The sequence below is a fragment of the Pinus tabuliformis genome, chromosome 5_2, assembly GCF_031772625.1.
Source record: "Pinus tabuliformis cultivar Carrire ecotype Pingquan chromosome 5_2, CPIR1, whole genome shotgun sequence".
Classification (NCBI taxonomy): Eukaryota; Viridiplantae; Streptophyta; class Pinopsida; order Pinales; family Pinaceae; genus Pinus; species Pinus tabuliformis.
Window position 1 is genome coordinate 627,900,130 of NC_142306.1, and position 72,089 is coordinate 627,972,218.

At 37.3% G+C, this 72,089-nt stretch overlaps 2 pseudogenes; both read right to left on the minus strand.

Moving 5' to 3' along the window:
* Window positions 1–1,344: 1,344 nt before the first annotated feature.
* LOC149160606 (plastid division protein PDV2-like) lies at window positions 1,345–21,450 on the minus strand (annotated as a pseudogene).
* Window positions 21,451–26,125: 4,675 nt separating this feature from the next.
* Window positions 26,126–28,859, minus strand: LOC149160607 (serine/threonine-protein phosphatase 5 pseudogene; annotated as a pseudogene).
* Window positions 28,860–72,089: the final 43,230 nt, after the last annotated feature.

Sequence of the window (72,089 nt, forward strand, 5' to 3'; positions counted from 1 at the left end):
TGTTGTGATTGTAAGTAAAATTGGGGGTTACATCCCCTCCATTTTAATCTCATGTCCTCCTTTCTTCAAATTCTCTGTATGACACATCTTCTCTTGGTAAAAATCCATCCTCTTAGAAAAAATCTCTTGGTGGTGCATATAGGTAAACTCTCTTCCTCTATATCTCGATATTTCTAGGGCTTATGGTTCGATTAGCTTCTCTCCTCATTCATCCACTCATATCTTTAGCCCCTTCATGTCACCATCTTGGCCAAAAAGTGTAGTAGGAAGGCTTCAAGGAACATTAATTTAGTCACATAACATGGACTACTCCAAGTTAAGGAAGACAAAAGAAGCTTTGGAATGTCATGAAGCTAGACTGGCCTACTTGACACCTAGTGGGAAGATATTTCTATAAAACTTGAAGGATTGGTAGCCAACCTTCATCTTCAGTGACTCAAAATCATGACAAATGAAGTTGTCATGAGTTTCTTCATCGAGCTTAGATATGGAGAATGAAGTTCACCATTTCACACAATCCATCAATCAATCCAAAGTTCATCTTTGTCATCGTGAATATGTCTTCTTAATACTCTGTTCACTCCTCCAATGGAGAAATTGTCCGAACAAGACAATGAGTAATAGTAGTAGAAGCATACCAAGATACTTTATCATTAGGTGGATGCCTCTACTGCTAACTCAACAGAGCACGAGACTCCTCATAACTAACTCTTCCTCCTTTTGAATTTTGAATGTACTTTCACGTTTGTACTCTCTTAGAACCTTTTGTAGAATTAACATCTCAGAAATTTTCAAATTTTAATATATTGTATCCAATCCTTACCAATACTATGAGGACACTTCTTAAGATCCAACTACATTGTTCTAAAATGCATTTAAAACAACAACAACAACAAAAAAAACCTTAATAGTGTACTTCCTAAATTTTCCTAATTTCAATTCTAAATATATATTTTTTTACTTTGTTTTCAAATTGGTAGAAGCCTACTTTTGTAGTTTTCCTAAAGTATCTTTTTAAAATATAAAATTTTCCCAATTTGGAATATATATATATATGAAAAAAAGAGATTATGATAAGGCCAATCAAATAATTTTAAAAAATGAAAGAGATTTTCTCAAAAGGTTTTAAATAAGTTTGGGTTAATTAACTTTAAACATCATTGTCGACGATTGACGATTGTTCATTAGCTCAGTCCATGAAAACAAGGATTTAATAATTGAAGTATTTCAGATCGATCTCTGAAGATTCAAGTCGTACAAGATGAACATGTTAACAGTTATATTCAGTTGTAGACATAGAAGAATCTCTCTTACCAAGTATAATCATGTACCCTTACCAAGTTATCACTGTTCTAATAGGTTAAGGTTCTGACCAGTTGAAACCACGACAGTGACAACACAGGTGACTACAAGAGCATTTTTTGCTGCCAAAGAAACAGCATGACCTACTGGCTTTTGAAGCCTTTGTATGTTGTGGCATGAAAATTTGAAAAAAAATCCCTTGCACTCTGTCTGGTCATTTTCTATGTATACATCAGGAACTAATCCCTTGCATGTTTGAGAGTTTTCCAAACCAGAATCCATTCCATCTTCAGTCTCTGTTCTCCATCCCATCAACTTCATGCAATCATTCCTCAACAAAAGGTTGGGATCTTCACATTTTTTGGCGTGTTCCTTATCTGACATAGCAAATGAAAGGCATTCCGGTAAGAGAATGGGGTGAGATGGTTGATGCGAGTTATCATTTTCAACAAATTCCTGCCCTGCAAATGCAAGTGCCTCCCGCACAACGTCCCGTTCTCTTACCTGATGCCGCTCAACCGCTCAAAGAAAATTCTCTTACATTCCTCAAGATCAGACAAAGCTGCCTCCCTATCAGCTTGTTGCTGCAGCATCAAAATCTACAAAGAAACAATATATATTATTTGCATAATCAAACAATCCACATGAGCTGTTAATTCATAAATTGATATGTGAGCACTCCTTAATCTTAGAGTATCTGACTTATTTGTAAGTCCTTTTCAATGCTTTCATCTTATATACATACACCGAATATTGAATTTGTAACAACTGAATATTGAATTTGAATTTCTGAATTTAGGCTTTTTGTGGTCCATAACTTGTACGTTAAGAAGTTTTTCAGCAAAAATCATATAAGAGAATTTTTTTGTCTACTTTTAAAATCATCAATTGTGATTTATCTTGTCTGGTTCATCTTTAACAGAAAATAAACCACACTTAATAGGTCAAAAGGATCCCAAAAAAAATTCCTTTATGTGATTTTTAATGAAAGATTTCTTAACATTCAATTTGAATCTTATTTGTGACCCACTTTATATCTGCACCCTCACATTTTCACTCATTCATGAATCTGCTTATTATAAATAGTTTGGAAAAGGTTCCATTGGGGTTTCAAATGGATCTGCAATCTGGCTCAGCTTCCAAAAAGTCACAAAGATTTTCCTACAACACATGGCTTGGAACATTGGCTAGGGCCACAACATTCTCATTGGCACCTATCACATTCTGGGTGCTGACAATATGGATATGATCAGAGCAGCTTTTAAATACTCTAAATAGAAGAGGCATATGCTTCTGGTGTCTAAGCAATTTCACTATGGAGGGGTCTATAGTCTGAAAGAACACACAGGAATTGGGTCTATCTGGGCATTGGGACCTTGGGATTGCATTGTTGCTGAGATGAAACAACTCGGGATGTGGTGGCAACCATGATAAGTTAATCTGGTCAGGGAAGATGAAGAATGATAACATTAAAGTTGCAGATATATACCTCTCTCTCTGCTCAGAGGATGCACAACGGAGTGAGAAACATGTTTTATTTGCCTTTTGAAAACTAATATCCCAAACAAAATCATTCTCTTTACTTGGTTGGTTTTCCATAATAAAAATCTTACTTGGGAAAACTTGCAAAAGCCACAATGGCAAGGACATGGCATCTGTTCTATCTACCTATCTGCAAAGAGGAATCAGAAAATAACAATCATATTTTCCTTACATATCAACATACAATTCAGGTATGGAAAATACTTTCTTCATATATTGGTTTTCCATATATTCAACATGCAAGCATTCTAGATTGTTTAAGGTGGTGGAGCTCTCAAAACTCTGTCTAGAGAATCATTCCACCTATTCTCTTTTGGGAAATTTGGAAGTGAAGAAACAACCCCATCTTTGAGAATTGCACTGGAAATTTCTATAAGATCATTGAAAATGTTTTAATGAGCCACACACTGCATACATCAAATGAAATTTTCTCCAAAACACCATGTCAAAAGAGGACTAAACTCAAGATGGAATACCCTATGGGTTTTTTTTATGGTGCTGCTCAAAGGCATACATGTGGTTGCTGGTTTTTGCTTGCCATCTCAGAGGCATTCAAAACATTTTGGCATGGAGGTAGGGGCACTAGCATAAAGGCTGAAGCAATGGCCTTATGGGGCCTCTTATGGTTTACTAATTTCCTTGATATCCCTTTCATTCATATCCATGGGGATTCAAAAATTATAATTGATCAATTAATGGGCAAGGAAAACATCACAAACCCATTATTACATGGCTGGCTAAGAAGAATTGAACTACTATGGAATCAACACAGCGACTCCACTATCAGCCATCTTGGCAGGGAACAAAATATGGATACAGATGAACTATGGAAGAGGGGCTTAAATGGCAATACTAGAAAAATGCACTTAGAGATAGTCATAGACATAGGAGACTTCCCATTACCTGGCTACTTTCTTCATCCCCTCGTCTTTTTTGTATAATTTTTTGTAACTCTACTTGTCTTATAACTGTTTTGCTTTCAATCATCTGGAGGGATGGACATGTTGTTATTTCACACTGTGCAGTGGGCTAGAAGAAGTAGAAGCAGTTGACATGCTGAATGCTTTCTATTTTCTTTTTGGTTCTGAACTGCATACAACCTTATCATGCAAGTTTATAATTCTGGATTTGTATGTGGTCGACCGACTGTTATTTCTCCATTTATGTTTTGTATTTGGCAGCATGGGAGGGAATGTTGAAATGGCATCTCCAAATAGATCTTTTATGATGTGGAACAATTGAATGGCATTGTAATCTCCTAATTCTGAGCTATTAATATAAATCATGCTTTTTTAGTACTGGGAAAAAAATAGTTTGGATGGTTCAGACACAGATGCATGTTACACAGGGAAAGATGCATGATGCAAACCTTTTGTAGGAAAAACTCATAAATTTAGTGGACATAAGCTAACAAGAGCGAATTCAACTGTTTGAACAAAGGTAACTTCAGTTACAACTCTCCCAAATTTCCTGAATATTTCTGAATCTGCAACGACATTATGTTAAGGTGCAGTAAAACAGGATTTAGAAACCAGGCAATCTGAGGTTGATGTGCTCCCTAACTTGTTTTAGCACATATTTCATCGATCTATGTTATGGTATAATACTACAACTGACCGAGAGGCGAAACCACCTCTTAAACAGTTATATGGGTCCAACACGAAAACCCAATCTCATCATTGTTGTTATTCCGATTACTTGCTTAATGTATTATGTGTTGAAAAAATTGAACGGGCTGAGGATTCAACCAGATTATTCTCGGAGCCAATGGGCTGCTTTACATCCGAGCCACATGCCTTCCTTAATGAGGGAGAAGTTGACAGAGTGGACTGATATCACAAAATCCCCAGTGAAACCAGATCACGGGAAAGGAAAAAACAACAAGAAACATATCCCTGTAAAACACAATCTATTAAATCATCGTTCCAAACCCCTCGTGTCCCATATGTTAAAATCTTGGAGAAACTTATATCGCTGGAATTTAACAAATTAGCAAGAAAATCAGCAGTCCATGGAACTTCCCAATCCTCTGCGATACATGGAACCATTGCCCATAAGTAAGATTTAAAAATCAACAAAGCACCACGCTCGGTGTAAATGAGTCCATACTCCCTCAACTTAACTTGATTGTGAATTTTGGAATACAATTCTAAGGACAGGAGTTAGGTCAGACCTGGAGTTAGGTCAAAATGTGTGCCTGGATTAGCACTTGTTCCAGGTCAAAATGTGTGCCTGGATTAGCACTTGTTCCTTTCTGGTTTCAGGGTGTCATGGGTTATCAACTCAGGTCCTTTCATTGTAAATGCATGGAGTTATTTGAAGGGTGGCAAATGTACGAAATTATCTGGGGGTGGTGGGGAGGAATCCCCACCTTACTGCTTATGGTCCACTTCGCTCTTTCCTTTGGTAAAACTGACAGTAGTTTATGTTTTGGTGGCGAGACCTTATCTTTTCAATTCATTACCATAAATTTTAGGACCACTAATTAGGTCAATGTTTTTTTTGTTTTTTTTGCACAATACAGCAGGTAGGGAGGTCTTCAAATTGGTGGTTGTTTTATCAACCAGGGCACTCCAAGGAACCATTTCACATGTATCTCATTTAACTATCATGTTTTCGTTTGTGGTTTATGTTATATAGGCAATTTTTCTATATGGTTTTAGTGATAACATTTTACCTTTCAGTTTAGTAATACAATTCAAGTATATGATGTTTTATACTTCTTGTATCTATCAATTTTGGTCTCATTATGTGTTGGGAAATTGGTGTGTCACAAATTTCAGGGCTAACTCTTTTAGTTACGCTGCATTACAAAGTTTAGGTGTCGAGTCTATGGTCTATCTTACTCTAAAGTGGGTTATTCACCTTAGAGCATCTTTTGTGGGGTTTTCAGGGGTGTATTTTTGTCGGGTTTATTAAATACTTATTATTCTTGGGTTCCAATTGTGGAGCCTAGGAGAGGACCTATTTGTGTAGTGGTCAACCATTCAGAGAGCTTAATGTTTGTTTTTCTCCTTATCTTATTGGTCATTATTCCACCCAAATTTGTGTGGATTAATCATTTCTCTTATTAACTATGTCTTTTCCACAAAGAATGGATAGTGGTAGACAAGGGGAGAGTAGTTCTACCCTCATAGTCTAAGGTTGTTTTGGTTGAGATTCAATTTTAAATTATTTTGATGGAGTCCGTCCAGAGAGAAATTTTGCACCTTAAATCAAAAGAATTTGGTGACGGTCTATACTTTTTAGACTTTGAAGTGGGAAGAGTTGACCTTAAATTGATTCTAGGGAAATTTAGAAAACGAAGACCACAGTTTCTTGTAGTGCACCAACAAATGAATACTCTCTTCTGTATGGTTCTGAGAGATATGCAAGTACAAAATTATAAGTTTTTTGCACGACAATATGATATTTAATAACTTCTTTGGAATGTATGCTTCGGCGTGGACGATATACTCTCACAATTTAGGAGGGTCGAAAAATATATGGTCTCTGACTCTTATCGTGAGGAACTCATTGATGCCTCAGTAGTCATCAATGCTCCACCTGCTAAAACCTCTCCACGTGTTAATTTATCTCCTCTTTCCTCATTAGATTGATACGGGATTTGATGTTTCATCTTTTCTAGTACCTCCTTTGACATTATCACTAGGTTCTCTTGGTGTCTTCTCTAAGAATATGAAGGACAATACCACTATTTTCCACATCTGGCATGAAATTTGGTCTTTGTTTTTTTGCAAAGGGGTGGGAAAGGTTGGTTTTTAGTCTTCCATGCAAGTTTTTAATTGTTTTTTTCTGATGGTGCATGGTTTTGTTCTGGTATGCTTCAAAAGCACTTTCTTGTTTATTTTGGTTTGAATTTTTTCTGGCAATATTCTTATGGCTTATGGATATATTATGATTTCAATCTCTTGGTTTTATGGTTTTGTTCTCTGGTAATATAGCACCTAAGTTTTCAGTTTGTTATAGATAAAAATGGTGCTTAGTTTATTTACTTTGTTGGAGGTTTACACTCCTAGGTCATTCTTTTTGGGATGCCAACAACTATATTCTATCAATGTAAAACATGTTTTTATTAATAGAAATCATTTGCATCTACTTACAAAAAAAATGTAACATGAATCACATGTTCTTAACCATTAAGTCACTCATGCTCACTCATGTTGTACACACACAACCCAATTGAAATTAAAACATTTCTTATAGTTAAAACATTTTAATATTATGGTTTTCAATGTCAAGGAGATATGTAATTCCTTCTATCCTCAACATGGAGTTGACATGTCACATTTAAAAAGATATTAATAACACAAAAAAAAAATCTACATCCACTAAAATATTTCAATATAAACTTTATTCATTTAATGTGATGGTTGGTATAGGGTGTTATCTCCAACCATAGTGGGACAAAGGTACATTCCTTCACCTACAATCATAGAATATTTCAGAATAAACTTTATTCATTTAATGTGATGGTAGGTGAAGGGTGTTATCTCCAACCATAGAGGGACAAAGGTACATTCCTTCACCTACAATCATAGATTATTGTCCAATAACATGCCTACTTCAAAATTTATACTTATAAATACCATCAAAACCTTCCAACTGACTCTAATAAAGACTTGACTCTAATCATCATATCCATGCTCTTCAACTATGAATCACAAGATTGTCTCCTAGACTTTTTCTTAGAGCACATCAAACAAATGAAAATAATCTATGACATTGGTATCCTTCTTTCATGTCCTTATGCATTAAAATAACTAGGATAGCCTTTCCAATCAAGCAACGAATAAAAACACATAGGTCTTAGTAATAAATCTCAATGAATATCGAAAACCAATCCTATAACCTTGCAAATTCTCTTACATGGTACATGATTATAGACTTACATATGGTGCACCAAGTCGACTATAATTACAAGAATAACAAGAGCAAGTCAACAAGACCTTTCCACTACCATCGTATGTCCTCGTCTCTCACCATTCCCGCATATGAGTCATTCTCCTCTACATGACTCGATGCATTCAAGGATAATTTCATGGTTATTAGTTTTGATATATGCTAATATTTCTCCTCTAGTTGCATTGATTATCACCCTAGTGCATTTTGGTTTAGGGTTTCTGTGTTTGCTCTTTGTTTTCCCATTTTATGCAAAATATCTCTATTTATTATGATGGAAATTTTTTGGCTTCTTGATCTTAGGTGGGATTTCCTAGACCCAACTTGCAAACTCAACCTTATTCTTCATTTAAGTTGCATCTTCTTACTTTTCAATGTTTATTATATGTTTTTCATATTTTCAACATGTTTTGTTTGTAATTAAAATTGGGGGTTACATCCCCTCTATTTTAATCTCGGGTCTTCCTTTCTTCAGATTCCTTGTATGACACATCTTCTCTTGGGAAATATGCATCCTCTTAGAAAAAATCCCTTGGGTGGTGCATATAGCTAAACTCTTCTCTTCTCTCTCTCCATATATTTAGGGCTTATGGTTCTATTAGCTTCACTTCTCATTCATCAACTCATATCTATAACCTCTTTAGGTCACCATCTTTGCCAAAACTTGTAGTAGCAAGGGTTCAAGGAGCATTAATCTAGTCACATAACATGGACTACTCCAAATTAAGGAAGACAAAACAAGCTTTGGAAAGTCATGAAGCTAGACTAACCTACTTGACACCCATTGGGAAGATATTTCTATAAAATTTGAGGGATTGGTAGCCAACCTTCATCTTCAACAACTCGAAATCAGGACAAATGAAATTATCACGAATTTCTTCATCTTAGTTATGGAAAAAGAAATTCAACACTTCATACAATCCATCGATCAATCCAATATCCATCTCCAATGGCATCAAGATGTTTTCCTAATAGCCTGTTCACTCCTCAAATTGAGGAATTAGCCAAAACAAAAAGCAATGAGCAATAGCAGTAGAAGCATACCAAGATACTTTATAATTTGGTGCATGTCTTGACTGCTAAATCAACATCGCATGACACTCCTGATGACTAACTCTTCCTCGTTTTGAATTTTGCATGTACTTTCACGTTGTACTCTCTTAAAACCTTCCGTAGAGTTAAAATCTCTGGAATTTTAATAAATTGTATCCAATCATTTCTGATACTATCATGACACTTGTTAAGATCCGATTACATTGTTCTAAAATGAGTAAAAATACCCTAATATTGGACTTCTACGGTAACCCCAATGCAACACTCTTATAATTCCTAAATTTCCCTCGTTTCAGTTATAAATATATATTTTTTAACTTTGTTCTCAAATGCGCAGAACCCTGCTTTCGTAGTTTTCCTAAAGGTATCCATTTTATAATATAATATTTCCTCAATTTGGCATATATATATATATATAGAAAATAAGACATTACTATAAGGCCAATCAAATAATGTTAAAAAAGGAAAGAGAGTTTATCAAAAGGGTTTAAAGAAATTTGGGTTAGTTAACGTTAAACATCACTGTTGACGATTGACTATTGTTCTTTAGCTCAGTCCATGAAAACAAGGTAATAATTGAAGTATTTCAGATCGATCCGTGAAGATTCAAGTCCTACAAGATGAACATGTTAACAGTTATATTCAGTTGTAGACATAGAAGAATCTCTCCTATTTTCTCAATTCTTGGAAAGCATAATTACGCCTTCGCCATCGCACCTCATGATAAGACAACCCGTGTCCATTGGTAATGTCCCATATACAGTCCTGTTTACTCGAAATTCTGACATATTTGTAAACATAGGAGGAATCTGTCACTGGCACTGGTCATTGAGAGTTTATTGCGAAGATAAATCGTAGGAATACAGTCTGCAACTTGAGCTTACTCTATCAATGAACATCCTTTAACAAGTGAGGAAGGATGAATTCAGGTAAAACCACAAATACACTCCTTCCGTTTTAAAGGCATTGAATTACAACCGCCCTTTAAATGAGGGATTTTAGTTTTTAGTTTTTCTTTCTTCACAAAGAATGAAGGAAGAGTCAAGATAATCACTACAAAATTAAAGAAAAGTTAAGATAATCCGTATAAAAGCCGTTCCTAATGAAACATCATGTCACTATGAGATTTGAAACTATGAGGAAGTTCTTATTAAACCTTCTCAAGCTGTTACAATATAATGGATTTCATCAAAGCATAATTGGTAGCGAATCATCTAATACCAGAAGAACATTACATATCTCTGGAAGACAAAGGAGGACATCGTAAACCTTTCATCTTTTAAAGAAAGAAATAAATTTTATTTATTCGACATGACATCTTTATTATTGTTGTTATTATTATCAGCAAACAATCATGTAACATTACCAGGTTTTCACTGCAAACTATCATGTAACATTACCAGGTTTTTTGAGGTCATGACCAACTGATTGGGAGGAAAGAACCCTGGCTGAAGGAGCAGAATGCACTTTACGAATACCTTTTCTGCTTAGCTTGTTCTTTACCGCAGTAGTCGAAACCATGACGGTGATAACACTGGTGACTACAAGAGCAGTTTTTGCTGCCAAAGAAACAGCATGACCTATTGGCTTTTGAAGCCTTTGTTGGAATATTAATTCCAACTGCAGGCACCGTGGACACAGCGTGGATAGCAACTCAGCCAGCACGTACAACCCCGAAACCGCTCAGCGAAACCAGCAAACCGCCTGATGCATTTCGGACCGCTTTTGCGGTGAGAGCAGTTTCCGTACACACGAGCCCGATCCAATTAATTTCAGCCACGCGTCCTCAGCCAATTTTGCTTCCATACAGGTTTATCGGATGCTATCGTTCAGCAGCAAATGGTCTTCCGATATCCTTGTCCACCGTCCGATTTGCTTCGTCGTTCTCCGTCGTCCATCAACCAAAGTAGCATACGAGCGAGCATTAATAACCTTGCGTGGAGTGAATTAAAGTTGGGTTGACCGCAGTTGTGTTAAAGTTGGGTTGACCGTAGTTGTGTCAGGGTAATTTAATGACTTCACACGGGTTGGTAAATGGTTGATGAGGTTTTTAATTTTAATGTTTTTTATATATAGCGGAAATATGGGCAGTTTTTGTGCGTTGACCATTTTGTTTTTCACATGTGAATTACAATGAAATGAATGCATATGTTGTGTGTTAAAAAAACAGGGGGCAGCGTAGGTTTAAAAATTGTATGTCGTAAAATGCACTGCAGTGTATTGTGTTAAAAAAAGGGGAACGAGAACAAAGACTGGAAAATGATGCAGGCAGCATAAAGCACACCAGTGTGTAGTGTGAAGCAAGGAGGGCAATACGCAGACCATGGAATTTTAAACCATAGTAGAGTGTGGTTGAATATAAATGGAGAGAACCCGGCAGCGAATAAAAATAGTATTTTGCACAGCAATGCATAAAAGGAAAACAGGGGAGCGCATATGGTTGTGTGAATTTTTTTTAACCAGCGTGAAGCAGGGAAGATATTACACAGCAGTGCATAAGAGAAGATGCATGGGAGTTTAGTTTTGTGAATGCACAGCAGTGCAACATAAAAATAACCAGGTTGAAATGTAAGTTTTTTTTATAGTCCAAACGAAGTGGAGCACATAATATTTTTGAGGAAGCATATGTAAAAAAAAATTACAGCAGTACATGTAAAATTTTTATTACACCAGTAAATGTAAAGGGGTTTTACAGCAGTAAAAGAAAAAGAGAATTTTACCCAGCAGTGTAAATTCTCAGGACGAGACAGAGTAAATATTTTGTTGGTTGAATGCATTTTTGGTAAATCCCTCTGAGTGAAAGAGGATGAATGTTGTATCAGGCATTATGTTTTGAATGAATACAAATCATTTTGTGGAAGTGTAATACTCTGTTCTCAGACATTTTTTTTAGCTTCCCTGTGCAAAAAGATCATGTGGCACAAAAAAGCAGAGCATTGTCTCTATGTGTGTTCAGTTTGTTTGTTTTTGGGATTTTACCAGAAAAATCCCCAACAGTGGTATCAGAGCTGGTCTAGGCTCTTTGATGGTGACAGAGCTTGTTCAGGCTCTTTGAAGTGTCAAAGAAGCTGAAGGAAAGACTCTTGTTGCAGCAGTAAAGGCTTCTCCAGCAGTGTGAAGTCTCAGGCAAAAGGATTCAGGTATTTCTCAGATTAATTTTCTGTGTTGCTGTTGAAGAAACAATGAGTCATTTTAAAAACACAGTCAGGTATTTTAAACATAGTTAAGAATGGCGAGGTCAAGGAAGAAAGCCTCCAATCCTCCTAAGGTTGTGTCTCCCTCTTCTACTAAAATAGAAGACAATCTATTTGAAAGCATTCTATTTGAGGCTTCAAGGTTTAATGGAAATTTTGATATGTGGGAAATAAAAATGAGGACTGTCTTACAGTCTCAAGGGATTGAAATTTGGGAATCAGTGATTGATGATAGCAAGATGGATAGAGAATCCAAGGAGTGTAATGCACAAGCAGCAAAAATAATCTTGGATGGACTGCCTGATTCTGTAAAGAAGAATCTAGGAAAATATTCATCAGCAAAGGATATATGGGACAGACTTCATGACCTTCATGCAAAGGGAGCACTGACCATGACCATCAGTGAAGAAGAAAATTATGAACCCATCATAGAAGCTGAATGTGAGAAGGTTGACCTCATCAAACTTCAAGTAAAAGAAAGGGATGAAGAGCTTGCCAAGCTTAAGAAGGAACTTGATCAAAGCAAAAGGAAGCATCATGAAGAGGTCATATCCATGACAAATCAATTGAATAAAGCAAAGAAGCAGGAAGATATCTTGTCAAATCAACTTGAACAAAGGCACATGAGAGTGAACAAACTTGTAGAAGAGATTGGACAGTACAAGGTAGAGGTCTCCTCCCTTAAGTCTGAATTACAAGAAGCTAGGAAGCAGGCACAAGAAGCTGAAAAGAGAATGGAGAGCAGTCAAGAAGAAATCTCCAAAATGAAGATAGATATTATCTCCCTTAAAATAGTAGCAGCTGAAGCTACTCATAACAAAGAAGAAACGGAGGAACAACTTGCAAAGAAAAATAATGAGTGTGAAAGATTGGAAGAAGAGATTGTCCTCCTCAGGAAAAAGGTTGAAGGGATGAACAAAATCATGAAGAGCTCTCAAGCCTTGGATGACATGCTCAGCTATCACAGATCTCCATCTGATAAATCAGGACTTGGGTATGTAGGTGAACCCTAAAACAAGAATGAAAATGCTTTAAGCAAAGGAGATGTGAAGAAGGCAGAAAGAAATTGTGATGCTCCTAGTTCCAGCAAACACGAGGAGAAAGATCAAGGCTACAATAGAAGAAATCCTACTCCAAGCAGAAAACCAACTCCAAGAAGAAATGTAGTTGATGTCAAATAGGTAAGAGGCAATGGTTATCATCAAAGGATCTCAAGGCAGCAAGGCTTCAGAAGTACATCAAGGAAACCTCCATCTCCCAGGTACCAAAGTTCATTTTTTGGTTATTGTTATTCTTGTTCAAACTTTGGTCATATGACAAAAGACTGTAGAGCATTTTTTAGAGATAGATGTTATGGTCTCCAACAACCTCCAAGAAACAATTTTATAGGAAGAAATCATGAAATCTTATTCATGAACAATGTAGAATGTTTCAAGTGTCATAACATTGGGCATATGGCACGTGATTGTAACTTAACATGGGCTCTTACACAAGCTAGACCCATGCAAAAGAAGAAAGTTACACAAGTATGGAGAAGGAAGGAAATACAGTCTGAAAGTCCCTTGAGCTCTCAAGCTGATCTAAGTTTCTTTTGAGAAAACTTTGCTGAAAGAAAACAATGCATACATTAAGGGGGAGCTTGTAATTCTTGATCATTATCGTTGAAGCTATTGGTGAATGGGTTCTTATGAAATCCTTGCTGAATTATATTCTTATAAGGGAGAGATATGAAATTAAATCTGCCATAAGAACAGAGAAGAAAAAAAAGTCTGCAGGGCATGGAGACTGCGTGGAGGATGTATTGCAGTGCAGCAGAGTGCAAATGAAATCTTTTTGTTAATCCCTCTGAAATGTAATACGCAGTGGTGTTGAAAAATGTAATGTTTTTGCTTTGTTTTTTATCACATATGCAATGCAATATGCACAGAAGTGCGGAAAAGAAAAAGGGGCAGCATTGAAATGTGAAGTGCAGAAGCGCGATAAGAAAAATGAGAAACGGTAGAACGCACAGCAGTGTGGGAGTGAAGACGAAGATGAATTCGATGTGAATCATATGCATTGTATATGCATTGTAATGCAAAGCAAGGAGACCCGCACAGCAGTGCGAAGGCAGAACATAGAACAGGGGCAGCATGGAAACTTTTGTTTGTGGAGCACATGCATTGAAATGCATAGCAATGGAATGTAGTTTTTCTTTTTATGTAATGTGAGAGAATATACTCACAGCAGAGTGAGTGTAATACACAGCAGATAGAAATGTTTTGTATTGGCAATGAAAACGCAAAGCAGTGAGAAGAAAATGAAGGAGGAGCATGTAATGTAGAAAACGGAAGCACGCATCAGTGCAATCATGAAATTTTTCACACAGCAGTGAAAAGGGTAATGTAAGTCTTGTTTTTGTTGTTGGAGAACATGTAGTAAAAACACACAGCAATGTGAATATGAAAAAAGCAGCAGCATGAAGATTTTTTTGTTGAAAAAAATGAAATGTAATGGGCAGCAGCACATGTAAAAGAAATTTTTCTTTACAGCAGTAAATGTAAGTGCAATGAGTGTGTTGTTCATTGAACTGAAATGCAATATATGCAACAGCAGTGAATGTAAGAAATATTTACACACAACAGTGTAAATTTGTACGCTGGGACAGAGTAATTGTTCTAGAAGAGACAGAATATTTTGTTTTTGAAAAATGCACAGCAGTGCAGACACAGCAATGCTTCAGCAATGTTAATTTTGAAGACAGAGAGCAGAGTAGACGCAGCAGCGTAGAGGAGCGCAGAAAAGGAAAAATGCACAGCAGTGCAGATATGGATTGTAATGTAAGTTTTGTGGTTGTCTATTGAGAGAGAAGGTAGAAGCGCAACAACGCATATGAATGCAGTTTTTGTTGTTTGCATCTGAAATGCAAGTGAGACACATCAACAGTGCGATTGTAATCAATGAAGGGTAGCAGGCAGCAACGTGAAGTTTTGGTTGTTGTTCATTGTGAAAACAACAGGAAGGGAATGCGCAGTAGCGCAAGTGAAATGTAATGCAAAGAAAACACAACAGCGTGAAATCTTTGCAGTTGTTTTGTTGAGAAAACAAAAGGCAATACGCTGCAGCGCGTATGTGCTAAATGAATGTAAGAGACAGATTGAAGTGCCTCTGAAGAAGGCATGCCGGTGAATCCCTCTGTCAAGAGGAAGATGCTTTTCAGCATATACTGGTGAATCCCTCTGTCAAGAGGAAGGTGCTCTTCAGCACAGTCTCAGGTGAATCCCTCTGTCAAGAGGAAGGTGCTCTTCAGCACAGTCTCAGGTGAATCCCTCTATGTGAGGAAGATATTCTTCTAACAGCAGTTGGTGAATCCCTCTATGTGAGGAAGTGTTTGGGTATGATTGAATGCCCAGCAGTTGAAATTAAAGGGGAGTGTTGGAATATTAATTCCAACTGCAGGCACCGTGGACGCAGCGTGGACAGCAACTCAGCCAGCACGTACAACCCCGAAACCGCTCAGCAAAATCAGCAAACTGCCTAACGCATTTCGGACCGCTTTTGCGGTGAGAGCAGTTTCCGTACACACGAGCCCGATCCAATTAATTTCAGCCACGCGTCCTCAGCCAATTTTGCTTCCGTACAGGTTTATCGGACGCTATCGTTCAGCAGCAAATGGTCTTCTGATATCCTTGTCCACCCTCCGATTTGCTTCGTCGTTCTCCGTCGTCCATCAACCAAAGTAGTATACGAGCCAGCATTAATAACCTTGCGTGGAGTGAATTAAAGTTGGGTTGACCGTAGTTGTGTCAGGGTAATTTAATGACTTCACAGGGGTTGGTAAATGGTTGATGAGGTTTTTAATTTTAATGTTTTTTATATATAGCGGAAGTATGGGCAGTTTTTGTGCGTTGACCATTTTGTTTTTCACATGTGAATTACAATGAAATGAACACACATGTTGTGTGTTAAAAAAACAGGGGGCAGTGTAGGTTTAAAAATTGTATCACTGCAGTGTATTGTGTTAAAAAAAGGGGAATGAGAACAAAGACTGAAAAACGATGCAGGCAGCATAAAGCACTGCGAGATGGAGGTTTCCTGGGAGATGGAGGTTTGCACTGCTATCATTCACAAAACTATCTGATTCTAAAATATTTTCAAAATCTACTATCTAATTTTGAAATTTTAAATAAAAATGACCATCTATATTAAAAAATTCCACAACATAATCATTACAATGACTACTATGCATTTGGAGCTGCATATGGTCACCAGATAAATTTAACCAGACTGATCACCGTGCAGCTTTTCCAGCCTGTTTATGCAACATGGTATGGTCATAGAAGCACCCTATCTCTTCTGTGAACTTTATAATAACTATTTATGTCACTGGAAATGGCACTGGAAAGAGAATCTAAATGTACTCTACAAACAAATATGAATGAATTTGGATTAAATGATATTTATAATTATATTATATTTAAATTGTCAAAGATTTTTTAAATATCTATAGCTTTTTACTTATTTTTATAATGGTTAATAAATGTAGATTAAACTGAATCCATACTAATGTAAAGAGTATTTAAGAAAATATTAATAAGTATTTTGTAGTGGTTAGAAGAGATCAGGAAGTGAGTAAACATCAAGATCATATTTGAAAAAAAATAAATATTTTTGATCCATGCTACAAAAAATTGGAAATTAGATTTTCAGGATATATGATATATATCATGTAGTAATATGATAATGTAAATAGAAAGCTTAACTGTAAATTTTGGAATATTTTAGAAACTTGATAAATTTAACTAAGATGACATTAGAAATGGGATTTGAAACAAAAGGGAGCCTAGAAACAACAAAGAGTTTGAGGTAAGTAGTACCCACCATGCGTCCAAATACTGCATGGGCTCATTGTGATATGACTGATGGCAAAATAATATGCAAATATTGCCAAAAATCTATTGAAGGAATCTATTGAAGGAGGGGGTATTAACAAATGCTTTTGGGTCATAAACTAGATCTCCTACCTTCGGTAGGTTGGGTGTTGTTCAAGCAACATTTGGCTGGGATAGGAAACCATGTAAATCCATGTGGAGCACCAAATGAGGTTCAAGTCACTGAACCAACAAACAAGTTTGTGACTCAAGTAGTTGCAAAGTTTGGGAGTAGAGACTCAACCAACTAAGTTTGATCATGATGAGAAGTTTCAACTTTAGAGTGATAATGTTGATGATTAATATCATATATGTAGACTTGTAGTAGCTCAATGGCCACATATCTTGTAGGCTTTGTTGTCTATAAGAAATTGAGGTTAAATCTTGATTTGTTGCAGTTAAAATGGTTTTTTAACTGCATATTTGGATTCAGCACCCTGAAAAACCCCGGGACTCTTTGATTGTGCAGAAACTAGCTATCAAACTTGACATTCCAATAAATTGTTGCCCAGAAAACCCACGGGAAAGTCTTCCAAAAAGTCGCATTATAGACAACTTCTTTGTTTTTGGACTCTAGAGGTTATTTAGAGCCAGATGATTATATATGTTGTTGCTAATACATATTGCACTTGTGTCATTTTGATATATTCATCTTTACATGGTATGTATATGAGAACACTTTTCATATTTTGTGTTTATTGGTTTGGAATTATGGTTTTATACCTTAAAAATATTTTTTTCCATTAAATAATTATTTATCATTAAAATCTAACTAGTAAGATTTGAAACCTGGTTTATTAAGTGGACAGGTCTAGTCACTGGTTCCTATTTTTAAAACTATATATATATATATATATATATATATTTTCAAATTATCTAAAATGTTAAAGAGTTTTTTTTTAGTAGTTAATAAACATAGATTAAACTGAATCCATACCAATGTAAGGAGCATTCAAGAAAATAATAATAAAGATTTTGTAGTCTTGGGAAGAGAGTAGCAGTGGGAAGAGAGTTGGAAGAGATCAAGAGGTGAGTAAACATCAAGATCATATTTGAAAAAAAAAAAAAATTATAATTTTTATCGGGTTACAATAAACTGGAAATTGGATCTTCAAGATGGATATATATACAATGTAGTAGTATGCTCATGTAATGTATAATGTATTATATACTATAGAGATGAAAAATTAACTATAAATTCTAGAATATTTTAAAAATTCCATATACCTAACTAGATCATTAAAATTAGACTAGGAACAAGAAGGGATAGCAAAATGGGAAATAGTTCTCCTACTTGCCGGAAGCAGATTCAACCTAAAGAGTAATCTGATATACTAACGCTTATTGTGCATCTCATTCTGCTATCCCTCCTCTATCTGCTAACTTCACTAGCATCTCTCTCAAATTTCCTGAATATCTATGATTCTGCAACGAAATTATGCTAAGGTGCAGTAAAACCGGATTTAGAAACCAGGCCATAAGAGGTTGCTGTGCTCCCTAACTTGTTTTAGCACATATTTCATCGATCTATGTTATGGTATGATACAACAACTGACAGAGAGGGGAAACCACTCTTAAACATTGATATGGGTCCAACACGAAAACCCAATCTCATCATGTTGTTATTCCGACCACCTCTTAAACATTGATATGGGTCCAACACGAAAACCCAATCTCATCATTGTTGTTATTCCGATTAACGGGAAACGAAAAATTAACAAGAAACTTGTCCCTGTAAAACACAATCTATTAAATCACCGTTCCGAACTCCTCGTGTCCCACATGTTAAAATCGTAAAGAAACTTATGTCCCCGGAATTTAACAAATTAGCAAGAAAACCTGTAGAGTCCATGGAACTTCCCAATCCGCTGCGATACATGGATCCATTGCCCATAAGTAAGATTTAAAAATCAACAAAGCACCACGCACGGTGTACATGACTCCATACTCCCTCAACTTAACTTGATTGTGAATTTTGGAATACAATTCTAAGGACAGGAGTTAGTTCAGACCTGCCCCTTATTTATCTGATTCTAAAATATTTGCTGTCTGATTCAAAAATTCTAGATAAAATAAACCATCCCTCCTCTATCGTATTCTAAAATATTTTCAAAATCTACTATCTAATTTTGAAATTTTAAATATAAATAACCATCTATATTAAAAAATTCTACAACATAACCATTAACCAAATAAATTTAACCAGACTGATCACCTTGAGTGCAGCTTTTCCAGCTTGACTATGCAACATGGTATGGTCATAGAACCACAACTCTTTAATAACTGTTTAGGGCACTGGAAATAGAATCTAAATGTACTTTACAAATAAATATGAATGAATTTGGATTAAATGATATTTATGATTAGATTATATATATTTAAATTATTTAAGATTTTTTTAAATAATTAGAGAGTATTTTTGTTAATAATTAATAAATGTAGATTAAATTGAATTTATATCCATGTAACTAGTATTCAACAAAATAATAATAAATATTTTGTAATAGTGGGAAGAGATTAAAAAGTGAGTAAACATCAAGATCATATTAAAAAAAAAAAACTATATTTCTGATCCATGTTACAAGAAACTGGAAATTGGATTTTCAGGATATATCATATATATGATGTAGTAATATGATAATGTACTATGGAGATAAAAAGATTAACTGTAAATTTTGGAATATTTTAGAAATTTGATAAACTTAGCTAGATGACATTAGGAATGAGATTGGGGACCTTAAGGGAGCCTCAAGGAGAGGGAAATGGGAAATGGTTCCCCTACTTACTGAGTAGTGGAGCAACATAGAGATTGAGCTAAGTAGTAGCCACCATGCTTCCAAAAGCCAAGCATACTGCATCAGCTCATTGTGATAGTATTGATGGAAAATAATGTGCAGATATTGCCAAAAATCTATTGAAGGAGGGGGTATTAACAAGTTCAAGCAACCCTTGGCTAGGATAGGAAACCAAGTAAAGCCATGTGGAACACCAAATGAAGTAATAGAGCATATTAGGGCAGAATAACTTCACAAGTTTGACACTAAATCATTGAACCAGCACAGAAGTAGTTGCAAAGTTTGGGAGTCCACCCTCAACCAACTATGTTTCATCATGATGAGAAATTTCAACTTTCAAGTGATAATGTTGATCACTAATATCATATATGTAGATTTGTAGTAGAAGAGTGGCCTCATAGCTTGTAGGCTTTGGCTTTGTTTTTGGACTCTAGAGGCCATTTAGAACCCATTGATTATATATTTTGCTGCTGATATATATTGGACTTGGTACCATTTTGATATATTCACCTTTACATGGTTTATATATGAGAAAACTTTGCATATTTTGTGTCTATTTCTTTGGAATCATGATTTCAAATCTTAAAAATAGTTTTTTCATTAAAAATTAATTATTTCATGTGTTTTTAATGTTCAATCTCTATTTGAATGGTTCCCTTTGAAACCAGTTTAGTAGGTAGACTAGACTGTCATGGGTTCTGGTTTTTAAAACTATATATATATATATATATATTCAAATTATGAAAGATTTTTTAAATATTCAGAGGGTTTTTTTTAATAGTTAATAAATGTAGATTAAAGTGAATCCATACCTATGTAAGAAGCATTCAAGAAATTAATAATAAACATTTTGTAGTAGTGGGAAGAAATCAGGGCATGAATAAACATCAAGATCATATTTGAAGAAAAAAAGCTATATTTCTGATCCATGTTACCAGAAATTGGAAATTGGATTTTCAGGATATATCATATATATCATGTAGTAATATGCTAATGTAATGTATAATGAATTATGAAGATAAGTCCTAAGGATATGGTCCAACAGATAGGTGAGAGGTTTGGTTTCCACATATTTTTGTTCCAATACTGGCAGGACTATGTATCTCTCAATTGCTGTAGACATGATTTTTACAGTTGAAAAAAAATATATACTATGGAGATAAAAAGACTATAGAAATAAAAAAATTAACTAATTTCTACATTTCAAAAAAATAAGCTATGGACATACAGATAGAAAAATTAACTATAAATTTTGGAATATTTTAAAATTTTGATAAACCTAACCTAGATAAAAATAAAATTAGGATTGGGAACCAGAGAGAGCCCTAAATAGGAAATGGTTCTCCTACATAAAATTAGGATTAAGATTGGTAACTAGAGGTAGAGCGAAATGGGAAATGGTTCTCCTACTTACTCAAGCAGATTCAACAGGAAAAGTAATTTGGTATAACGCCTATTGTGCGTCTCATTCATAATTATTTCACATTTTTATATCCAAACCTGCAAGCAATCGAGTTGATCTTCAATAACCTCCAAAGCATCTCGAAGAGAAGAGAGGCTCCCCGCTTCCACTTCAGAATGCAAGAACTTACCTCCATTCACACATCCTATTTTATCACCATCCACAGAAGGTGCTATGTTTTCGCCGTTGATTTCAGTGTCATACTGTAACACCCTCTCTATGGCGTCCTCAATTTTCGCATGCAGTTCTGATGCCTGGCCCAACACAACTGTTATCTCATCCATCTCCATTGATATTATGATAAGATTATTGATATCCAAGTGAAATTCAGCGACTGTGGCCTTCAGTTATATAACTGATTCAAAGCTTATGAATACTGAGCAACTGACCGAGTACAATATGGAATCGAAAGCTTCGGCACCTGGTAAAACTAAGCAAAAAAATGAAGAGAAAACCTTATATTTAAGGTCAGCTAGGTTGCTAGCTTAACAGTAGAAAAGGAGGGGGGTGAACGAATTTCAAACAACAGCGTGGCTCAGTACCAACCATACACTTACATAGATTCCTTAACAGTCAGCTCGGTTGCACAGTAGAAAAGGAGGAGGGTGAACGAATTTCAAACAATAGCGTGTCTCAGTACAAGGAATTGAGGCAAAGCACATGCCACGAAGACCTTATAAACGCAAAGGAAGGTGAGATGTAAGAGACATCAAGTGGAGAGGGCTCCTTGAGTTGGAGTTCCCATATGAAATCGGCTCGATACGTCCTTTATTGTTGGACTTCGCAGAGGCTACTATCCCAACAACGCTTCAGAATTCGTCGTCCCTTGCGTTTTGCTCGGCTGATTAGACAAGTCTAGAAGACTTTGCGAGGGTTACTGTGCATTCTTTTGTACCGTAGCAACGATAATGTATTCTCTAGATTTGGCTGGAAACGTCAAGAAGGATAGCCCTTCTCTCGATGTGACTGGAAATGTCAAGAAGGTTCTCAGATTGATTAATTATTATCAACGTTGTCTTCTCGATTTGACTACGAAAATTGACTATCATGTCTAACATCCATTGTTTTGGGAAGAGTGTTGTTCTCACACCACCGTTCTATAAAGAAATTTGGTTAATGGAATTTTAAAAGATTTCTATGAAATTTTAAATATGTAGAGATCGTAAAATCCAAATCAAGCGAGAATTTTGCGCATTTATGGTGTATCATGATACTTGAAATGTGTGGAAATGGAGTGAGATGTCACGATTTTGAAATGGAGTGAATAAAATTGTAAAAATATTAATATTAAATATAATATATATAATATTTTTTATAATTATATTTTTGTTTGTCAAGTTGTGTGTGATTTTTTAGATTTGATTTCTGGTTTGAGGAGCTTTTATTTAGGGGCATTTAATCTGTCAAAGTGGTCACACAATTTTAGCATGTCTCCTCAGGAGCATAAGCACAACCACCCCTCTTGAAATTTGATGTGTGGTTGCATTGTTAAAGAGGCCCATCCTCATCAACTCCTTGTGTTAGTCTTATATTATATAAACATTCTTAGAATTTTAAATAATTTATTTGTTATAGTTAAATTAAAAGTTTTCTTTTAATATTTGAATGTTTAATGTTTATAGCAAAAATTACTACATGATTAGCGAGTTCTATAGGGAGGATTGCTGCAATAACTTACTAACAATTCTAGATACTTTTAAAAACATACCATTTATTAATTATGCTATTAAATTATTGCTCTTTTTTCCTGTGGAATTCTTAGAATTCTTTTATTTTTATTTTTTCTATGATTTATAATCTGTTTTTATAAATAATTTCCCTTTTCATCTCTTCTCATACTTTGATTTTTATTTTCCTCATCATGTATCTATTTCCCTCTTTGGGCCTCTACTTTCTTTTTAAGTTTCTAATTATATTCCTCATTAATCTTATTCTCTAATTTTTAAGTCATATATTCTTCTATTTTCTTCATTGTGCTTTTATTTACCCTCCTATCCAATCCTTCAATTCTATTTATTCCTTTTCTTTTAATATTATCTTTATGTTTTTCTTTTTCTTTTTCTTTTTTGCATCTAGAGCAATCTAGAACTTGATCAAGCTCTTACTTGCATAAAATCAGGTCATTTCCAACTACTACTATTATAAACTCTCTTACTTACATAATTTGCCACATCTATAATGTCTAAGTGAACCCACACTAGTGTGACACATAAACGGTGTTGACAATAAATATAACAAGAATTTTACTACTACTATTATAACCTCTCTTACTTACATAATTTGCCACATCTATAATGTTTAAGTGAACTCACACTAGTGTGACACATAAACGGTGTTGACAATAAATATAACAAGAATTTTCTTTATTATAATACTATTTTAGTTTGATTTTGAATTTATAACTCTCTTATTATTACTTTATGAAAACAGTGTGAAAAGATTTTTATTAAATCACCAAATAATTTAATATTATATTGTTGAAATAAAAAAAATTATATATATATATATATAATAAAATTATTAAAAAAAATAATATAATTTAAATAAACTAAAAATTAAATTTTAATAATGATTGAATCATTTTAATTTCAAACTTAAAATAATAATTGTTGAATTGAGGCTTCTCTGATCCATAATATTTATAAGTAGAGCTTCGGCGTAAATCACATAAAGAGAGACATTTGTCGACCCGTTTCGAACCAACTAGTGTGGTTCATCGTCACGACAAGTTGAAGAAGCAGATCCAGCTTAGCATGATAAATAGTCTGAGCAGAGTCTCCAACTCTCTGCATCTTTTCAGAAAAGCTAGATCTCTCTTCAACTTCGAGACCTGCAAGCGTGCCCGTTCAAAATGATGAACCTTAGATGCAATGGCTTTACCGTGCAGGGAATCAATTGTTGAATTGAGGCTTCTGTGATCCATAATATTTATAAGTAGAGCTTCGGCGTAAATCACATAAAGAGAGACATTTGTCGATGCGTTTCGAACCAACTAGTGTGGTTCATCGTCAAGACAAGTTGAAGAAGCATATCGAGCTTAGCATGATAAATAGTCTGAGCAGAGTCTCCAACTCTCTGCATCTTTTCAGAAAATCTAGATCTGTCTTCAACTTCGAGACCTGCAAGCGTGCCCGTTCAAAATGATGAACCTTAGATGTAATGGCCTTACCGTGCAGGGAGTCAATTGTTGAATTGAGACTTCTGTGATCCATAATAGTTATAAGTAGAGCTTCGGCGTAAATCACATATAGAAAGACATTTGTCGACGCGTTTCGAACCAACTAGTGTGGTTCATCGTCAGGACAAGTTGAAGAAGCAGATCCAGCTTAGCATGATAAATAGTCTGAGCAGAGTCTCCAACTCTCTGCATCTTTTCAGAAAAGCTAGATCTCTCTTCAACTTTGAGACCTGCAAGCGTGCCCGTTCAAAATGATGAACCTTAGATGCAATGGCTTTACCATGCAGGGAATTAATTGTTGAATTGAGGCTTTTGTGATCCATAATATTTGTAAGTAGAGCTTCGGCGTAAATCACATAAAGAGAGACATTTGTCGACGCGTTTCGAACCAACTAGTGTGGTTCATCGTCAGGACAAGTTGAAGAAGCAGATCCAACTTAGCATGATAAATAGCTAAGCTGGATCTGCTTCTTCAACTTGTCCTCATGATGAACCACACTAGTTGGTTCGAAACGCGTCGACAAATGTCTCTCTTTCTGTGATTTACGCCGAAGCTCTACTTATAAATATTATGGATCACAGAAGCCTCAATTCAACAATTGATTCCCTGCACAGTAAAGCCATTGCATCTAAGGTTCATCATTTTAAACGGGCACGCTTGCAGGTCTCGAAGTTGAAAACAGATCTAGCTTTTCTGAAAAGATGCAGAGAGTTGGAGACTTTGCTCACACTATTTATCATGCTAAGTTGGATCTCCTTCTTCAACTTGTCCTGACGATGAACCACACTAGTTGGTTCGAAACGCGTCGACAAATGTCTCTCTTTATGTGATTTACGCCGAAGCTCTACTTATAAATATTATGGATCACAGAAGCCTCAATTCAACAATTGATTCCCTGCACGGTAAAGCCATTGCATCTAAGGTTCATCATTTTGAACGGGCACGCTTGGAGGTCTCGAAGTTGAAGACAGATCTAGCTTTTCTGAAAAGATGCAGAGAGTTGGAGACTCTGCTCAGACTATTTATCATGCTAAGTTGGATCTGCTTCTTCAACTTGTCGTGACGATGAACCACACTAGTTGGTTCAAAACGCGTCGACAAATGTCTCTCTTTATGTGATTTACGCCGAAGCTCTACTTATAAAAATTAAAATAATAATACTTTTATTAAAATTAAATAATCAAAATTTATTATTATCGTTTCATTTAAACAATGAAAATATAATTATTATTAATTAATTATCTTATTTCACTTTATCATTGATAAAAAGTTTATCGCTTAGTAAATTTTTTTGGATTGTTGTGAATTTAATTATAAGAATATATAAATTAAGGAAAATATTATTGAAATTTTAAATTTGACACATTATGTATTTTTGATTATAGTATATATCATTTTATTTATCTATATTTATATCTATATATAAGATGTGAATACTATTAAATTATAAATATATATATTTATTTTAAGAATATCATATATTATTTTATCTATTTATATATTATAAAGATAATAGGTAAATATTATTAAATTAAAAATATATGTTTATTTTAGGAAAATCTTATATATGTTAACTTTATAATTAAGAAATATTTGTTTAAATTCTAGCAAATTTATTGGATAAATGATAGAAATAGTAAATGATTAATAATATGTATTTTATTAAAGATTAAATTGATGCAACCTTATGGCTGCACAACCGATGGACCTTATCACGATTTAAATACTCCTTAATGGCCAATACATTTTATGTTTCCATCAGTCTTTGCCAGCCCAGGTTGGGACTTTAAGAAAGGCCTGAGTCTATCTTTGGTTCATCTCCACTTAAGCCCAAGCTTTCCATACCTAGTTTCCCAACATCAGCATTGTCAGAATCAACCTGCACCAAAGGGATTTTCCCCCAAATGCTTTTACAGCGTCTTGAAATGATGGAAAGACCTCTTCCTAATCCTTGGCAGTTACAACGAGCAGGGTTTCGCGCCTTATAGAACTGTTAGCTATCATATTAGCACCTTCCCTGGTGAAAGTCATCACTAGTGGGAGCTTGTTTGCAAAGGCAGACTCAGTTACGACAGCTTTCCCGACTTTTCCCTCAAAATGGGATATTTTTCCAGGTGCCTTCTTCAAACACCAGCTGCCCTCTTCGCCTTTGTGTTAATGCCAAGAACAACGGCTACGCATCCACTAACTGTTTGACATAAGAACACGCCATCTTCTTGCTTGGACGCGGCTTCAACTTCCTATTGTCAGTGCCCTCTAATGAGTCGAACAAACCAACAGCAACTGTGGTTCACGAGCCCAACGTTTTTGTATCCTCAGTTGTGATGAGAGAGGATACCTCAGATCGAGTTTCGTTCTTCCACCTTTCATGCAGGGTCTCTAGATCTTCTGCGCGGATCCCTAATCAACGGAAGTATTGGTTCATTTATGCCTAGATGGCGACTCCCGTGAACTGGAAACTAACCAATACTACACAAAGACTTCCCATGGTGAATTCCAGTGGCATCAACAACTTATTACTGGCTCTGGTTTTAATTTATGACAGGTTCCTCAGAAAGGTCTTCAAACCCTTCTACAGGAGCCTCGTAATTCTTGTACCATTAACTACCAGAAGAGACCCATTCAGCGACCACCATTCACACATTCAAACATTACCATTTCGTATTACAGGGATTGTACGCAAATTCCTTAGCAACATTTCACATATTCATTAATCATTTACTGATCATCACATAAATCACACAGAAATTTCTAAGCAGACACTTACACACTTGTCCAATTGACCATGGGGAGATCAAGTCACAGAAACACAGAACTATTACAGGTTTATTATGCTGAATCTTTATTAGCATATTATTGTTACCTCAATGGCCTGATCATACAAGGATGAGAGTGCTCTGCCCTGGCCCTCTCTATCTATCAGACCTCCCCTCACTCGATCTATCTCTCCCCTACTGCCTCCTTCTTCTCTTTTTTCCATCCCAAAAAAAAGAAGTTATACATATGTCATATCTAACTACTACTTTCCACACATGAAGGAATTATTTATACAGTTATAATTCAATCTTGATCTCCACATAAGCAAACTAGACCACTTGGCTTGATCTCCACGCAGGGATGATCACTTGCCATTTATTCCTAATTAGACCACCCTTAACCACTTACCCTTATTGAAATTAATACAAATTTAACAACTAAGTCTTCCTCCCAATCTTGCATTAGCCACAACATGTGACCACCCCATCACATTGCTGGCCAAGTCTAGATGCTCCTGCATCAGACTCTCACACTTGAAAACATTCATGATCTCCTGATCATGTGCTTTCAAAAAGGAATGAAGAAAAAAAAAAAATTCCTCCTGGATCCCAGACTTTGTCCTGGAGTTGTCCATATGCTCTGCTCCTCCGTTTAGGTTGCATGTCAGTTGCTTCCTGCTTTATCTTCCTTCTTTGGTCACAATAGTTTGGAGCTGAGAAAACCATAATAAGTTTGCCATCGTGTTAAATTTCATAACCTTCCTCTTTAACTTCATGAGACCTGACCACCAGCTCAGGATTATTTTCCTGGAAAAACCTGTTGGTCATATCTTCTCCAAAAGACAAACCAACATCTCGTTTGTTGGGTCCATGCCCTTTATGGGGCTGTGGATCACTCCAAAGTATTTCACGCATTAGACACTCTTTAGGTGGCTCTCGGAATCGAACAATTTCTTTGATATCATCCAGTTTTATACCATCAACACTAAAAAGACTACCATGAACAACAAAAATCTTGTCATTGAGGATATGAGCCAAAGGCAAGCAGCAAAACACTTCAGCGAAAAGCTCAACCATGCTTTCACTGTACTTGGACTTGACTTCGCCCTCAAAACTATAAATCTGGTTCATACTCCTGCTTTCATGATTTCCTCTTTCAAGGCAGAGTTCAGTTGGACACATACACTTGAATACGAATAGCACAAGTATGACTTCAACTGAAAATGATCCTCGATCAACAAAATCACCATTAAAAAGATAAGGATTGTCCTCCGAAGGAAGCCTACTAATCTCAAAGATGTTAAAAAGGTCATAATATTGACCATGGATGTCATCACAAACAGTGAATTGCTTTCCATTCGGAATATCGATGTCAACCAGCGATGGCATCGCCTCCAGCAAATCCTTTACTTGCAATAATATTTGAAATGCACACCTTCTGTGTATATTTTCCTGATTCTTGAAGTCATCCATCACTTTCTTTATAAATTCCAATGTTACATTTTCTCCTTCTATTCTATGCTGTCACTCTACCTTTATTGAATGAAAATCAATGGGATCAACAACAGAATGATTCACAAGATCATTCACTGAGATGGCCTCAATAAATCTAATTTTTTTGACTGTTGTTTCGGTCTCTTCAAGCTTTTTGGTGGCATCAGGATCATTTGGACAAATTCTCTTAACCTGCTGAAAATCTTTTAGTACTTGACTGATCACCTTTTCTGATGCTGCCAACCTTTGCCTTCTGGTCTGCTTCAACATCAGTTTCCTTATGTTCTCAATCCTTGTTTCCAATAGATCTTCTTGCTAGTCTTCTTCATTAATTCTCCCTTCCTGCTTTAGCTTGTTGCTGCTGTCCAGCTGCATCTTCCTCTGTTTCACACATTCAGACTGTGTGTCTCCTTTCAACAGCATTTCAACTTGTTGTTCTGGACTTTCTTCTTTCATCAATACTTCACTCTGTTGATTTAACTCCTTAATAATGCTTCCTTGCCCTGGTTCACAGTTGTGAACTTCTTCCTCTGCTTCTGCTCCCTTTACTGCAGACCTCTTACAGTCTTCATCAGGTACTGGTGCTTTTAGCCATTTCTCCAGTAACTCTAGCTCCTTCTCCCATACATTAGCTTCTTGACGAGAGCTGCTTTCTTTTTCTCCTTGATCCTGTTGTTGACTTCTTGTCATTGTCAGCTCTTCTTCCTTTTCTTCACCTTTTGCTAGGTGAATTTCTGCTTCATGTCATCTTCCTTGAGGCATATTTTCCAGGTTGATCAACTCAACATCTCCCATGGTTGACTCAATCATGCCTATCATCATGACAGCATGATGATCTTTTACTATGTTTTCAGAAATCATGGTCTCTTCTTCATGAACTTCTTTGACAATCTTCATTGGTTGTCCCTTTTCACCTTTATATGTTGCTTTCACTAATATTTTTGAGCTCTCGTCTTCTATGCAGTTTTCTCTTCCAGGACTGTCAGCTACATTCCGTGTGGGTGACACTGAATCGCTTGAAAACAATGTTGAGGAACCATTGAGTGGAGAGGAACAATAGCTAGGACCACATGCTTCCTGCCAAGAAATGTCTCTACCAACTATGGGCAACCCTCTATCGCCGTGAAGACAAGATGTCGGCAACTTAACCCTTCCTTCAATTGATTTCATGTCCCCACCTGCCAACTTCTCAAGGGAACCGGCTTGATGTGCATCCCAAACCACGGGAACAGAACAGGGTTGATCACTACATTTGATGGCATTTCCGCCAGGTTTCCGTTGACCAATAAATAGAAAATTAAATGATGATTTGTCTTCCCCTGCCTGTCAAACTGATACTTCCACGTCATTTAAACCCTCTTTGACCTCTTCTGTCTCTCTCAGGCTACTCCTGGAAAGTTGCACATCCTCTACAGAATATTTTTTAGATGTTACATCTTGAACTAACAAATTCTTTTCTACTGATAAAACACTCTTCCTAATGCTCATCTGGCCCTCTTTCATACATGAACTTCCTTCGAGCGGTAACGTTGTGGCCAAGATTTCTGACAACGGTGTATGCAATGTTGGAAGCTTATGTGGAACATCAATTACTTTATTTGCATCTTTCCCATAAGGTTGTGTTTCCATGATTCCATCAATTTTACCCTCTGTCACTAGTTCGACCTGTTTCTCTGAATTTCCTTCTAGTCTTCCTGTCAACATTTCAGTAAATCTCCTTGAGCTTCATTCTAGTCTCCTTGTCAACATTTCAGTATGCTGATGCAAGTTCTCTTCTGAACTTTTGAGACCCTCATAACATCTTACCTCTTCCTCATCATCATCCAGAGATATTCCTTCCTCTGGCTTGCAGATAACTTCATCTGCTTCATCTGCTTCTCCTGCTTCTTCAAGCATTTTCCTCTGAACAAATTTGCCTGCGGCATCTTCAATTCTTATCCTTGACTCAAAGAATTTGAGTTTCCTTGTCCATAAGGCAATCTCATTTTGCTTCCACCTCATCTGTAATGAGTGCCAAATCACCTTCTTTCCTTTTAATGGAAAGGTCCATCCTCTTTTCTAGTCTTCTAGTTCTTGTAGCAGCTCTGTCAATATCTCCAATCTTGCTTTCATGTCAGCAAGTTGCTTGTCAAGCTCCTCTTGACTCATCCTCTTCATGCCCTTTGTCTTGGCATTCTTTCTTCTATAGTGACTTTCTTCAGAACCTCTGCAATGATCTTCCATCATCTTTGTCTTCATCCTCTCTTCTTGAGCTCCTCTCTCCACTGCAATAAGCCTCCGCAACAGCAAGTCCTCCTCACTGCAATCTTACCTCACTAAGCTCTCCACGCTCAGTCTTTTGGTAAGCATGGTCCTCCATCTGGAACCTCCTCTTGAGCACCATCTTTACTCTTCCTAGGCTTCTGCAAGCTCTCACTCTCCCTTGAGAACACCTCAGAGTGCTTTCTTTGCTCTACTTTTCCCTTTGCCTGCTACTGAAAACCTTCAATCACAGTTTATCAACTCAGTTAAAACAAATATCATCATATATATATATTTTTTATGATCCCTGTAGGATCATGTCCATCTGCATTTTGCATGCACTCTATCAAATTATTTGCTTTCCACAAATTCTTTCTTTGAGAGTAAAACTCTTCTCCTCTCTGTTCTGCTATGTGTTCGGATTTAAAATCTCCCTTGAGAATGAAATTCTCAACTCTCTTTGCTATCTTTCATTTCTGTTATCTTTGACCTTTATTGTCCTTGGCCATTTGCCCTCTGCAACTTTTCCTTTGCTATCTTACCTCTTTACCACTGTCAGCGTCTGTCTCCTTCCAAGACCTGCTTTCTCCCTATGCAACCTTTGAACCCTTGCACACAAAACACGCTTGTTTAGACCTTTTATCCTGCTAGTCTTTCTGATTACCAGCTCTGTCACCTTGGCTGCTCACACTCTTCTTTCTCAGCACGCAAAACTCCTTTCCGCAGGAAATCTTTTCTCGCTCTGATACCAAAAATGATGCAACCTTATGGCTGCACAATCGATGGACCTTATCAGGATTTAAATACTCCTTAAAGGGCAATACATTTTATGTTTCCATTAGTCTTTGCCGGCCTAGGTTGGGACTTTAAGAAAGGCCTGAGTCTATCTTTGGCTCATCTCCACTTAAGCCCAAGCTTTCCATACCTGGTTTCCCAACATCAGCATTGTCAGAATCAACCTGCACCAAAAGGATTTTCCCCCAAATGCTTTTGCAGCGTCTTGAAATGATGGAACGACCTCTTCCTAATCCTTGGCAGTTACAACGAGCAGGGTTTGGCTCTTTATAGAACTGTCAGCTATTGTATTAGCACCTTCCCTGGTGGAAGTCGTCACTAGTGGGAGCTTGTTTGCAAAGGCGAACTCAATTACGGCAGCTTTCCCGACTTTTCCCTCAAAATGGGATATTTTTCCAGGCGCCTTCTTCAATAACACGAGCTGCCCTCTTCGCCTTTGTGTTATTGCCAAGAACAATGGCTACGCATCCACTAACTGTTTGACAGAAGAACACGCCATCTTCTTGCCTGGACACGGCTTCAACTTCCTATTGTCAGTGCCCTCTAATGAGTCGAACAAACCAACAGTAACTGTGGTTCACGAGCCTAGCGTTTCTGTATCGTCAGTTGTGATGAGAGCGGATACCTCAGATCTAGTTTCGTTCTTCCACCTTTCAGGCAGGGTCTCTGGATCTTCGGCACGGATCCCTAATCAATGGAAGTATTGGTTCATTTACGCCCAGATGGCGACTCCCGTGAACTGGAAATTAACCAATACTACGCAAAGACTTCCCATGGTGAATTCTAGTGGCATCAACAACTTATTACTGACTCTGGTTTTAACTTATGACAGGTTCCTCAGAAAGGTCTTCAAACCATTCTACAAGAGCCTCGTAATTCCTGTACCATTAACTACCAGAAGAAACCCATTCAGCAACCACCATTCACGCATTCAAACATTACCATTTCGTATTACAGGGATTGTACGCGAATTCCTTAGCAACATTTCACATATTCATTAATCATTTACTGATCATCACATAAATCACACAGAAATTTCTGAGCAGACACTTACACACTTGTCCAATTGACCATGGGGAGATCAAGTCATAGAAACACAGAACTATTACAGGTTTATTATGCTGAATCTTTATTAGCATATTATTGTTACCTCAACGGCCTGATCATACAAGGATGAGAGTGCTCTGCCCTGGCCCTCTCTATCTGTCAGACCTCCCCTCACTCGACCTATCTCTCCCCTACTGCCTCCTTCTTCTCTTTTTTCCATCCCAAAAAAAGAAGTTATACATATGTCATATCTAACTACTACTTTCCACACATGAAGGAATTAGTTATACAGTTATAATTCAATCTTGATCTCCACCTAAACAAACTAGACCACTTGGCTTGATCTCCACGCAAGGATGATCACTTGCCATTTATTCCTAATTAGACCACCCTTAACTACTTACCCTTATTGAAATTAATACAAATTTAACAACTAAGTCTTCCTCCCAATCTTGCGTTAGCCACAACATGTGACCACCCCGTCACATTGCTGGCCAAGTCTAGATGCTCCTGCATCATAAATTGATAAATAATTTATATTTAATAAATAAAAAATAATTTAATTAAAATATTTTATATTGTTATATTATAATATTTTAATAAATAAATTATATGGAAAAAAGTTGTTTTTAAATGGTCAACAAATTATTAAATTAATAATTAAAAACATAATGATTTGATACTAATCATTTCTTCTCTTTTTTTCATTTTACTTCAAAATTTTGAAGTACTTTATCTACTTTCAAAAAACTTAATACTATATTTATAAAATTAAATAATAAATAATAAATATTTCATTGAATAATAAATTTTCAAAATCATTATAAATTATAATAACTTTATATATATTGAAAATATATATGTATAATAATGTCAAAACTACTTTCCTGTAATAAAAAATATTTATATAAATTATTTTATCAAACATCAAATATAATATATAATGTATTATTAATTAAAATATAAAATTGATGGCATGATACTTTTATTTATAAGAATAATATTTACATAAATAAATTTGGTAAACAAATACTCAAACTAACAAAAAATTAATAATATAAATATAAGAAATACTTGAAAGAATAAAAAATTAATAATGTAAATATTTTGTTGAATGTTTAAAAATCTTGATACATTGCCAACTATATTTACAAGAATAACTAATTAATAATGTGTTGTTATGCATAAAAATAAAAACATCAATAACATAATACCTTACACCATCTCAAATCTCAAAGCAATTTTGTTGAGCTACAACAAATTTATTTGCATTATTAAAAATGGTTTTTAAAAATTCAAAATTCATGATATGATATTTTGTTACATTGATTTTTTGAATTATTTTACCAATTTTTTAATCAAATTTAACCTATTAATTTTATATTAAAAAAAATAAAAAAATCAATTCTTAATAAAATGATACGAAATAAACATCAACAATTTTATCCTAAATACTCATAATAGCTCATTAAAAAAAAAATCTACTGACATGATACCATGTATATGGCCGAACTATAATCAATCTTTTTTAACATAAACAAAAGATTAGAAACACAAATATTTGTGGATTACCTTAATACGATGTTAGGGTTAAAAGCGAACAACCACAATTCGTAATGTTTTTAACAATATTTGAATATTGTACTTTGTCTTGGGATACCTACAAGGTCGGCCAAAACGGCAATGCAAAGTGGAAAAGGATTGAAATGCGCACCATTCTCAATCCCGATTCAATTGTCCCATTTGTATTTTGCGTTTAGGTGTTTTAATTTTTCTGCATTTGTACGACCACTTAGACTCTATGTTTGTAAGTGAAATTATTCACCTTTTTCCTTAATAGGAAAAACACATCTTTTACCACTATGGATTTCATGTTGTCTACTCAAAATTTAGAAAGCAAAAAACTCATCTCATATATGTGGTCAATCTTGTTGTCAATCTTGTCATAATATAAAAGTTCTTATTATATAAGAATTTTTTAGTTTGAAAAAGTGATGATTATTTATTTAATGTGATAATTATATGATTGATATGGTTATACTAGGAGGGGGAGGCAATAGCGAATTTTAGGTGTTTAGAGTTTGAATGTATCGAAGGAGACTAGGGTTTACTACGAGACCACATCAATTTGTGAGGGTTCTCACCCCGTGGTGCCTTAGACTCACAAGTGTGGATTCCCTTAGTTGTTAACCTCTTAGGGGTTTCGGGTCAACGCACAGTTGCTTCGGTTTCACCATTAAGGTTTTCACTGTTTTCACCGAGATTTTTCTTGGACTATCTGCCATCTCCCGGTATTCCTAGTGTTTTTGGCGTTTTTTCCTTATTCATTGTTTTCCACTGAGCTAGCATATTTTGTTCTGATGCTCATGGATTTGGATCTTGTTGAATATAAACCTAAAAGTCCAATGGAGGGGTCTTTGTCTTCCATGCCAGTTTTTTCTGGAGATCTGAGCTCGGTTGAGGATTTAAACTTGCTTTTAGGTTGGTGTTTTCACCGACAGCTCGATTCATCTCCTCATTCCGCTGCACATGTCATTAAATGCCGCAAGGAGCCAATTGTTTCCTTTGTAGACTAAGATTTATTATCAGGTATTTCATCCTCAGCTAGACCCTCTAAGTGGTTTTTCCATTTACGTGTGTCTAAGGCAGTGTTTCTGAAGGTAGATTTTTGTGGGAAGAATACATGACTGTTAGAAAAGTGGTTGATTCTTCTCTAAACGAGGGGGATCTTTCAGACATATTTTGGTCTCGGGGTACTCTCCCCAGTGAAGCAAGTCAAGCAGTTGTGGAAAATCAAGGGGTTTTCACATTAGATCCTTAGCGACTCACTAGGCATGAGGGTGTGTGTAACACCCTCATCCCACATCTACCCAAGTAACTAGGCAACGATGGTAAATATGTGATGAGAGGCCACTATGATGGGATTCAACCTCCTAAGTCACCTTAAGGAAGTGGAATCGATGGAAACATACCACACAAACCTTCCATATCAACAACTGAACTCTCAGGACTCATCCCAACCACTCAGGTAACCAGCCCCTGAGACCAATTGAAGTTTTAGACCATTAAACCCCTAAACACTCCCTTGATATGGATAAGGGTGCATCTGGGAGGCTCCAGACACTCCCACATCATGGGTATGCATGCATTTGGGGACATTTCTCCTCAGACCTATGTCTGTGACTCCGCGATTTGTGCCACTTTTTCAAGCCCAGAGCCCAGGTCACTGCCCAAAACTCAATGACAGGTTCATAAATGAATTTACACAACATAACAATGGTACATTTACAAAAACATTGACAAGGTCTAGACTGGACCCCTACTATCCATGATAGGAATTTCGTCAAACATGTCACAAATATGTAATCTACAAGTTTAAAAAACATATTTGAGCATAGGGGTCTCATACTTATCTGAGAATCGCTAAGAAGCATTGATGCCTCAACACATTAGCTACAATTTCATCTATTAGGTCATAGATACATTATTCATTCATTTACAAATCAAAACATGAGGAGAGTCATACACCATCATTGTCATTATACATGTTTATAACCAACATAATAACAACAGAAATATCAAGGATACATCAACCATAGAATCCACATATAAACGAGTATATTTGCACATAAGATATCAAAGAGATAACCTGTTATTAATGAATGGAAAATTCAACCCAGGATGTGACTACCTTGTTCCACTCGACCATAGATTGACTAAGCCAAATCTCTCTTCAGCTAATCACCCATGTGCGATATTCCAAGCATGAATTTGGGACTCAAACCAAAAGAACCAACGAGGGCATCCCAAGGCTAAACCACCTCACCCTCATCAATAGAAACTAGGCTTTACCGCAATCCACACTCAATCACTAGGCCAACACAATAAACATGTAATAACAGACTTTACCATTATCTCCACCAGATCACTAGGCCAAAACAAGCATGGATGCCATTGAATTTCTCCACCAACACTGTGAGGAATTTTCCTATCTCCTAGTCTCTCAGGCTTTACCAAAATCCACATCGGATCACTAGGCCCTAAACCGAGAGTCCACCCTCTAGGATTTACCGTATATCCCGCCATTCACCAACAAGGATTCCTAGGCCTAATCAAGGGAAACCACCTCTATGCTTTACTGTATATCCTGCCATTAACCGGTCGAGGATTCCTAGGCCCACCGAGGCACACAATACCTAGCTTTACTGCAACCCACAGTATGGTTCAAGGGTCACTAGGCTAGTGGCTTTACCGCAATCCATAGTCTAGTTCAGGGATCACTAGGCCATGTGTTCTTTCTTTCAGAGATCCACCTCACTCAACTTCGAATCCATCTAAAAATCCAACTCAACAAAAACATGAGAACCCCATCACACCATGGCAATCCAGAAATGGCAAGGCTAGGCTGAAAACATTGTCACACCTAGCAAAACCCATGTCATGATAGCAAAGAACCACATGCAATACCATGCATGGCAAAGCTAGCAAGGAAAACAAAAATGCAAATAGATACCTGCAAAGAATCCAACTTTAGTTGCTTCAGAGAGAGAGAGATAATAATGAGAGAGCTCCAAAACTAAACTCACAAAAGGTACCAACTGATCCTCAAAAGCCTTTTTATCAATGAGGCCTCTATTTTCTTCATTTTCCATTATTTTCCTTCATTTTCCTCCTCACATGCAACCTGTGACCTTTCACCTTCATTTTCTCCTAATTTCCATTATTTTCATAAATAAATGTGCCAAAAATGTCATTTTGTCTTTCCAAAGCCTTTGTCATTGTCTTTGCCAATTTCCTTAGCCATAATAAACCAATGAACACCCACACTAAGATTTTTTGCCCAACATTCAGCTTGGAATAAGTGTCCCATCAATCGTGGTTATTATTTTTCCTTTATTAGCTTTTATTAGATGGAATTTTTACAATGGTTGTTACAAAACCCTCCCCCTTAGGGGACACCATCCTCGGTGTTCAACCACACCTATACCTCAGCAAAACTATTGAAAAGAAAACATACTTCCCATGAAGCTTTATAACTTAGCTCATTGCAGTATTTACAATGATCACCATGATCAAAAGAAAACCAACATGACAACATAACAACATGACAAATATAATGACTTGACACCCATACCGCTTATTGCAGCTTTATAACATAGCTCATGGCGGTATTTACATCCATATACATATGTACATATACCTAAACATCACACCAAAACATATGCTAAAACATATACCAAACATGATAACAAAACTACTTTTCCTCAACTGACAACAATGAAGGATACATAGCTCGCATCTGATCTACCATCTCCCATGTAGCTTCATCGGGCCCAAAGTGCTTCCAATGCACTTTAACCTACTCGATTGCTCAGTTCCAGAGCATGAGAACCTTTCTCTACAATATACACTGAGGTTCCGGCTAGAATTCCTCCACTTGCAATACAGACGAGTCAATCACATCATCAACATCTTTAAAATACTTCTTAAGAAATCACACATGGAAAACACCATTGATTTTCATTTTATGGGGCAGTACAATTCGATAGATGACTCGCCCAATCCTCTCAATAATCCTGAAAGCTCCATAAAACCAGAGTGCCAGCTTGGCACATGATCGAATCCGCAAAGATCTCTTCTTCAATTTGATGTGGAAGTACACATGTTACCCAACCTAGAACTCCTTGAACAACATATTCTGATATGCATAACTCTTCTTCCTATCCTATGTTACTTTCAAATTCTTCTTGATTACCTGCATTTCCCACTCCATGTCTGCCAACATTTCTGGTCCAATCAACACCATGATAACTGGATCACTCCAACTGATGGGGGTATTACAACTCTTCCCATACAATGCCTCAAACAGACTCATCCTTAAGGATTCCAAATGCCCATTGTTGTATTCGAACTCTACCAGTAGAAGATACTCTTCCCACTTCTACTGCTAATGCATCACGTACATCCTCAACATGTCCTCCAATATCCTGTTGACCTTCTTAGTCTGTCCATCTGTCTGTGGATGATAAGTTGTGCTGAAGGCCAACTTTGTACCTAATCCTGCAAACAACTCCTTTCAAAAATTGGAAGTGAACTTCGCATCCTTGTCTAACACAATATTCTTCGGAACTCCATGAAATCTAAATGTGTCCCTGATGACGACCTATGGTACATCACTCGTTGAGAATGTAGAATTCACTGGAATGAAGTGTGCTACATTTTTCAACCTGTCCACGGTCACTACCATGATGGAATCATGTTGTCTCACTGTCCTCCGAAAACTTGTGATAAAGTCCATGGAAATGACCTCCCATTGCCATTTTGGGATCACAATCGGCTGTAGCAGTCCACCTGGATGCTTACACTCCGCTTTCACCTGCTGAAAATCCAAGCATCTTGCCACAAACTCTGCCATATCCTTCTTCAAATTCAGCTAATAATAAAAATTCTTCAATACGGTCAATGTCTTCTGATAGCCTAGGTTACATGAATATGGTTTCACATGAAACTCCCTCAAGATCACCTTCTTGAGCTCACCGCTTTCTGGCACATATATCTTGTCTCTAAATCTAACCAATTCGTCTGTCGTGATATGATAGTCCACACCCTCTACACCTGCACCTATACCTATACATGTACTACTACTTGTACCCTGTTGTAACCTATGCATAAGCTCCATGTACTCAACATCCTACTGACCTACCTTCATATCATATCCTGTAGATATGTCCCATAGGAACTCATAGTTGTTATATGATTTACCTATATCCTCCTGGTAAGAGCATCTACAACCCTCCTTTCCTTTGATGTACCTAATCTCGAAGTCAAACTCACTAATCGTGGCCAACCATCTAGCTTGCCTAACATTCACATTCGGCTGGTCAAATAGATAACTCAATCCACTATGATCACTCATCAGTACAAACCTCATACCAAGAAATAGTGCCTCCACATCTTCAATGCATGAATGATTGCTACCAACTCAAAATCATGTATCAGATACTTCTGCTCATGTTCATTTACTTTTTGTGACTCATAGCACACTACTTGTCCTTCTTGCATAAGGACTCCACCAACTCCTCTCTTTCAAGTATCTGTACATACTACAAATGCTTTGTCTGGATCTGCGATATTTAACATTGGAGCATGTGTCAACAACTGCTTAAGTTGCTAAAAAATGGCCTCACATTCCTCTTTCCATTCAAACTTCTTACCTTTCTGCTACAATGATGTAATAGGATAAGTGATCTTTGAGAAGTTTCTGATGAACCTCCTATAATATTATGCCAGTCTCATGAAGGATCTCACCTCATCTACATTTCTAGGAGTTGCCCACTCCATGATAGCTCTTACCTTTTCTGGATCCACTGTTATGCCTTCCTTGGAGACAGCATGTCCCATGTAATGTACCTTAGTCTGAAAGAAATTGCACTTGCTGAGCTTAGCACACAACTGAGGCTCTCTCAACAACGTCAACATTGATGCTAAATGTTCGGCGTGCTCTTCTTCATTTTTAGAATATACCAATATGTCATCAATGAACATGATAACAAACTTATCCAAATAGGGGCGCAATACTCTATTCATCGAACACATAAAGGCAGCTGGAGCATTAGTCAAACCGAATGGAACTACAACCAACTCATAATGCCCATAACTGGTCTGGAAACTTGTCTGGTAAATGTCCTCTTCTTTAATGTGTACCTGATGATATATGGATCTCAGAGAAATCTTCGAGAACAATACAACTCCCTTCAACTGATCGAACAAGTCATCAATCCTCAGTAACAGATACATGTTCTTGATAGTCACTTTGTTCAACTGCCTGTAGTCAATGCATAACCTAAGAGTATCATCCTTCTTCTTCAAAAACAATACCAGTGCACCCCACGACGATACACTTGGCCTAATGTATCCTTTGTCAAGTGTCTCTTTCATCTGCAACTTTAACTCTACCAACTTAGTTGTGCTCTTCCCATAAGGTGCTTTTGATGCTGGAGTTGCCCCTCGCACCAACTCAATAGAAAATTTTATTTCACTATGGGGTGGAAACTGCTGTAGAACTGGGAACCTGATCAAAACATTTCCATCCTCAACTATATTTCCTTTTTCACTAGATATATGTACTTCAAATAACACACACCCTTTCCTGTGACTATGCTTGGCCTGCATAGTTTTCACCATCTGAATTGATGTTGCTTTCTTCTTTCTCTGTAAGACTCTTAGTTCCCCATTGTCATCCAAGCACTCAATGGATTTGTTGTAACAATCCACCTTGGTCCTATGAAGGTATAGTCAATCCATACCCAATAGCATACTATATGATCCCAATGGAAATACATTCAAATGTGTTATTGTAGGCATACCATTTAACTCAAATGCAGAAGCTCTTACCCAATGTTGAACTATCTTCTTTGTACTTGTAGGCAGCTGCACTAACCAAGATTATGCATTCACTTGTTTATTAAAACCACACATATCCACCAATTAAGGACTAACATAAATATAATTAGATTGAGGGTGAATCAAAATAGAAACAAATATATCACAAAGCTTACTGTCCATCTCAATAATAAATACCTGCTAGTCTGCATGTATGTTGTCCAGTGTTGCATAGATACGAGAAACGCTTTGACCAACATTCCCAAAAGTCTGTGTCTCCTGAACACTATATAAATGAGGCCTCCTTCCCTGAATCTATGGAGAATCTCTTGTAAGGTGTTCCTTACTGCATGTCCAACACTCCAACCATCCAGTACAATCACCTCTATGATACTGTTGTGATCCATGTCCCTGTCTAGCTGCATTAAACTTCTTTTGTGGTGTCATATTTTCTTTCTCTTTTACATTCTAAGGCCTTGTTCTTTTCAGTTGTCATTTACCTTACCTTTATCCTTTTTATTCCCTTTCCATCTTTGATGAGATTCATTCTTACGATTTCACTGTTCATAGCAATGCTTCAATTTCCCAATAACTTCCTCAAGTGACTAAGGCTCATCATACTCAATCAGATCGCTAAATGCTAATGGAAAACCATTGAAAATCGTTGCAATTTAGCCTTCTCATCTTTAAGATATGATACATAGCTCAATAGCTCTAGGAACTTAGTCATGTACTCTTCATCTGTCATTGATCCCATCTTTTTCTCGTAGAATTCTTTGGCCTTACCATCGTAGTACCTTTCTGACAAGTACTTCTTCTTGAAAATCCTCTTAAACTCATGCCAACTCAAGTCCTTTGTCCTGATGTCTCTAACTTGCTTCACATCTTCCCACTCGATATCTACTTTACCCTTAAGGCCGAAGATAGCAATTCTGGCCTTCATGCTTTCTATGCACTCATGCAACTCAAAGAGCTTTTTCATCCAAAGTATCCAAGCCTGTGCATATTCTTGTTTCTTCAAGTCTCCATCAAAAGTAGGTGGCTTTTCTTTCTTAAATTCATCTGGCAAGTATCGCCTATCACTCCTCTTGTAAGGGTGATAACAATAATGATCATGATGCTTGTTAGAACCAAAACTAGAACAATACATGTAATGTTGGGTTGTGTTATATTCTTTCCACAACTAGCCCACGTAGTTAACGGGGGGGTGCCCCCCTTCGTTGCGCCGATTGCATAGCGGGGGGGTCACAGGAGGTTTGAGGGGTGCAGGTAACCCCCTTTATGGGGTCCAGGGTAGTGCCTCGGAAAAATTTTGTGTTTGGACCCTACATTAGGTTGGGCGGACCTACCTATGGTTTTGTGCATGTTTTTCGCACATGGTTTTGGATGCGATGGTTTTCGGTCCATGGTTTTGGACGCGATGGTTTTCAATCCATGGTATTGGATGCTTCAGCATGTATAAATATGTATTGTAACATTGAAAGGAACATAATGAAAAATCAAGCTGGTAGTCCCGGTTTTGGGATCCAGGGGAAAATCTCTGTGTATATGTGTTTTATGTGTTATGCTCTCGCATCTTTTATTTTCTGTGTTTTAGAATTCGTATGCAGGTAATTTTTGTACGAGTAAAAAACCTACAATTGGTATTAGAGGTGTTTTGGCTTCAAGGGGACGCCTTTGTTGCTGAGGGGTTTCACTCGGGCCTGTGGTAGACCCTGTTCAGTGGGAGATTTGCGAGATCGATTCTGGTGGCAAAAGAAGATGGCGAGCAGTGGAAAGATAGAGATCGAGAAATTTAATGGTCGGAGTTTTGAGTTGTGGAAACTCAAGATGGAGGATCTATTGGTGGATACAGATCAGTGGATCATGGTAGATCTGGGTACTAAACCAATGTGAGTGTCCGATGAAGAATGGAAGAAGTTGGATCGGAAGGCAAAGAGCATAATACGATTGTGTGTCTCAGATTCAGTATTGTTGAATGTATAAGGGGAAGCTACGGTGAAGGCTTTGTGGGACAAGTTAAGGACTTTGTACCAATCTAAGTCTCTGGTGAATAAATTGTTCCTACAGAAAAAACTATATAACCTAAGGATGAAGGATGGAGACTCAGTGACAGAGCATCTGAACGCATTTAATACTATGGTAAGTTAGTTATTATCCATTGATATCAAAATTTCAGATGAAGATAAGTGCATCAGTTTGTTGTATTCTCTACCAGATTCGTGGGATAGTTTGGTTATTGCAATAGGTAGCAATGCAAATGCCTTGCAGTTTCATGAAATAGTGTCATCCTTGCTGACGAAGAAGATGAGACGGAAAAATATGGATAGCCAGAATGGTGATGCCTTGTCTGTATGAGGACGGTCCCATAATAGAAACAAAACTAAGTCATCGAGTGGGAGATCTAAATCTCCAAGAAAACCTGTAAAGGTGGTGTGTTGGAAATGCGGAAAGGAAGGACACTACAAAAGGGATTGTAAATCTAAAGCTCCTGATAAAGGAAAGGGAGCTGATGATCCTCCTTTTGCAGAGGTGAAAACCATCTCACATGAAGGTGGCGATGTGTACTTGGCTTTTTCAAGTACACATGTAGATCATGAGGCATGGTTGATTGACTCAGGTGCATCCTTTCACTTCACTCCCCATAGAGAGTGGTTCTGGGAGTATGAGAAATACGATGGTGGTGATGTCTTCTTAAGGGATGATAGGAAGGCTAGAATCATTGGTCGCAGAAAATTAAAGTTGAAGTTGCAAGGTGGAAGGGTTAGAACACTTCTGAGTGTTCTTCATATTCCTGCATTGGCCAGAAATCCGATTTCTATAAGCAAGTTGGATGATGCAAGTGTAAAAACAGTGTTTGAGAAGGATACCTGCAAGATGGTTCGGGGGGGCACTATTATTCATGTGAGGAGTTTGGATTGGAACTTTGTACAAGCTACAAGGTAGCATTGTTTTTTATGGGTGCAATAGCTCTATGGTTCCTGAAAGTGGAGTAGAAAATCTAGTGGTCTCTGGAGAGAAGACCATGTTGTGGCATCAAAGGCTTGGACATATTGGAGAGAAGGGCCTTCAAATACTTCATGGTAAAGGTATAGTAGAAGGTATGAGTAATAGCTCTCTGGATTTTGATTTATGTGAAAATTGTGTATATGGGAAGCAGAATTGGGTGAGTTTCCCCTCTGGTGGTAAGAGGGCGAAACAGATATTAGAACTTGTGCACAGTGATGTGTTTGGACATGTGAAGGTTCTATCACTGGGTAAGTCTATGTAATATGTATCATTTATAAATGACTTCTCAAGGAATACATGGATATATTTCCTTAAGAAGAAATCTAAAGTCTTTGACAGGTTGAAAGAATTTAAAGCTCTGGTGGAAAACTAGGTAGAGAAGAAGATAAAGGTGTTGAGGATAGATAACAGTGGAGATTTTTGCAGTAAGGAATTTGAAGAATTCTGTAAGAATTGTGGTATAGCACGGTAGAAGACTATTCCGTACACACCTGAGGAAAATGGAGTTGCAGAAAGAATGAACAAGATGTTGATGGAAAGGGCAAGAAGCATGCTCAATGGTGCCAGGTTAGGACATGAATTCTTGACAAAGGCAGTGGATACAACATGTTACATGGTCAACAGATCACCTTCATCAGCGTTGTTGGATAAGACTCCACTAGAGGTATGGATTGGTAAGAAACCCTCTCTTTCACATCTGAAGGTATTTGGATGTGATGCATATGTACATGTTCCAAAGGAGAAAAGAACCAAGTTGGATAGTAAATATGAAAAGTGCATCTTTATTGGGTATAAGGATGATTTAAAGGGTTATAAGCTTTGGAACCTAGTAACAAGGAAGGTTGTGTACAGCCGAGATGTGGTGTTCAGAGAGGTGAAAGATGTTATTAAACATGAAGTCCAACCAAAGGAACCTGAGAAGATAGAGTTTGAGCTTAAGGAGGAAGAATCAGACTCTATAACAGAGGAGGAAGCAGAAGATGAATAGCCACAAACTCCGGGTGTGAGAATATTAGTTCAAGAAAGAAGGCAGCCGGAAAGGTATAGTCCATTTGTTTTTTGTTCAAATTTTTCTTTATCTGTTACTGATGATGATCCTAGAACTGTGAAGGAAGTAGTAGATTTAGAGGATGGAAAACTCTGGAAAGAGGCCATGGTTGATGAAATAGAATCTTTGCACAAAAATGAGGCTTGGGATCTGGTGGAGTTGTCAGCTGGAAACCCATTGGTAGCAAATGGGTGTTCAAGAAGAAGACAAATGCAGAAGCAAAGGTGGAGAAATACAAAGATCGGTTGGTAGCAAAAGGTTATTCCTAGGTGCCAGGAATTGATTTTGGTGATATTTTTTCTCCTGTTGCCAAGGTAACTTCTATTAGATTACTTTTATCTGTTGATGCTGCCTTTGATTTTGAGGTAGAACAGATGGATGTGAAGACACCATTTCTTCACAGGGATCTAGAAGAGGAGATCTACATGAAGCAACTTGAAGGTTTTGCGGTGAAGGGTAAGAAAGAAATGGTATGCAAGTTAAAGAATTCTCTGTATGGGTTAAAACAATCACCAAGGATGTGGTATCATAAATTTGATACATTTATACGAGGACTTGGCTTCACCAGAAGCAAAGCAGATCACTGTGTGAATTTTAAATTTATTGGTGACCGGGTTATTTATCTGGTCTTGTATGTGGATGATATGTTTCTGGTTGGAAATGACAAAGAAATTATCCAGGATTTGAAGACCCAATTGTCCTCCAAATTCGACATGAAAGATCTTGGTGCTGCAAACTATATTTTGGGCATGGAAATTAAAAGAGACCGAGAAAAGAGAAAGCTATAGTTAAACCAGAGGAAGTATGTCGAGACAATACTGCAGAGGTTTAATATGCAGGATAGTAAACCAGTGAAGGTTCCTATTCTTGTAGGTGTGAGGTTATCTGTTGAACAGTGTCCCAAGACCCAAGAAGATGAAGAGGACATGTCTCGTGTTCCATATGAAAGTGTAGTCAGTAGCCTGATGTATGCAATGGTCTGTACTAGACGAGACATTGTACATGCAGTGGGAGTATTGAGCAGGTTTATCTCAAAACCAGGGAAGGAGAACTTGACAACAGTGAAGCAGGTTTTTAGGTATTTTCCTGGCACTAGTGATTATGGTTTGTGCTACCAAGGAAGACCAGGATTGGAGAGAGTGTTGGATATTCGTGGCTTTGTTGATGCAGACTAGGATGGAGATCTGGATCAAAGAAGATCTATAAGTGGGTATGTGTTTAACCTATTTGGAGGTGCAGCGAGTTGGATGAGTAAGAAACAATCTGTAGTGGCACTATCAACTACAGAGGCAAAATACATGGCAGCCACTCATGAAAGCACAGAAGCAGTTTGGTTGCAGAGATTGTGTTCAAGTATGGGGTTAGTATAGGGAGCTATAAGGATAGACTGTGACAGCCAAAGTGCAATTTTCTTCGTAAAGAACCCTACATATCATTCAAAGACAAAGCACATTTATGTTTAGTATCACTTTGTGAGGGATATGATAGAAGACAAAAAGGTGTTGCTGGTAAAGGTGGATGCTTTAAAGAATACTGCAGATGCATTGACAAAATCTTTGAACTCTGAGATGTTCTCTTGGTGTAGAGAAACAATGGGCATTGCAGGGATGGATAAATGACTAAGCTCTCTTGTCGCCCCCTGTGGAAAGAAAACAACAAGTGGGAGAATGTTGGGTTGTGTTATATTCTTTCCATGACTAGCCCACGTAGTTAACAGGGGGGGTTAGAGGGGGGGCGAAGCCCCCCCTTTGTTGCGCCGATTGCATAGCGGGGGGATCACAGGAGGTTTGAGGGGTGCAGGTAACCCCCCTCTATGGGGTCCAGGGCAACACCCCAAAAAATTTTGTTTTCTGGACCCTATATTATGTTGGGCGGACCTACCTATGGTTTTTTGCATGTTTTTTGCACATGGTTTTGGAAGCGATGGTTTTTGGTCCATGGTATTGGATGCTTCGACATGTATAAATATGTATTGTAACATTGAAAGGAACATAATGAAAAATCAAGCTGGTAATCCCAGTTTTGGAATCTACGAGAAAATCTCTGTGTATATGTGTTTTATGTGTTATGATCTCACATTGCTTATTTTCTGTGTTTTAGAATTCATATGCAGGTAATTTTTGTACGGGGTTAAAACCTACATCCTTCACCTCTCCTATGTGGACTATCCAACAATCTTCGATCTCTAACTGTTTCATCCCTATATGACCTATTCCCACCATGAGATCTACTTTCATATGGCCAATTTGTCCTATCCTTATTTCCAATGTTGATCCAAAGTGACCCCTATAGCTACAATTTTGATAAACTCTGAAGGAGTATTGCATTCACCTCTGCTTGTTTCTATTGTGCTTGCATGATTTTGTCATTGTTAACATTACAACTCCTTATTTATTCCTTCAAGCTTCTCAATGTGTCTGTTAAATCAAAATAGTGCCCAAGACCACGCTTCTCATTTGATTCATAGGGGGAATATTTGTAGTCTATCATCTTACTAGTCATTTTTTATCTCTTTCCTACAAAGCATACTATGTCAGCTAAACTAAATCATAATAACCAATGTACCTTAGAAAAATTCGAGGAGTATAGCTCATCTGCAAGATCAACCAATCAATGTAACACATGCATAACATAATCATGAAAACATATATACATATAACACATAAGCGCATAACCATATAACCATCATTCTAGCTAGAGTCTAGTCATCAATGCATGACCATATCAACTACACATACCATGACATCGTGCATGAAAACAACAACCATACCAGTATACACTGACAATATGCAAGCATAAACAACATGTAACCAATCATACACTCATTAAGACACACTTAACAACAACAACAACATATTTCACATGGCGACATCACTACAACCATGATTGACACCATGCATATGCAACAAGCACATAGACCACAAGGATGATTAACACATGTGCAACTGATATGAATGCATGAACAACACACACGAACCATCCAGATTGATGGGTAAACCATGCTCTGATACCATTCTGCAACACCCTCATCCCACATCTACCCAAGTAACTAGCCAACCATGGTAAATATGAGACGAGAGGCCACTATAATGGGATTCAACCTCCTAAGTCGCCTTAAGGAAGTGAAGTCGATGGAAACATACCACACACACCTTCCACATCAGCAACATAACTCTGAGGAGCCATCCCAACCCCTCAGGTAACCAACCCCTCAGACCAACTGAAGTTTTAGACCATTAAACCCATGGACACTCCCTTGATATGGACAAGGGTGCGTCTCGGAGGCTCTAGACGCTCTCACAAAATGGGTATGCATGCGTCTGGGGAATTTTTTCCTCAGACCTATGCTTATTACTCTAAGATTTGTGCCACTTTTTTAGGCTGAGAGCCCAAGTCACTGCCTAGAACTCAATGATAGGTTCATAAATGAATTTACACAACAAGACAATGATACATTTGCAAAAATATTGATAAGGTCTAGAATGGACCCCTACTAGCCATGGTAGGAATTTCATCAAACATGTCACAATTATGTAATCTACAGGTTTAAACAATAAATCTAAGCATAGGGGTCCCATACTTATCTGAGAATCACTAAGAGGCATTGATGTATCAACACATTAGCTGTAATTTCATCAAACATGTCACAATTATGTAATCTACAGGTTTAAACAACAAATCTAAGCATAGGGGTCTCATACTTATCTGAGAATCGCTAAGAAGCATTGATGTATCAACACATTGGCTACAATTTCATCTATTAGGCCATAGATACATTATTCATTCATTTACAAATCAAAAAATGACGAGAGAGATACATCATCATTGTCATAATACATGCTTATAACCAACAAATATCAAGGATACATCAACCATATAATCCACATATAAACTAGTGCATTTACACATAATATATCAAGGAGAGAACCTCTTATTAATGAATGCAAAATCCAAATTGGGATGGGACTACAAGGTTCCACCCGACCATAGATTGGCTAAGCCAAATCTGTCTTCATCCAATCAACCCCATGCCATATGCCAAGAATGAATGTGGGACTCAAACCAAAAGAACCAACCGAGCCATCTCGAGGATAAACCACCTCACCCTCATCAATGGAATCCAGGCTTTACCCCAATCCACACCGAATCACTAGGCCAACATAATAAACATGTAATAACATGCATTACCATGATCTCCACTAGATTAGTAGGCCAAAATAAGCATGGATGCCACCAGATTTCTCCACCTACACTGTGAGGAATTTTCCTGACTCCTACTCACTCAGGCTTTACCACAATCCACACCGTATCAGTAGGTCCTAATCCGAGACTCCACCCTCTAGGTTTTATTCTATATCCTATCATTCAACGATAAGGATTCGTAGGCCTAATCAAGGGAAACCACCTCCAGGTTTTACTGTATATGCCACCATTAATTGGTCGAGGATTCCTAGGCACACAATACATGGCTTTACCGCAACCCACAGTCCGGTTCAGGGGTCACTAGGCTAGTGGCTTTACCACAATCCACAGTCTAGTTTAGGGATCACTAGGCCATATGTTCTTTCTTTCAGAGATCCACCTCACTTAGCTTCGAATCCATCCGAAAATCCAGCTCAACCAAAACATGAGAACCCCATCACACCATGGCTATCTGGAAATGGAAAGGCTAGGATGAAAACACTGTCACACCTGGAAAAACCCATTCCATGACAGCAAAGAACCACATGCAATACCATGCATGCCAAAACTAGCAAGGAAAACACTTGAAAATCGATACCTGCAAAGAATCCTACTATAGTTGCTTGATCCTACTCTTCCTTTCTTGATCCTTCCTTCCTCTTGCATTCTTTTCCTTTCTTGATCCAATGCCAAAGTTCTCCAAGAAAAATCTAAGTGTCCAAGAGTGAGTAAGAGAGAGAGAGAATAATGAGAGAGCTCCAAAATTGAATTGACAAAAGGTACCAATTGATCCTCATAAGCCTTTTTATCAATGAGGCCTCAATTTTCTTCATTTCCCATTATTTTCCTTCATTTTCCTCCTCACATACAACCTGTGACCTTTCACCTTCCTTTTCTCCTAATTTCCATTTTTTTTATAAATAAATGTGCCAAAAATTCCATTTTTCCTTTCCAAAGCCTTTGTCATTGCCTTTGTCAATTTCCTTAGCCATAATAAACCAATGAACAACCACACTAGGATGTTTTTCCTAACATTCAGCTTGGAATAAGTGTCCCATCAACCGTGGTTATTATTTTTACTTTGTTAACTTTTATTACATGGAATTTTCACCAGGGTTGTTAGAGCGTGGGTTCTGAATCTTTCCCCTTTCGAAAGGAAGTGGGTGCAAATGCCTGCTTGGTGGAGATTGGTACTCATCTGATCCCCACAATTCAAGGAGAAACCCTCCCTTTGACCCTTGTGGAGTGTTCTAAAGGTGAAGAGTAGGGTGTTCCACAGGTTCAGGGCAGTGGGGAAAGGAGTTAAAACAAGGGGAAAATGAAAGAAAAATCTTGAAGAGTGAAGATGGTCCTATACATTATTGTCTTTGTGTTGGTGATGACATGGAAATGTCTGAAGCTACGGAGATGGTGGAAAAATCTTTGGTTGGAAGGGCTAGAAAGAGGATTTTCATCATTGGTACCCTCGAGAAGTGGTGTGACGTGAACATCAATGGATATAACCTCAGATCGAGAAAAATCAACCCTTTTCCTGACCCTCCTCCTAGGGGTCTTGGTCCTTTTCCAAGGTCGCCCCTCCCTAGTGTGGCAGGGGTAGAAAATCAAACACGTCCCTTGCTCGGGCAAGAGATAGGGAGGAATTAGTATCTAACAAACAATCATCCATGGATCTGGCCCTTAGAGCTTTGAAGGCCTAGTGTGGTTTGACCCAATTATTATAGTCCCTTTCAATTGTCGTGGGTTAGCAAGCCCCCTAAAAAATCTTGCTCTGAAAATACTCATTCAGGTGCAGCATCCTAAGGTTATTTTTTTGCAAGAAACATTGGGGTAAGGGGACTGTATTATGGATTTTCTTGAGAAATATCTTCCCTTCTTGAAATTTATAGGATCACATGTTAGGGGACGGTATGGGGGAATGTTGCTGGGATGGGACTCTAGAAAAATACATGCTGATAACATATGGAGTATCCCCTCTAGTCTTGGGATGGAAGGATTATTGGTGGAATTTGGGAGGAGTTTCACATTTCTAAATATCTATGGGACGCACAAAGACCAGGTGGGGTTATGGACTAGGCTCTTCAATTCCTCAATCACAAAGATAAACAACTTAATTCTGGGATGAGATCTCAATTTGTCCATTGGTGTTGTTGAATCTTGGGGTGCACAGACTAGACTAGATCGTTTGCAGATTTTTTCTTTCATCATCTTTCTTCGTCAAACCTATTAGATTTGCATCTTATCTGACAGAAGCCCACTTGGAGGAACCATAGGGTCGGGGATGATAGAGTGGAAAAATGTATAGATAGATTCCTAATTGTTGATGCCCTAGTGACTCATCTCAATCTTCTTTGCCATTGGGTGGGGGTTGAGGATGCCTTGGATCACTCACTTATCATCTTGGAGTTAAAAGGGCACTTCCCAAAGTTGGCTAGTCCTTTTAAATTAAATGTTGAGTGGCTCAAGGATGAATCCTTCCTATCCCTAGTAAAATAAAATTGGAGGCCATTTGATGCAAGTGTACACTCTTCAGCAACACAACTATTTGTTGTTAATTTGAAACACATAAAATCCCTAACAAAGGCTTGGGCTTATCAGAAGAAACTCGCGGAGGAGGAGGAATTGCGAACAATTGAAAAACAAATTCTTCTTATTTTAGAATCATTAGATGAATGATTTGGTGACCATGATTCTTGGGAAGAATTAGGAAGGCTTTTCACAAGAAGGAAGGAGATTATAGCTATGAAAGAAGTGAAATGGAGGTTCAAATGTCTAGCCATTTGGCTTCAGAAAGGGGATCAAAACACTAGATTATTCCAAGCATATGCCAAGAATCAGATGATGGTAAATGCTATATGGAAGCTAAAAGAACCCCTTGGAAGGGAAGTGTCAGATTTCAATGGTTTGGAAAAACTAGGAAAGGATCACTTTCAAGGCTTATTTTCTACAATTGGGGGAACCATAATTGTTGAAGTTCTTAGAGTTGCATACCACTTTCCTAGGTTTGTGGTTGAGGAGGAAAATCTGAATCTGATGGAGGAGGTTTCTGTTGATGAACTTAAAGGTGTCTTGTCCAGTTACTAGAAAGACAAGAGTCTTGATCCTAATGGGTGGACTATCATTTTTTTCAGGAATTCTTTGAGCTCCTTGGTGAGGGCCTCTTGCAGGTAATTAATGAATCTAGACAGGAGGGATGCATTCTTCCAACTTTCAATTCAAATTTCATCGCCACAAACCCAAAATCTACCAACCCTTCCACCTTTGAAGATTTCAGACCTATTTCTCTTTGCGATTGCATCTACAAAATAATTTCCAAAGTGATTGCCATGAGGATTAAACATATCCTTTCCCAATTTATTTCCTGTGAATAGTTCAACTTCTTGGATGGTAGACAAATCCATGAAGCTATAGGGTGGCCCAAGAAGGATTGCACAACATCAAGACTAAGAATTCAAAGGGGGCAATTTTCAAGCTAGACTTATCCAAGGCCTATGACCATGTGAGCTAGCTCTTTATCCGTCTTATTCTCACTTAGGTTGGGTTTGAAGTTCCTTTCATTAATTGGATTATGGGATGCATGTCCTCAGTCTCTTTTGCAGTGCTTATCAATGGGGAAACTTCCCCGTTTTTTAAAGCTGGGAGAGGGTTGCATCAAAGATGCCCTCTATTACTGCATGTTTTTCTTCTTATTGTTGAAGGGCTAAGGATAATGCTCTAGGTGGAAAAGAGAAGAGGAGATTTCTAGGGCATTAGAATTGTTCAGAAATTGCACATCTTCCATCTTCTTTTTTTCGATGATGTTTTAATATTTTGCAATGCCACTTTGAATGATGTTTAATGCCTTCATGATATTTTGGGGTTATTTTGCATAGCTACTGGTATGTTCATCAATGTTTTAAAATCATCAATAACCATTCATAATGTTGAGTACCAAGACATTCTAAATATCATATCTTTTTTCCCATATGTTATCATGTCCTTTGAGGCAGGCCTGAAATACTTATGCTTCCATCTAAAGCAAAACTTCTACAAAATCGAAGATTGGCACTGGCTCATTGCAAATCTAGAGAAGAGGCTCTCGAACTAGAGTCACAAATGGATCTCTTGGGTCAGAAGATTGGTTTTGGAAAAATCGGTGTTAGAAGCCATACCTGTCTATTAGATGGCCCTTGCTTGGATTCCCAAAAGTGTCTTGGAAAAAGCGAAGCGGATTTGCTTCAACTACCTTTAGGAAAGAACGATAGACAAAAATGTTTTACCTTGGGTCAAATAGACAAAATAAATGGAAAAAATTAATTATTAAAATAAATATTTGAAAAATAAAATTTTATTTTATTTTTTTTGTTGATTAATTTTACATTTTACCAAATTATATAGGATTGATTAATGTTTGCTTATACTCATTTAATATTAATTAGAATTTATATTTTTAATTAAAAAATCGAATTACTAAAAAGAGGTCTAGTATTTAGTGCGACTTTTTGCAAGCATTTCCGGTGGCTTTTTCCGGTCAAATTTCTCTAAAATCCGGCAGCAATTTATTGAAATCACAAGTTTGATAGGTTATTTCTGCACAATCAAAGCCTCCTAGGGGTTTTTCAGGGTGTTGAATCCAAATATGCAGTTAAAAAACCATTTTAAATAATACAAATCAAGATTTAACCTCAATTTTTTCCGCTGGATTCCATCACTGGAATCTCCAAAAAGCCGCACTAAAGACAACTCCCTAAAAAAATTATTATTTTTGAATTAGCTGTCGTTGTGATGCCTTATTGTATCTTTTAAATAAATGTTCTTGATATAGTTGTTTCCGAAACAGAATTTATTTTCACTTTCATTTGTTAGAGATTTTTAGTTGATTGGCTTTAAATGGTAATCCTCAACTTTGATTGGCTTTAAATTATTAAAATGACTTTTGAAAATAAAGGTAAATTTAATTTCCATTTGTTGCGTCCTTGTGCACGAGAGTTGAACACGTGTTTGAATAAAAATCAAAGGCACACACCTGAATGAATGGAATCGATGTTCCTGCTACATCGGTTCGCAGTATTTTAATGGCAATTCGGTTAGTATTACTGTACAAGATGACAATCTCGTGACAATAAATGCTTTTATAACAGGGGGATTGTCCTTAGATAGTAATTTGATATCACCGATTATAGCTTTGACACGACTGTTTTTCATGTTTTTCCAAGTAAAATTTTGTGTTGGTTTATTTGTAAAATATTTTGGGACAAAAGAATTTGTCATTTTCTTGATACTAAAAGGGTTGAAAATGAAAAATATTTTCTCTTAGATTGTTCGGCTTTTACTCACATTCGTTATCATTTCCAAAATTTTTACCCACTACCAACCTTCTTGACTTGTTAAATGATCAAAACTATACTGATCTAGGAGCTTCTTTCCCTTGATTTTTTATCATAGAAATAACATATTAAAGAGTGGCAATTAATCGCTTATTTTTTAAAAGTCCAATAGACCACAATGATCTTAGTGGATGTTAATAATCATTATCATGATTTAGTTAAAATAATAACAATTTATATAATTTAAACATTAAAAAATATTTACGCTGTAAGGCGTTCCCTCTGGGAAGAACTGCCACTCTGCACTCTTCTGCACCCTCTGATCCAATGTTAGACAATTGAAAGTTCTTCCACCATTAGATCCCACTGCTTTAATTGTCAACTGAATCTTGATTTGTCCAACTGTTCAACTTGCTAATCTTTATTATAACCCATGAACATATTGCAGGTGAGGCTAATTATATGGGGTTGGGTGCCTTAGCTCCTCATTCTTTCGCATGCTTCCATAGGTGCATTCCTCACTCACTGCGGTTGGAACTCTATGCTGGAGAGCATAAGCATGAGAGTTCCCATGATCACGTGGCCCATGTTCACAGAACAACCATTTAACTCGAGGCTTGTAGAACACCTAGGTATAGCCATCCAAATGTGTGTGGATGAGACTACTGTGCCAGATGAAGAGGACGTGAAAAATGCAGTGAACATTCTTCTCGTGTAACAACTAAGCAGGCTTGCGAAAATTGTTGTGGATAACGACGGACCTTCTTACAATCACCCTCAGTCTTTTGTTCAAGAAATACAGAAGATGCACAAAAGCTCTATTTCCACCACATCTGCACGAGTCAGCCCAAGTAAAAGGGTAAAAAAGGAACCATGAACCATGATGATCTCTTGAAATTTGCATATTATATACGGTCGCATGTAATAATTTACAGAACTCATTCACATTTATAGAGTAGTAGCACTCATTCACATTTATAGAGTAGTAGCATGAAAGTTGTGTTGTAATTTCCATTGGACTATCATGAGATCCAAACTTTCATTTAGTTTTCTAAGTTGGAGGAAGATAGGTCTATGTTAATTCTTGTGGGGATAGAATTGAATTGAAACTTTGTGTTACGGAAATTTTCTTCCTTCTATGCATGAAATTTGACTAGTCTAGCAATCTAAATCTCTCTCTTATACACATATTTTCGGTATTATAACCTGCCATATTAATCCCGTGAGCTATTGAGATTCAGGTGTATGCTCTAATATTTGCTTGAAATTCAAAATCAATGAAATCTCATCATTTAATTCATTTATTTTGTATTAATAAAAATATAAAATATGGGGAACAAACATAGTGTAGGCTTTCAAATTAGATTTATAAAACAATCCTAGAGTAGAGCTACTATGGAATTTTAGATTTTTAATTACAAGTGTATTAGTAGAGCTAATAATATGTGATATGAAATTTTAGACATTTAATTACAAATGTATTATCAATAATTATTAACTCATAATACAAAGATAATTTCTTTAAAGTTTTTAGTATTTCTTATATTAGTTAGAACTAAAGTATTGACATTTATTTTAAAGGTATTTATGTCTTTTTCTTTTAATTTAATTGAAAAAATATCATATTCACAAGTATTGAATTAGATTTGATTTTTATTTATATCATTAAATTTTTATTATTTATTAATTTTTTTTGTTATATGTTTTCCTAAATGTATATATATTAACTTAAGTATTAATTTTTAGCTCTATTATAATAAATTTCTAAAATAACAATTAGTCAATTTTACTGTGTAACATAAAAGAGTGTTACACATTTGTAAATGGATGTGATATACTCATATTTATTTTTTTAACTATATCCAGTACATGAATCCAAAATGGTATCATACAAAATTGTCATTGTTTTTTATGGTTTAATATTTATTATTGTCCTTTATATATATATATATATAAATGAAAATGAAAATATAAAAAATATAATAGAAATGGATTTTTTTTAATATTTATAAATTTTATACAAAATAATAATAATATATTTAAGATAGATTTTCATTTTTATATAGATTGTAAATTTTATATATTTACGCCATAAGGGGTTCCCTCTAGGAAGAACTCCCCCAACTACCACTTTCCACTCTTCTGCACTATCAGATCCAATGCTAGACTGTTGAAAGTTCTTCTACCGTTACATCTCACTGCTTTAACTCTCAACAGAATCTTGATTTGTGCAACCGTTCAACTTGTTAATCTTTATTATAACCCATGAACATATTGCAGGTACTTCGTCATGAAGAAATTAATCCCTTCAAGCTATTAAAATTCTTCAACGAAAACACCATTTGGAGGCATTATCCATGGGGCAGTTGTTACAAATATTTCGTAATCTTTGTCGATGCTACACAACATAAGGGCAAAGTTAGAGTCAGAGGGAGAGGTGTAATCTATTTTCTTCATTCTTTTGTAATTTAACTTGGCAGCATACCAGAAGGCCTTTGTTGAGAGAGCTTCATAGTCGGAAACCTAAGTTATATGTGCGTTAGTCGAGTAACTATTTAGTCCGTGCTCCATTTGGGAAGATGAATCACAAACCAGGCGACAAGAATTGTTCATCTTGTCAACATCTTAATTTCAGTTGGTGAGATTCATGTCAGAGCTATGGGGATTTCAGGCCTAGAGGGTCATATTGTATTTCTCACCCTTCATTTTCATTTGAATAATCAAATAACCAATCAAGCAAACATCATTTTCACTGTATTGATCCCCTTGCCTTGATTCAATTTTGATGGAAAATGTATTTATGGTCCTCTTTCTCATGTTTAGTTTATTTTTTTTTATTGTAGGACACATTCAGGGCAGGGAGTGATAGCACTGCAACGACAATAGAATGGGAAATGACAGAACTCATCTGCAATCCATAAAAGATGAAAAATGTCCAAGCCAAATTGGAGGAGGTAGTGGGGCACGAACGAATGGTGGAAGAAAGTGATGCAAAACATCTTCCTTATCTTCGTTCCATGATGAAAGAAGTGCTTTGATTGCACCCGACGGATCCTTTCCTCATCCCTCATAGAGATGATAATCATTGTGAGATTATGTGATTCGTGATACCGAAGTACTCTCAAATAATAGTCAACGTGTGGGCAATCGGAAGGGACCCTACAATCTGAAAGTAACCCTTGAAATTTATGCCAGCGATATTTCTTGATAAGGAGATGAATAGTGTGGATTACTGGGGATGAAACTTCGACCTAATTCGACTCGGTGCAGGAAGGATAATGTGCATGACACTTCCTTTGGCCAGCTGGATGATCCATTTGTTGTTGGCATCCCTCCTCCATCCATTTGACTGGGTTCTTCCCCGAGGCATGAGTGCTGACAAAGTGGAAATGGTCAATAGGTTTGGACTCACATTGGTGAAGGTGGTGCCACTGGAAGATATTTCAATGCCATGCCTACCTTCAGAAATGTATTTATTATATTAAAACTAGAAAAGAAACGACTCTGCAGCAACTCCTTCCTCAACATAACTTTTATCATTTTGATCACCTTAATTGTATATGGTAATGGATTTTTGCATCCATTTGATTTTTTTTTCTATGATGACTATGATGCCTATGTAGTAATGAACTTTTTCAGAGATTTGTGTGGTGTTTATTTAAAAAATTGAAAAGAGATGAGGATGGGTTTATGAAAAAATAAACTATTTCAATGGGTATTTCAAGATTGGCATTATTTTATTTATATGAAAATAATTTTTACATTTAAATTAAAGTTAGCTTTAATGTTGTTGCATTCAAACATCATGGACAATAGTAGTGGAAAAGAAAAAAACATAAAGTAATAAAACTAGGAATTGCACCACATGTTGCAAAGGAAACGTCGATGGTAGAATATGGAAGAAAAGCACAGATGAAGAGAGATGTGATATGTTATGCTATCTAAATTTTTCCCAGTTTGGAACTGTTTCCTTTGCAACATAAATTTCAGCCTCTACATTTAACAATGTTTACATAAATGGAGATTTGTTTCCCTCAGTCTTGTTTTAAAATTAAAAGTAATAAACCTTAAAATAATATTCCATAGCATGGTTTCATACATAATAACAATTACCTAGATGACCTGTACATCTATTTTTATTAAAAGAATATCCTATAAATAATAATTGAACAGATTGATTGGACCTTTGCCTCTCTTGACACAATCTTCCATGATAAATCTACTCCCTAGGTAGTTGTTGCATATAGGAGCATTTAAATCTGATAAGAAAAGTGTGATACTCTGTTGTAATTTTATCTACAAATGTGATAGGTTGTTGTTGCATATAGGAGCATTTAAATATGATAAGAAAAGTGTGATACTCTATTGTAATTTGCTTTACAAATGTGATGACAAGTGTGCCCTCAATGTTGGTAATGTCATGGGTAATGTAGTGTAATCTAAATACAAATTTACAGTCTTCTATACAAGATCAAGAAAGTTATGCCCAATAGCCCACACCACATAGCAAGACATTTTCACCAATTCCACAGTTGCTACCAAATCTCTCTTAGTGTTGGAGTTGTTTTCTCAATAGACTTGTTTTTATTGCTCTTTAAGTGATGAAAGGCACCATTTTTTCATATAGGAGAATTTAGATATAATAACAAAAGTGTTTCATATAGGAGCATTTAGATTTGATAAGAAAAGTGTGATACTTTGTTATAATTTTCTCTACAAATGTGATGACAAGTGTGCCCTAAATATATTTTTCATGGTCCATATATTTTTACTATCTGCACAAAGACCATAAATGACCAACTTCATATCAGCTATTTAAATATAAATAATTTCATTTTAAGACACTCAGAAATACAACGAAAAATTAGTAGATTAAACAATGTTTAATAGATCAATAACCCACAAAGAAAAAAACATAGTGAGTGAGTATGAAATCAAATCAACATAAAATGGTTAACGACATCCATATAAAATCATCATCAATATGGAAGTAGGATTTGTACAGAAGATAGGTTCATTATAGTAGGAGAATGTGAATGGGGCTTCCTTTGGCCAGTCGAATGATCCATCTGATGTTGGCATCCCTCGCTAATCCATTTGACTGGGTTCTTCCTCGAGGCATGAGTGCTGACAAAGTGGACATGGGTGACAGGTTTAGACTCACACTAGCGAAGGTGGTGCCACTAGAAGAGATTCCAACGCCACGTATACCTTTAGAAATGTATTTATTAGATTAATACTACAACGAAACTGACTCTGCAACATATCCTTCCTCAGCATAGCTTCTATAATTTTGATCACTTTAATTGTATGTGGTAATGAACTTCTACATCCATTTGATTTGTTGATCAGTGATGATTATGATGCCTATGTAGTAATGAACTTTTTCATAGATTTGTGTGGTGTTTATTTAAAAATTGAAAAGAGATGAGAATGGGTTTATGAAAAAATAAACTATTTCAATGGGTATTTCAAGATTGAAATTATTTTATTTACATGCAAATAATTTTTACATTTAAATTAAAGTTAGCTTTAATGTTGTTGCATTCAAACATCATGGACAATATTAGCTGAAAAGGCAAAAACATAAAATAATAAAACTAGCAATTGCACCATATGTTGCAAAGGAAATGTAGACGGTAGCATCTGGAAGAAAAGAATAGATGAAGAGAGATGCGATATGTTATGCAGTTTAAATTTTTCCCAGTTTGGAACTATTTCCTTCGCAACATAAATTTATGCCTCTACATTTAACAATGTTTACATAAATGGAGATTTGTTTCCCTCAATCTTATTTTAAAATTAAATGCAATAAACCTTAAAATAATATTCCATAACATGGTTGCATAGATAATAACAATTACCTAGACGACCTATACATATATTTTTATTAACAAAAGATCCTATAAATAATAATTGAATAGATTGATTGGACCTCAGCCTCTCTTGACACAATCTTCCATAATAAATCTACTCCCTAGGTAGTTGTTGCATTTAGGAGAATTTAAACCTGATAAGAAAAGTGTGATAATATATTGTAATTTTATCTACAAATGTGATAGGTAGTTGTTGCATATAGGAGCATTTAAATCTAATAAAAAAAATGTGATACTTTGTTGTAATTTGCATTACAAATGTGATGACAAGTGTGCCCTGAATGTTGGAAATTTCATGGTTAATGTAGTATAAGATAAATGAAAATTTATAGTATTCTATACAAGATCAAGAAAGCTATGCCCAAAATCCAACACCATAGAGAAAAAAATGTTCACCAATTCCACAATTGCTACCAAATCTCTCTTAGTGTTGGATTGTTTTTCTCAATAGACTTTTTTTATTGTTCTTGAAGTGATGAAAGCCACCGTTGTTGCATGTAGGAGAATTTGGATATAATAAGAAAAGTGTTGCATATAGGAGCATTTAGATTTGATAAGAAAAGTGTGATACTCTATTATAATTTTCTCTACAATTGTGATGACAAGTGTTGATCAGGTTCTCAAAAAATAGCTCAAAATTCAGGTTCTCAGATCAGTGTGGAACCTGAACGATCATGTAGTGCTCGTTGTCCTGAATCCGATGCAACTCTTTTCACGAGAAACAAACACCATATGCTCCCAAAATCATGTTTTGTTCGCTTTCCCAAACAGGTGAATTTTGGAAAAATGTGGGAGCCCAATCAACATTCCATACTACTGACGTGGCACTGACTGTGCACACTGAGGTGGCAGGGTTGACTGGTCAATGGGCCTTCGGCGAATCACGTGGTGCCAAGTGGCACGATTGATGAACACCAGTATTGCAGCAAGAATGCTACAACTCTTGGAGCTACCAACTTTACTTTATCAACCCAGGGTTCGTACAAACTTGGAGGTGACAGTGTTGTATATACAAGTAGATGTGATGGGTCCGCTCTTTGTCACTGCTAAGCTAGCGATAGACCACTATGGTTTGTCAAACCCACCTTCTATTGATTCAGAAGAAGCTTGATTACCAATGAGAAAAAGGGAAATTTGCACTAAATGAAATCTTGTCTACTGTAGTAAGGAAAAGACTGAAATCAAATGCTTAAACACACCATTCATCTAACTAACTGCTAAGAGTCTTTGCTTCAAAAGAATGTTAAGTTGACATGTGTGTATTCCTACTTTCCTAGGCATGCAATTTGAAATATCCAAACATTCTACTGTTGTGCATGTAAATGAACACAATGACTCTTTTTCCTTTTTTCCTTTTTTATGTGAAAATGTGAATGCTAACTTATCTTGGTGATGTGGTAGATGGATTATGGATGATGGTGAATGGTCAGATGGCTTGGGAGGCAAGTAAGGTTCTTATCCTATCTTCCTAGATGCTTTTTCCACAATTCGGCCTCAAACTAGGCCACTAAAGGTCGACCTACAGGATGTCCTAATGCCTCCTAGAGGATGTCCTAATGCTCCTACAGGATCCCCTGTATTCCTACAGGATTCGGCCGAGAGCAAGAGGAGGGATTTGGAAGGTGGCGTAGGGCTTAGGGAAGGTGAATGGTGGGTGAAATGAGGCAAGGTAGTGGCTAGGACTCCTTCAGAGCTCAAAACAGAGTTTGTGAGATGGTTGGATTTGCTCAACAAACTTGGAGAAGTGTTCTTATGGAATGATGAATTTGGTGAGGGACTTAGTGGAAAAAAGTGATAATCATGGATGGATGAGGTTAGGAAGGGGTTGTTGCTCATGAAATCTCTCTACACTGCTGAAACTCCTACATTGCGTCAATCATTGACATTTATCCATGAATCATGTTAAACAAGAAAGATTTTCAATTAACTAAAGAAAAACAGAATTTCATTATCTAGTTGCCTATCTCATGCATGGGAAAACTTGCAGAATAATGTGAAACCTTTATGAGATATAATGCAAGGCTAAAGATATCATAAATGACAATTAAATCCTATTCTTGAAAACTAGTAAAATGCTGGCCTAAGTAACAGAAAACCCTAAATTCCATGAGAAATCAGAATTTTGTCTTTTTGGGGCTGCATAGGAGTTCTTTCCTCAAACCATGGTCCCTGAAGGGAGGAGTGAGGCCAAATCCACCTACTAACAACTTTTTGATATTCCTTTATCTTCCTAAGCTACTGCTAAAGCAATGCACAAATGGAAGCAAACTAATCAAATCCACAACTACTTGCAATGAAATAATGCTAAAGACAATTCAACCATTAATCTATGAAATCAACTAAGCATACAAATACAAGAAGAGGAGCCTTTGATGCTAAGGTTGGGACCTAACTCAAGAGATTCAGCCCTCTGAGTCAACTGAGTGCTTGATCAAGGAAATGCTCATTCTCATTATCATATCAGAAAATTACATAACAATGTCTTCCACAAGTCTTGAACTTGAAAAATGCTTAGCGTTTTTACATCAAAAATTCAAATCCTAATGAGGGTCTAGGCATCCTTATTTATACAACTGAGGTCTCCAACGACTTCCTTAAATCTAGGGAGGCTCGGCTACCTTTTGATCTTCATGATTCCGCTACTTGCAACTCTGAGCTAGCGTGATTTGATGGAGGAATATTAGAATGAGTGAGGAGTAAATGAGGAGGATCTATCTCCTATAATCTCTCTTCCTTGTCTCACTCAATTTTCTACCCTTAATTAGCCAAAATTGCCATGATTTTCTCTCAAAAACCTACAATCAATGCACATTAGTCCACTAGGCATAACATCTCACTTTTTCTCATCTCATTAAGCAAAATATAATCAAAATATGTAAGGAATTATGAGAAGAGTTTATTTAAATAAGCTTGGAGGTGTATTAAGGTCCATATAGTTACCCAATGATGAGGCTCATCATGACCCCCCTACTGAAATTGTTGCTCATCCTCTGAGCAACTCAATCTATATCCATGTCCTTCATTGCTCTAGTGGATTCCCTGACATTCCATGCTTCTGCTGTAGTTTCCTCTTCCTATGAACAGAATCTTGCCTTCCTCTCTATCTCTTCCCACTGCTTTCTTTCATCCTCTTCCTTCATTCCTTCCAACATTCCTAAGAGGAGTGGTGGACTGAGTCTCAAGCCAATCTAGTTGACTTTGATTCTTTGGAGAGCTTGCTTGTACATGGGTGTCCTGTCTAGTGCCTCTCTCATTCTCTGAGGAGAATGGTACTCTCTGATTTTGAGGCTGTAGGGCAAAGTGTTCCATCTCCTTTGGGAATATTACATGTTGTCATACCCTAACAACCTGAACATGTCCTCAAACTGTGTGACTACTTGCTCTTGGGCAACAAGGTACCTAGGTGCAAGCTTAGGGTCATTTGCAATCAGGTTGTGGGTGCTAATGACAACCATTGGATTTGATTGCTCATCTCTTATCATGAGGGGTTTTGTCTCTTATCTTGCCATTACTTTCTTCATATTTGCAGCTCTTTCCTCCTCATGATTCATCCATGATGGCAAGGCCATCAATTGCAAATCCCCTAGTTTTCAATTTGGGTCCCACACATTCATATCTGTCAAGGCCAAGTTGTGTAAGTAAAACTCAAACATTTTAGCTCTATCCTCCAAGGTGCTTTGATCACAGAGATCAATGAATTATCTGTAATATTGGAAGGGCATAGTGCCTCTCTATGCTAAAATATTTATTTGGAACTGTAGCCACTGTTCCTTAAGATACAATGCATAAGACTTTGCTGGCATCTTGCACTAGATTGCCTTGAAGGATAAACTGGCCATGGATGCCAATTGACTTTCTCTTTCTTGTAACTGTCCCGTTACCCATGCATTCTCTGCTTCCAACTGAGCTTTCATCATTGCCTCTTTGTCCCTTATGTGGCTCAGTTATTTGCCCATGTCCTTTAATTTCTCCTCCATGTAGCCTATATCCTCCACTCCTTTAGATTTGGCAATTTGCATCCACTTATGTGTTCTTTCACTTTCTTTTTCAAGCTCAAAGAATAAGGGGATGGCGATTTTCTATCGAATGACCCTACCCCCTTCAATGAACCTATAGTAAGAGTCAACGTTGGGTTGAGGACTAGGTTCCCTCAGTTTTGGATCTTCCTTCTTTGTTTCTTGCTTAATGATCCCTTCTTGGTCCATTTTTTGAGTTTCCTGTAGGTTTAGCAGAGTTTCCTGTAGGATGGCCTCTGCTTCCTGTAGGTGCTTCTATGTCTCCTTTAGGGGACCTTTTCCTTTGGATGAGGCAGACTTGGTGACAAGCCTCCTAACATAAGTGATTGGAGATTTGGGAGAGGCCTGTCCTGCTGATCCTTCTCCTTGGTTTTTCACAAGAGGAGCTATCTTTTCTTGCTTCTTTGGTGAGTATTCAATGACAATAGGAAATTTGGTGGGTGTTTGAGGTTTTCCTTGCCTGATCCTTGTACTTTTTCTTGTCCTAAAGTACAATGGGGTTTCTCTCTGTCTCTTCCCTTTTTGCTTGATATGTGTACTTAGGGCAGTAAGAGCAGCTGTTGCCTCTTTCTCAGTGGGTTCTGGAGATACCCTTGGTGATTCTTCCCCCATTTTTCCTTGAACTGTAGACCTCTGTTCTTCCTTGCCTTTTGCTTCCTCTTTTCCATTCTCCTTCTCATCCTTGCCTTTCTCTTGTTCTTCTCCCTCCAGTTCCTCACTTTGATCATTAGTTTCTCTTTTTGCATCTTCTTCTATCTCTTCATCACTTTCCTCCTCCTTTTCTTCCTCTTCTTCCTCCTCTGTTTCCTCTTCATCCCTCCCACTAGTAGTGGGGCTTTTGTCATATTCAAGAGCTTTTATTTCTTCATTTACCTGCATGTCTCAGAAAGTTGTCCATGTAATAGGGAGTCTTAGGTTTTGGGGGGAATCTTCTAGGATAAGTTTAATTAACCCATGATGGGCTAGCTGTTGATGTTTTCCTTCCTGTAGTTTGATGCTCATATCTATCAATGATTGAAGAAGAAAGTAGGGTATGCTTAGTCTGTTTTGAGGAGGTGTGTCTGCTCCAAACCTCAGTTGTTGGAGAAGCATGAAATGGTATCCATATACCACACTCTATCTTCCTTCACATGATATATACTTAATGAGGTGGTAGCTAATTTAATTCCAAGGGTATGGAAGGGTCTCTCTTCCAACCCCATTTTTGTCCTCCATTGCCTCTCTCCTTCCAAAAAGACATTCTTCTTTGCATGTTGGTTGTTACCCTTATCTTCCTTTCTCCAAGGCAACCCTAAAGGAAGTGTGGTGATTCTTCCTATGTCTTAAGGTGTGATTTCTACTGAGAGGCCTTTCACCACAGCAGTGGCATGGGTCCTAGTTAATGGTATGAGTGAGAGAGAAAAGTCTCTGGCCACATCATCATCGTATCCCCTCATTTTTTCAAAGAAACCCATCCAATTGTGCCTTGTGAAGATCTCTACTACAGGACGGTGCTGATGAATTCTCAATGTGTTTGTGGGTTCCCTCTTGTTAAATCCCCCTATCATTTTTCCTCTGATGATTGTGGAGGCTTGTATGGGTCTAATTTCAAATTCTAATGGGTGAGAGATTTTAAATGAAAATTCTGTATATAATTCCCTTGGACTCCAATTTCCTTAAACAAATGGAAGGTTTTTCTATATTTTTTTTAACTTCAAAAATGTGGGAAGGTATAGCTCCTACCTCCTGGTTACTGCCTGATGAAGCCAACCTTTGATTTTTCCTCCCTAAATGCCCACTTCCAATCCTGTAGATGACTACTCTGTATCTTGTAGGTTCTCCTATAGGATCCTGTAGGTGCTCCTGCACTGAAAAACTACTACCTTTCTTTCCTGTAGACACTGCTTCAAGAGCCGAGAGGAACCTTGCTTCGATGTATCCTCAAGATTGCGAATGCCTCCTTTGCATGGGAATCAGAGTTTTATTTCCTCATATGGGTGATTGTGTGGGATGGTGTGCTGGAGACTGAAGTACGATCACCCACATTTGGACCGTTGGTCCCACTACCACTTCATCATTCCTCCTTACGTCGTAATAATCTCCCACTTTGGTCATCCGTAACTTCACCATTTTTTTCCTCATCTCCTCTTTCTCCTAATTTGACTGCTGCCACATGTGTAGTGAACTAACTGTATTCTCCTCATTGACTAGCCGAAGGTGGCCAAGTTAACTGGCCACCTTTGCTTATAAAACCAACTCTTACATAAATTTACATTTTTGATCATATTATGCTAATGAGAGAGCTTAAGCGAGATGACATACCTGTGGTAAGATGCCTTGATGGTGCTGCTTGTTGGAGAATGATATCCCTATTGTGTATTTGCTGCATATGTTTTTTTTTTATATTGGCCTCCTTTGATGCTATTTTCTTTGATGTGAAGGTACTGGAGAGTGATGCTGATGATCCTGCTGCTACTGTTAAGCCCTAGAGGAGCTTCCTTGACAATAGTATCTCTATGCTGAAGATGACTGCAACCTGTGAAATTTATTTTTGTGGGACACACTGCTACAGGATTTCCTACAGGATGTCTTGTAGCTCCCTCTCCCTTAAATTTTTATTCATTCCTTCAGTTCTGGAGCATGACGATTGTTGTCATGGGTAGAGAAGGGGTCTAGTGATTGGTAGGTGAGAGGTATAACCTTTAGGTATTGTCCCCTTGTCCTCTGCTCTTATCCTCTTTTATTTGTTTGTTTTGTTTTGTTTTTGATTTTTTCTTTTTTGAAAACTGTAATATTTTTGAATCTGACTTATTGGATGAATGCAGGGGTAATCATGGTGGTGAGAGGCATGGTGATGAGATGGTGAAGTAAACATTTTATTTTTTTGACACAAGTAGGTCATCCCCTTTTCTCTAGGGTCACTTTCCTTGGGATTCCCAAGCCACTATAATTCCTATAGGATCATGTTGTAGGTTTTCAGGGAATCTTGTAGGTTTATAGGGAATCCTGTAGAAAACACAGAACCCGTGCAAACTGAGCTAGATGAGTTCATAAATGGAGGGAATGATGGGATGATGAAGAATATGGAATGGAGGAGTGAAAACATGAGCTATATAGGTCCTTCTGCTCCTCTCTTATTGCTTTGATCCTCCTCCCATTGACCCACAAACAACCTTTTCAAAGTTTTACTTTTCTCTTGTTTTTTATATATTTTTTTTGTCTTTTTTTTTTTTTGAAAACAACTAGTTTGCCTCCAAGAGGTTTTCATCCTAGCTACTTGCCCTGGGTGCCTCAAAAGAGGTTTTCACCCAGAGATCTTTTTATCTCTTTTTCTTTTTTTTTTGACACCATTGGGCCGCCTCAAGAGGTTTTCAACCCAACAATGGGACTCAGGTGCCTCATGGAGGTTTTCACCTGAGTCTCTTTATTTTTTTTTCATTTTTTCTTTTTTCAGTGACTTGATGGGGTAGAAGCTGAGACTTGCTCCACTACCATCATTGTCTTGTTGATGCCATTGATGAATTATTGCTTTGACAAGGGCTTCTTGTAGACCTTCAATCTGTGCCCATTGACAAGTAAAGGAATAACCTCTGCATCAATGGTTCTTATCTACACTGAACCATTATCATGACATTTTTCTATGAAATAAGGCCCTAACCATCTAGTCCTTAACATTCCTTTAAAATCCTTGTATCTGGAATCATACAACAAAGCCCAATCACCTTCTTGAAATTGTTTGTCCTTTATGTTCTTGTCATGCCAGATCTTCCTTTGAACTTGAGTCACCTCTGTGTGTAGGAGGGCTTACATTCTAAACTCATCTAACCCATTCAGCTGGAGTAATCTCTCTTGTTGTGCCCTGGTGAGATCTAGATCTAGTTGTGCTTCCATTCTTAAGGTGTTGTATTCAAATCCAATGGACAGCAGGGCCTTCTTCCCATAGACCAACTCATAAGGAGTGAACCGAGTGGTGGTCTTCTAGGTGGTATTGTAGGCCCAAGTGGCCTCAACTAATCTATTTGCCCATTCCTTTCTGCTGTTGCTAATCACTTTGGTCAGAATGCCCTCAAGCACTCTGTTGGTCACCTCCACTTGGCCATTAGCTTGTGGGTGGTAAGGAGTGGATGTTCTATGCTTGATCTTATGCTGGTTAACAAATTTTCAATCATGTGAGATGTAAACTGGTTTCCTTGATCAATGACCAGTTCTCTAGGGTACCCAAACTTATAAAATACATTTTCCCTTAAGAACTCAACCACTTTCTCCTATGTTGCTTCTTTGATGGCCTTCGCTTCAGCCCACTTGGTTAAATAGTCAGTGCACACAATGATGTACTGCTTTTGCCTGGATGGAGGGTCAATGGGTCTAATGAAATCCATGCCCTACTTGTCAAATGGCTCGAAAGTCACTTGAGGTTGCACAGGCATTTCATCCCTTGGGGTAGGTTTCCCCATCCTTTGGGACTGATCACACTGACTAGTATACCTCCTCACATCCTGGTGAAGAGTGGGCCAGTAATAACCAGCTTGAATGATGTCCTCTTGGTTGCAAAGTGACCTCCACAAGTCCCATCATGACAGGTCAGAAGGATGTCAAAGATTTCCTCCTCCCTGACACATCTTCTCAGAATTTGATCTGGGCCTAGTTTGAAGAGGTTGCCCCCAATCTAAGTGAATGGGGTGCTCTTCCTCACAATCTTGCTTTTCTCTTTGGAGGACAAGTTCGGCGGAAACTATGCAGACACCAAGTATTTTGCTATGTCAGCAAACCATGGAGAGAGAATTGAAATGGTGAATAAGTGTTCATTCAGCAACTAATCATCAACCATTCCTTCCTCCCCTGTAGGCAAAGTTAATCTGGATACAAAATCTGCAACAACATTCTCCTTGCCAGGCTTATCAATAATAGTTAGATCAAACTATTGTAATAAAAGTAACCATCTAATAATCCAGAGTATGTGTTCAATTAAATCGTCCTCATCTGATTGTCCTCCTCCCATGGTTGTTTCTAAGGTATAGAGTTGGGCTGAGTAGGCTTCATCTTCTTCCTCCTCTTCTAGCCATAAAGGTAAGTCATGTTCTAGAGATGGCTGAGCAGGAGGGTACAAGACTAACGACTTGGACATATGCCCATTTTTGATAGTCATATTTCCAACCCTACAACTGATGTAGGCATTGGTAGTGGCTAACCAAGGCCTCCCGAGTATGAGAGGATAACCGGTAAGCTTGGCCTTAGGCTGGAGAACTAGGAAGTCTACAAGGTACTCCCAAGAGTCAATGGAGACCATCACATCCTAAACAATCCCCTCAGGGGTCACTGTGGAATGGTCTGCAAGTTGCAATATTGTTGTGGTCTTTCTTAATGAGCCTTGGAGATTGAGCTTGAGCATGGTATCCTTAGTCATTACATTAATGGCAGCCCCAAGATCAATCAAAGTGTGTGGGACAATGGTGCCATTGATGTGAACATCTACTACAGGGCTTCCAGGGTCCAAATACTTTGGGAAAATTACCTGCCCCAACATTAAGTCAGACATCTTTCCCATGACATTAATGGTAGGGGTGTCTCTTTTTCTCCTCCCTGGATGTTTGAAACACTTATCTTTAATCAACTTGTTGTAAATAGGTACATCCTTGATGGCTTGGAGAAGTGGAACTTTGACACATAAATTTTTCAATTCACCCAGAAGTTCATTCTCTTCTGGGGTAGGCTAGACTCGATGAGTTAATCTCTCAGGAAAGGGTGGTGGATTCACTCTAGGCATGCTTTCCTCTCTTTCCTCCTCACTCTGCCTAGGTGGAGGTGGAGCTTGGTTGTCCGGGAGTACTCTCCCAGAGCTCAGGTTGATTTCCTGAATCTTCACAGCATAAGCAGGGTAGGATGTCTCTCCACTGTACACTTGTTGTGCCTATCGGTTGTTTGGGTTCGGATTTGGCTAGGCATGCATCTGAGGTTTTTTAGGTGGAGCAGGGTGTAAAATTTGTGGTTGAGTAGGAGGTGAAGGCAATAATGTTGGAGCATTGTTGTAAGGGTGCTTCCACCCCTGGGGTGGTGCATTCCACTGAGGCTGTGGTGGAGTATATGGCTGAAATGATTGGTTGGTCAACAGGGAATGGTACTGAGGTGCAAAAGACCAAGGAGGAGGTGTAGACCAGGAGGGATGAGAAGGAGGGCCCCAAGAGGGAATGGATGTGTTCTGGTTAGGGTTGTAATATGCATGGGATGACCCTTGTATGCCCTGCTAGTATGACTGAGGCCCATGAGGTCTCCTTTGATTTATGTAGCAAAGTTGTTCAGACACCCATTCAGTTCCCTGATACACAAATTTTAGTCCAAGTAGAGAAGGGAACTTGTCTATGGAGTGGTTTTCTTCACAGACTGAGTATATTTCAATAAGGTTTAATGGACATTCATTCCTAGGGTGCCTCCTTGTGCATCTAGGGAAGAAGATGGCTAATGCTCTTTCTTCTTCCTCCTGCTTTCTCTTGATGTGCATAGTGTCCATCTGCAGGGCAAGGGTTTGCAGCATTTCACTCTTGAAATCTTCCAGCATGTTTCCAATTTCACCTTTTATGGATGTGTTGGAAGAGGATGGGCTAGCCATTGGTTGACTACCCCTACCCTTTTTCCTAGCTTCCCTAGAATGATTCCTAAAGACAGTCTTGATGTCTTCATAGGATAGCTAGTAGATGTCCCCTCCTTCTAGTAGGTTTAGGGTATCCAGAAGATCTTCCATTACCCCTCAGAGTAGGACTAGCTTCAGTGACTCACGATCAAGTGTGCATCTGGACCTGTTGCAAAAAAATTGTCACCTTGACATTTGCAATCTGTGTGAGTCTATCACCACTCGTACTTTCCTCCTTTGCAAGTCTTAAGCCTCAGTTCTTCATATCAAGCCTTGAAAATAAGAGAAAGCCCTCAAAAGTCTATAAAACTCTGGTTCCGCACTTTCTCTTAGCATTACTTGCGGTCCTACACCTAAAGGTCATGTCCCCTGCTTACCTGACCGCTCTGTTTCTGTGTAATGGGTGCAGACCCCTGTAAAAGTCAAAAAGGCGCAAATATATTCTTAAAAACTCACTTTGAGTCATTTCTAGAAGCTTCTGGAAGGAATGTTGAGGTGGCAGGTGTGCTCCTTTAACGTTCATGCATCCCATACCTTAAGGAGCTAACCCCTTGATGTGAGGAGCTTATCCCTTTGAAGGAGGACTCTATCCCTTCATAGGTGGACCTGTAACCTCCTTCCTTTGCACTATAAAATGAGGCATTGGGCTAGTTACTTGGCAGGTTGAAAGCTGAATATTTTTGAGGTGAAATGCTGCTGGAACTTAGTCTTCCTAATTGAGCTTTTGTGAGGAAAGATTACATACCTCTTTGATCTCATTTGGAAGAGTGTGAGGCTTGTCAAAGTAGAGGAGATTCCTGTTTCGGACCCTGGGAAGAGCTTGTACAACATCAAGGCACCAAAGGTTGTAAAGTTTTTCTATTTTCAAATTTAATACAATCAAGTTTATTTTTCTCAATAAGCTATGTTTTAAGGTTTATTTTATGGATTCCTTGATCACCATGATGAACATGATTTATTATATTAGCTATGCAGGTGTTATTTGATGTGTGTTTGT